Source organism: Dermacentor variabilis, chromosome 10 (genome assembly GCF_050947875.1).
Source record: "Dermacentor variabilis isolate Ectoservices chromosome 10, ASM5094787v1, whole genome shotgun sequence".
Classification (NCBI taxonomy): Eukaryota; Metazoa; Arthropoda; class Arachnida; order Ixodida; family Ixodidae; genus Dermacentor; species Dermacentor variabilis.
Window position 1 is genome coordinate 100,241,971 of NC_134577.1, and position 72,089 is coordinate 100,314,059.

The 72,089-nt window shown below is 45.4% G+C and overlaps 2 long non-coding RNA genes across 2 annotated transcripts; one reads left to right on the plus strand and one right to left on the minus strand.

Annotated features, from left to right (window-relative positions):
• Positions 1-3,505: 3,505 nt before the first annotated feature.
• On the minus strand, positions 3,506-12,333 carry LOC142559671 (uncharacterized). The gene is made up of 3 exons (XR_012823192.1): positions 12,131-12,333; positions 11,214-11,303; positions 3,506-3,680 (listed from the first exon to the last, which is right to left on the minus strand). It is a non-coding gene; the product is annotated as an uncharacterized LOC142559671 (long non-coding RNA).
• Positions 12,334-14,275: 1,942 nt separating this feature from the next.
• Positions 14,276-35,520, plus strand: LOC142559672 (uncharacterized). Its single transcript, XR_012823193.1, has 3 exons — positions 14,276-14,541; positions 30,920-31,115; positions 35,276-35,520. It is a non-coding gene; the product is annotated as an uncharacterized LOC142559672 (long non-coding RNA).
• Positions 35,521-72,089: the final 36,569 nt, after the last annotated feature.

The window sequence follows — 72,089 nt, forward strand, 5'->3', positions numbered from 1 at the left end:
AGAGTGTTCTGTCCTCGCGCTACTCCGGCGGCTTTAGAGGCGATAGATGAGACGCTACAACTTCCCTATAACCAGATTCCCCGGAAGGGAGCTAATTTAGACATGCTCGCCCGTGTACACCGAATCTCTGCGTTATCAGCAGTTATTCTTTATGCATATTGCAATTACCGACAAATGAAGCTGTACTTAAGCTGCACAGAGGTATAAACAGGAACCAAAGTGAGCCTGATTCCCCACATTCACATTTTCTCTCACAGGGTAAAGAGGGTGGTGCAGCGTGCCAATGTTCGCGTGATTTATTTTGCTCCCAATGAGGTTGGAAAACTTTGCACGCTCGCTAATCCTTAAAAGCTATAAGCTGCTGCAGCAAAATAAGAAAAATTCAATTCCTTGATTGCGCACGTTGTCTGGTGTATCAATTTTATTTGTCTTGCTGCAAATATTACTTAGTTGATAGGGGGCGCTGTCTTAACGACAGATTACGCGAGCGTAGTAGCTATGTTAGAAATAAAATACCGGATGGCTGATTTAGCGATTCTTATTCCGAAAGTTGTGGCTGTGTCTCAAACTTCTAGAGACGTGCTGTTATTATACGTTATCATAATCAGCTGACAGATGCAATAAAAGAAGTCGATATTGTAAGATTTGAAGAGATGTGTGGTAGCGAAATGTCTGCAGCATTATCATATAAATATTTGACCTTTCGTGGTCTGCCGGCACATGTAGAAGGAGGAGCGCGTTTTTTATTATTTCACTTTATATAAAATCTGCCACAGGCGTTCAGCAACCCCCGCCTCCTATTCTTTATTATGTTTCTTTTTCATATGCATTTAGTTTCATTCACTCATTCTGAGTTGCACTCGGGGCCCGTCGTCACACAAAGAAAGGGCAGAACATTTACCAGCAGACAATGTTCCGTATAGAGTAGCGCGCCGACTATCATGAGCAGCACTTACCTCCTCCGTACACGGTTGCAGAAAATATCCTCGCGAACGCATGCTACAGACATCGACGTTCGCCCTCATTTGGAAAAGCACTGCTCCTCCGGATTCGCATGAGAGGATGTTGATAAAATATGGATAAACCTTAGGTAACTTTCAAAGAACGTTGACTCACAGTGTCGCAAGTGTAAAATGTGCAGCGAAATTAACTATTCAATAGTGCATTAACGGACGTGCCGAAAGCAGCAGAGAAAACGTAGGTAAACCTAAAATTCGAAATGGAGAAACATCACAGTAGTAATAAATGCGATGGAGAGGCAGGAAGCTGCGGAAAGATATTGAAGCGGAAAGAATCGAACAAAAAGTTATGTTTTATTGCATTTTAATGGTTTGCCATGCCACACGAAGCGCCATGCCGCATGGAAGGAGATGTGCGGCAACGGCGGCCGGCTGATCACTGGCAGCACAATAAATACAATAAAACAATGGTCGCTTGTTTTACGCTTCTCCTTGCGGCTTACAATTCTGTTACCGAGCGTCTGTGTGCTTATTTAGCAGTGACAGGATCCGTTATCATAACGTACCATGAAAAACAGAAGGCAAAAAATTTGGAGCGTCATGCATTGCTGTTCCACATATTCTTCTCCACTGTTCAAAAGGCTGCAAGTAAACCTGTTATCTGAAAAATAACGGCTTCGACAATAAATGTTAGCAAGCATTTTTCAAACTTGGTTCCAAGCGCAAAGCTTCTACGAACATTGGCTTGACTTACAGCCTGCATTTGGAACAGATTTCTACCAAATGACTAATTTAAATGAACCAAGAAATATTTAGTAAATATAATACTAGTAACGCCCATATTTCACATTTCTAAATCCTGTGATCTTACTAGAAAAAGATTTATCATAATAGCACCTTCTTTTAGCCTAAATTTTAGTTGCTGTCAGCGACTCTAGTATCTTTGAAGATGTTGCCGTAGGTGTGTCTTCCATCCTAAGATACAGCATACTTCATATTACGCATCGAAAATACAGATGCTGAAAGACGTCATCACGAATGCATCATGACAGAGATAAAAGATACCCCCAAAAATTCAAGGGTACTTAAGTATCCCCATACGTGGATGAATGCGAAAGCGTTGTGACGTCTCTCCAATGACGCATCAGCCTCATTCGCGTACTTGCGTGGGCGTCCAAAGCAGCCGGGCGCAGCTAGTGACTGAGAAGTCGAAGGTTCGTCCATCGGAGCACACGAAAGAATGGACCAAAATCGCCGCACAGACTCGCAGTGCCACACCGCCCGGTGCTATATATAGACAAGCCACACACTTGCGGCTTTCTGGCAACTGCTGCTTATGCAACCGTAATCATTACCGTGAAACGCTTGCAGCGAACGCTTTGCATGAAGGTGAACTTTCTGATTCTTCCGTTTCTTTCCCCCGCACGGCCGGCGCCGCTACTGCCGCGCATGCGCGGAGGGGGCACCATCAGGCGGTGCTTCAAGGAACCCAGCGGCTTACGCGGCAAGCGCCTCCCGTTGATGGGCTGTAACCCCGTGACTCTTTCCGGCATCTCTGGCCACGCCACCAGATTTTCCTCTTCATGAGTCATATAATGTTTTCGCATAAAGAAATATCTTAAGATAGTGTCTAAGGTACATTTATCTTCGATACTTCCCGACCCTGTCTACTTGACAATGGACTATCCAGTGACCCAAGTAATTACAAGGCGAGATCCGAACACCAACGATAGACATAGAACAACAGGGCCATGCACTATCAGCTAACGTTTTTTTATTCAGACAAGTGTATTATAGAAACGTCAAGGTTCTTCTTGCACGTGCTCCCCATAATCGGACTCCATCAGGCCGCTACTAAGAAAAATTGCCGGCATCAAAATAAAGGGTGCCTGATAACGCAAAAGTCACACATCAAAGAAAGCAAGTTCATTCTCCAGAAAAGCCATAGACGGCTAGCTGACACATAAGCTATCACTATATATTTAAATACTGTGTTTATCTTCACACTTTTGCGATTGCATCATTGTGACAAAATAGTACATGTGTTAAATCGTACTGCGCTTGGCACGTGCAGCTCTTACAATGAATGGCAAGATGCGAGTGGTTGTCCGATTTAACATTGCGCAGGTGCTCGCTATGACGTTTGTTCAAACATGTTCTGTCTGTCCTATATACACCCTTCCATAGGTGATGGAAATCTAATACACTACGTAGCTTTACACACCACATACATATGCGTGTGCTTGGTGGAACATTGCTGTCCGGTGCAGTAAGATTCCTTTTTTGAACTGTCCTGCAGATAAACCGTTCAGCTTGCTCTTCATAAAAATAAAGTCACGTGGTAGTGAAAGCCAAGAACACAGTAGCAAAACGGTGAATAGTAAAACGAACTCTTTATTGGGCGAACTTGTGCCCACAAAAACAGGCTACACTCCAAGCACAACAATAGCAGCTATGGGCGATAATCTAATCTTCGGTGGCAAGCACGTCGGCTTTTATAGAAGGGTCATCGAATATTATAGAATAATCACTCGTACCTGCTTGTCTTGGGGGAATTACTACATAATTCGCGTTGCACACACAATCCGATTACGCAAGGTTCGGTGGCCACAGACATCACACGGAAACATCGACAACATTCGAAAAATTTGTATAGATGCAGGCGCGTCCTGCGCTGAGCGACAAGTTTCACAATTTTTAGCCGGTGAAAATGCGGTCACCCTAGAAAGACAAACAAGTAAACGTATCAATATAAAGCCAATAATAATAATATATGGGGTTTTACGTGCCAAAACCACTTTCTGATTATGAGGCACGCCGTAGTGGAGGACTCCGGAAATTTAGACCACCTGGGGTTCTTTAACGTGCACCTAAATCTAAGTACACGGGTGTTTTCGCATTTCGCCCCCATCGAAATGCGGCCGCCGTGGCCGGGATTCGATCCCGCGACCTCGTGCTCAGCAGCCTAACACCATAGCCACTGAGCAACCACGGCGGGTGATATAAAGCCACTTCCGTACTTGGACACAATGTTCTCAGGTGGTGTGACAACGAATGAATATACAAAACCATGGCCGTCTTCCAGCGAGTATTTTCCAGGCAAGCCGGTGGGCGACCAGCGCGCTCCTCTTTCATATATTTTAGCGGGTTAACACTGTTGACACAGATAAGTAACATTGGGTGCACTGCTTCTTATATTCTTGTCAGCTGCTATTTGACACTGGTTCCCATATTCTGGACGTTGGTTTATGTCAAAGCAGTACTTAAGGACGACCTACCTATGGTATTTTTCACTATATTTGGGTATGGCGACCAATAACCTAAATGTTTCTTCTGTGTACTGGGGTTACACTTCCAGCACAAGTGCCTTCATGAGAGATGCAGTTCCAGATCAAAATAGTGGACTTTGCTTCCTCTGGGAGTCTATAAGTGAACTTTAGGCAGATTTCTTTTTGATAAGAAATCTTTCAAACATCAAACATCGATACTTTAGCTTGGTTTCCTTGTATCACCACCAAGTAGTTACCTACATGCCTAAAGTTCTCTTCACATTTGAAAACTTGATACGTTCAATTGTCAGGTTATTGACTATGGCTAGAAAAATGGTGCTGAGTACTGGGGTCACCCTTTACCATATGCAAACCCCCAAACAATCTAGCAATAGTCTTCCATTGCAACCTAGTTGGTTCTAGGTACCAACCCATATGTTCCAAGAAACCATCTAATGATATGCCGCACGTTAGCACAAACATTCATTCATTGTTTTCGTCACAGATGCACTCTAGCCCATTGCGCATGAATTCATCTTGCGGAAGAGCATAATACATGCCCTCGACACCTATGCTTGGTGCATTGTATCGCCTGAAGTCCATTCTATGACGACTATTGAGTTTGCTACTGTAAACTGTGGTTGATGACGATAAGTGATTATAAGTATTTCTGTAATTACCGAGAAACGACGCTCTACCAAGTCCATCGTTCAGAGACTAGCGCGCGAAGAGGCATTCCTAGTTTGCACGCCTTTGCGAAGAACGCTTTCAGCTTCTAGCCTTTATTTTTGTTCACTTATTTTGCCATCTTTTCTAAGTTTACCCTCTTCAGTAAATATAATTCACTGTCTTCAATCTGGATGATCGTTAAATTTGCCTCGTCAACATTCCTCTGGAAAGCCGCTTCGCCTACAGTGTGGCACGCTTCATCATGCCGTACTTCAACGTTGCCTTCCTTTCCGACGTGAGAACGTGTATTTAATATGGAGCTAGCCATTCCATCAAGGGTCTGGTGCTTCTTGACTGATTAGCAGCCTTCTTTCTACTTTCTAGTTACCACATTTCCACAGCCAGCAATACATATGTTTGGGTCTTCCTGAGGTAGGAAAAGGCAGGCAGCTCTAGACCTCGACATTGCGAGCTTGCCAATGATCATCATGGAAGAATCATTGCTGAGCTGTTGGCACAGTCGCAAGAGGTTCTTGTGGCTCTCCGGCATTTACTGTATGGCATTACTAGGTCCTGATTGGTCCTACTTTTTCTTTTCGCGGTTGACAGTGTTCTTCGCGTTACATTCGACAAGTATTCCGTAGCCTGCTTATGCAATCTTCAACCATTTACGGTAGCGGCGCCCAGATTGCCTGAGTGATGAGAAGTTCTCCGATTGCGAATTGTTAAACTGAGGCAGTGCTTCAATTCCGGATAGGCGAAGTCATTTTTCCCCAAAGCAAGCTTAACATTTGTTTTAAGGAAAAGAAAACAAGACGACAGCAAGCAATACACAGATAGCACAGCAAAAACAAGACCACAGTTTGCCGGGTTAGTGGATGCTAAAGTGTTCGAATGATTCTCTGTGGAAAACAAGAGAGTCAGTCATCGGAAGTCATAGTTACTCGGGTGTAGGTGCATTGACAGTAATGGTAGTTGCGTTGATGGCTGTAGCGAGGTGGGGGGCAGTGACCGAAGAGACGCATATACACGGTACAGCGAATTCCGAACATGAGATTCCAAGCTCTAAGCCCAAGTATAAGGCTGTTGGAGTCCACGGCTGTCCAAGCACGACCACTACAGCTGAGCGGCACCCTTGACTCGCCGTTTTGCTCAGGTGCTTTTCCTCAGCGTCGCTCTATAGGCCTCTGGTGACCCCCTGGTGACCTCTGCACTCCCCACGGTGGCTCATGATCAAGACCAAGAGTAGAAGCCCCGAAAGCAGCAGGTGCAACAGGAATAGCTGAGCACTACGCAAGGCGGATCTCTCCAGGGAGCAGCCGGGGTCGTCCTGGTTGTGTCGAGCCTCTCGGGCTCAAGTCTGGACCCCAATGTTTCTAGTCTGACGTTGGCTAGAATGATAACGCATTAGAGCAGCGTTTCTCAGAACGGAGCACTGGTCTCGGTGGAGTACCAATTTGACGTTGATAACAGAGTTTTTACTGTGTTGGCCGGAAATTTTAAGAAATGATACTATACTGCTTCTATAATCCCTGTAGAATCAAATAATAACAACGAAAATTGGTAGTTCGCCCAAGGCGGCACAGATAAGTGATTGTAAACGTAGTGTTCAAGGAATGTGTTTCTATGGGATGTGCGGTTCCCTGTTGTCGCTGAAATAGGCGGGCAAGTCTTGATCACATGACTGGACTAGTGGGATGCCAAATGGCATGCTTAAGATTCAAGATTCAAGATGCATTTATTTCTCCGAAAGAAAAAGGCCCGGCACAAAAAGCTGCCTTGAGGCAGCTTGACGGGGTCCGGGGCCCATTGATGGAATGTCAGCAGTGAAGGAAAAAAATACAATTTCACTTCATGTCAAGGAACCTTACACAATGGAGAACTACAATTAAACTTAATGCAAGACAAAGTAAAATTTAAATATACAATGCACTGAGAAGTAACAAGAAAGCATAAAAGAGCGGTATAGCAGAAACAGAAGGAATAAACATAATTGCAGTTCAACACTACGACATAGTACATGAAGTTCAAGCACAATACATAGCAGTACTTTTTTTTATACCATGGCAAAAAATAAGAAGAACACCCTAATTTGGGTTTGAGCCCACCACATGCTGCACCATTTGTGTACCATGTGTACCATTTGTTTGTGTTAAAGGTGTTCGGAACCAGGAAATGCAACATAGGGGAGCGATACGTTGTGCCAAGTCGAGTAGATGCCATTTCTCTTTGCGTCTGGTGCATGTATGAATGTGCGTTTGTGCCACCGATGAGAGTTAAATTATGAACTCAGCCCGAGGTAAGCTGAAGTTATTCAAAGTGCGAAGAATGGTAAGTGACGCTAGATGCGAATGCCTTTTCACACGAGCATAAGACTTTGTCATAAGGTGCGTATTACAGTTCGGAAACCATACAGTTATGTAATTTTCATAGTGATGAAACCCATTGATTGCTACTCTGTGCATCGAATGCTAGCAAAACAACCGCACTAGGCAGCCTGAAACAGAAAGTCGGCATGTCCTTTAAGCATGCACGAGGCTACAAAAGAAGGCCATGGGCGCTTAAGCAAGCCTTTTGCCAACTTAGGAAGCTTCCGTTGTCGTCATAATATTGAAGCTGAAGTCCACTTTTTTTTTCCAAGGCAGGCTGTGTGCATATTGAGGAAAGCACAAAGCTATATGAGATGCCAAGATGAGAGATCACGCAGTGCGCGCAAAACGTTAGACAGTTAAATAAATTCTTCGGGAACCGTTGATGTTAACCATCAAGTTCATTTTTCTTAAAATCACTTTGCATGTTTTTGGCAATGTATTTGGTAGGCTTCTTTGTGTTTATATAACAGAATTAATTGAGGGAACCGCCTGGAAACTAACCTCTCAAGGACGGCGACAGTGAATGATAATCAAGAAATGTAGTTGCAAACAGCTGCATTTACATTTACATTTACATTTCACTAGAAAAAAAAAAGCCAAACACAGTTCGCTGACTTGGTTTTCTACTTTTGACATTTCAGAGATTCAGTGAACTTGCTCCTGCAGCAACCAGCAGCTTGATGCCGCTCTTTCAAAAGGACAGAATACTGAACGATCCTAACAGCTGTTGAAGAAGACGTGGCTCGGACGTCCGCAACGATTTCACAATTTTTTGCTTGCGAAGGCTTCACGCCGGCGTCTTGCCTTCGTCGACGTCTGCGTCTGTTCGAAGCATTGCAAATTACCAGCAGCAAAGCAAGTCGTCTTTTTTTTGTGAAATACCGTCACGCACACTCTAAGTACAGCCGCCATTACTAATTTATGCAGAATTTCACCATTTATATAAAACGACAATGTTTACTCAAGCTTAGGGTAAATGCAATATAATGTATTATTTACTGTTAATTTTACTAACATTTTACATGAGCAGTATCAAGAGGCTGCAAGTTTGCATCAATTGTAGAACACTTTGTAGAAACGAATAACATAGCTGCTGGGCCAAGCGTCAAGTTATAGGTCCATGCTATGGCGGCTAACATTGAAGTGTACAACGCCACTGAAAATTTTAATATCGATGCTAAGCCTTGAGAATGAACGTATAACAACAAAAGATATATTTATTTATATACTTATTTATATTTTTATATTAAGGTATTTATTTATTATTGCCTTCAAGCGCAAAGGCATTAAAGAGGGGAGTGAGTTACCAGAAAATCAGACAGAGATACAAGTATAAGCAGTTCGAACGTATAAGTACAAAGGTTAACGAGTATACAGTCTTAGCTGGGGTTTACAACGACACGATAAACTGACAGCAAGCTAAGGCAGTAAGTGATAAAGGCAAATGTACTTAGGCTACAATTGTACGGTAAACGATAAAATGCTTAAATTAAACAATGTTAGATAAAGCTGCTCGAAATCTTTGATTATCCTAAATGGATGTGACTTTGACCAGGGAGATCGTTTTATTCCGTGGATTATTGAAGGAAAAATGACTGCAAAAAAATCTTCAGCGTTGCATTATTCGAGAGGAACTTTACAAGAGTGGTCCATTCGGGGCGATACATATTAGCTTGAAAAATGAAATCGTTTCGGAGTGTTGACTGATGGTATAATTTAAAGAAAAAGAACTTAACGTGTGATTTTACGACGAGAAGAAAGCAGGGCAAGTGCAAGGTTTGTTTTCATGGCAGACATACTTGTAGTTCTGTTGCACTTAAGTAAGATGAGATGAACTGGACTATATTGTACTAGTTGTAATGGAATAATTAGTTTGTAAATGGCAGGATCGCAAACAGCACACGCATATTCTAGTTTCGGACATATAAGGGTCGCATAAAGAAGCATATTTAGGGTGAAGGGACGGTTCGAAAGTTATGGCGTAGGTAGCCACGTGTGTGGTTTTAGCATTGCTGATTACGTAGTCGGTATGAACATTCCCAGATAAATTATCAGAGGTATGCACACCTAGGTATTTTTAAGAGTGAACTAATTGCAAGGGAACGTTATTTACCTAATATGTGTGCATGCTGCTAGTTATTCGGGATACACCCATCACGTTACATTTGCCAACGTTTGGTTCCATTAGCCAATGTTTGCACCAGTTAGCTACACCAATTAGATCCGACTGAAGGTGGTCAGTATCCGCTGCATTAGTTATTTCACGAAAGATAACACAACCATCAACAAATAAGCGAATGATAGATTATAGTGAGGAAGGTATATTAATATTATTAAGAAGCAAAAGAGGCCGAAGTTACGCTTTGAAGTGGTGAGTTATGGCCGTATGCGGTTACAAATTTAGTGCGATTAGACAGGAAGCATTCAATCCACTTTAGGATTTTAGTATCGAGGTTCAGGTGACTTAGTTTATAAAGCAAATGTTTATGACAGACCTTATCAAATGCTTTAGCGAAGTCTAAAAAATGCAATATGCAAGTGTGGAATGATGAAGAATACGATGCAATTTGTGCCTAAAAATTGCCACCTGTGTTTCGTATGAAAATGTTTTTCTAAATCTATGATGAGCTGATGTGAAAAATGCATTTGATTGTAGGAAGTTAACAATATGATTGAAAATTATATGTTCGAACAATTTACAGCAAGTTCTTAGTTTTTTTGGTTAAAGTTAGGAAGGTTGTTAAGTTTAACAGCAAGTCCTTAAATTTTTGTTTCCTGATTTAGGCAGTGGAACCACCTGTCCAATTTTCCATTGGCTAGGTTGAGTAGATGTATCCACTTATTGCTGAAAAAGTTTTGTTAAGATAACAGAACAGCATTGGAATTTAAAAGAACTTTTCAGGTAATAGAGTTGTAACCAGGCGATGAGTGTTGGTTCAGGGAATCAATTAGTTTTGCAATGCCAGCCGTATCACCGGTCACTTGAGACATAACTACATTATTGTGCTGGCGAGGAGGAGGTAGGTAGCCATTGCAGGAGACAAAGAGTTTGCACAAATGCGTCATTAAGGGTGGCACCTCAAGGTTCATTAGGTATAAGAATGCCCAAATGGTCTTCCAGAGTTAGGTGCTCATTACGCAAGGGGTTGATTACACCCCAAATCTTTATAACCTTAGTCTTTAATATTGATGGAAGTACTTTAGATAGAAAGTTGAATTGAGCGTTCTTTAGTGCTGTTACGTACGTGTCGAACGCGGCTTTATAAGCAGAGCAGCGTGTGTCGTTTGCGAGTGTTTTGCGTAGCGGTGTTGGCGTTTTTTTCCGGTTACATAGCCGCCTCAGATGAGTGATGTAGCAAGGAGCATCAGAATTGTAGGTAATGATGCGGAACGAAATGTACTTTTCAGTTAGTTCCTAACATTTAGTGGCGAATATGTCCCAATTTTGCTGAAGCGAACGATTTTCGAAATTCGATGGGAACGTCCTGTGAAATGCAGTTAATTCGTTATTTAGGGCGGTAAAGTTAGCGTTTTTGTAAATATGGTACTGCTCTTCTGATTTTATCTCGTTTGGGGGTAAAAATGCTAATTGAAAATGCAAGTAGGCAGTTATCGCTTCTACCGGGTAGGTGTGCAATCTCCGATATTGTATCAGGGCGGGATGTGCAAACGGTCGAGGGTGCTTGCGGTATTAGAAGCTACAGGTGTAGGCTGTGTTACTAGTTGTGACAATGAAAAAAGTGAGCCCAAGTCTAAAAACTCCTTAGCTTGTGCCGAAAAGGGAGATAGTGAAGAAGGTTGATGGTTCCAGGCTATCTTTAGAAGATTAAAATTGCCCAGAAGCTCTCTACTTGCATGGAACTATTTATCGTGAAAGCGCATTTTGCTAACAAATGTGGAAATGTGTAATTTTATTAAGATTCCCGTTCCGAAAGCGTACTTACGAAATGGTAGCAAGCCGAAGGGTGCATTCACAGCTTTATGACAGTAAAATGGCATTGAAATATGGGCTATGAGACTTCGAACTTACGTCACTTTGGGCAGGCAAAAAAAGATAAATAAATAAATAAATAAATACACATACAAACGAAGAAAAATAGACAACGGTAAATAAACACACGATCAAAAAGATTGAAAGTCCTCGGAGTTATAAGATACAATAGGAAGGGGTATGGGCAGTAGTAGAACCACGAATGGCGCTGAAGCCAATGCCTCGACGAGGGGTTTCATCGTTCTCGCACGCTGTGTAGCCTCTGTTCAGTTGTCGAAACGCTGGCTAAAGCGACATTTCTCCTTTTACTACGGTCATAATGTTAAGCTCCCATCTGTCCGCGAAGTCTTCTTTTGAATAGGAAGAGTTACGACATTATGAAGGCGACAGAAAAGGAATCGAGGAAACGCACAAGGTTATTTCGCTCTTATTTCAATTTGAAATGCAGAAATAAAATGGATGCAGTTCCACACAACGTGAAAGATATCCGAAGTACGGAGCAGTGATTTGCCAGTGTTTCCCTTGTGTTTTTGCTATGAGTATCTTTTGTTGATCTTTTGTTTCTGTTTTGGCGTCCGATCTTCATAACTGCGTTATCGAAGCACAGCCTAGCACAAACCTTGCAGCTATGGCTGAAGGATCGATCTTAGAAGCCCCGCTTGTATCGGGCGTCCACTCCGCCGGTCTCGGGTAGCACGTTGGGGCTAGCTACTCTCCTCTGAGGTTTCGCTTGCGTGCCTCGAACTTGAAGTTGGGGATTTGCTTGCCTTTTCTGCCGTTTGGCTTGAGCTTGCTGCACTTGAAGTTGGGAATTCGCTTGCCCACGTTTGCATGCAGCTTGCATTTTACCTTTGACCAAATAAGGCTTACCTTGCTTTTCTGTCGTTAACCGCAAGATTCGATTTCCTTCGCAGTAGTTGAGCCTTGACTGGTGCCTGACGAAGCTCGGGATCTTTCTTTCTTCGTTGATGATTGACTTATGCTTCACATCACGTTGTCGCCTAGACGAATCGGCCCTCCGGCGTCTTTTGCGAGCAAGCGCCCACTGCCCCTCAATCCGTGCCAACTGTTCGGCGTCCATGGCGAGAAAGAGATGACTATTTGACGAGACCTTAATTTGAGGGATCGCCAGCCGTTTGTGCGCAGACGCGAGAAGGAGGGGACGCGAGAGAGAAAATCTGCGGGCATTTGCTCCTTGAATACATGACTCTACTTAGGCACTACGCAGGAGGTTTCGGAGCGCGTGTTGTAGGGGTTTATCCCCTAGGCGTGCCGACATTGCGAAGTGGGGTCGAATTTGTTTACGCTCGAACGCTGGCTGTCGGCGCGGTAAGATAGGTGAAACAGCGGGCACTGACGCCTTATTTGCCCACCGCTGTGTCGGACAGACTGTCTCGCACCTGCGGCGCTCGTGCAAAGCCTTTCCGGCGTACCGGCAGAGGCAAAGTTCTGTCTGGTGTTGCAGAAGTCGCGGAGCGCGGTAGTGCTTAACTTAGCATCACAAGTTGGAGGCTGGACGCAATTATATTTATTCAATTGTCTCTTTTTTTACTAATTTTAACAACGTGTAATTATTTCGCATAATTGGCGGCGCCTCCAGCACACCACAACGGCAATGGATACACCAAAGCTAGAACCCGGACTGGTCGCCTGGGACGCTTCGGCCTCTGTGGCCCCAACCCAGGGTCCGGCCTGCTTCCAGCATTGACCCCCCGCTACCCCAAGGGTGCCTTGGATATCCTGCGCCGCCTGCTTTATTATAACCTCAGGTGCTCTCCCTAGGCCTCTTTTTGCCGGTTTCATGTGCGCTCCTGGAGCAGTGCTTGTAAAAAAATCAATTCTATGGTCGCGACGAAAAAAGCGACCCGCGACTTATACAACAGCAGTCGGAACGTTGCCGCTTCAGACAGAGTGATCACCAATTGGGGCGTCCGTGCCCACTGTCTTACCGCGTGGGCAGCCAGCGGCAGAGCGCAAAAAAACTCGACGGCACTCTGCCATCCCGGCATGTCTAGGGAACAAACGCGTACAACACGTGCTAAGAAACCTCCTCCGTAGTGCCTAGGCAGAGTCACGTATTCAAGGAGCCAAATCCCCCAGATGTACATTTTCACGACCGGTCTTATTCGCGCCTGTGCACAAGAAGCTGGCAATTTCTCAAATGAACGTCTCGTAGCTCTTTGTTCGCAGGGTCTATTCAGAGAGGTAGTGGCGCCATCTATTGCCTAGTTTCGGTATCTTCCTGGTTATGTGACGCACAACGACTTTGAATGGACGACATATTGGGCCTTTAAAGTGCTGCGCACCTAATATAAGAAGGATTATGAAAATAAAAGTAATGACAACGTTCCGCAAGTGAGATGCGTACCCACATCTTCCGCGTTACATGCGCAGTGATTCACCATTGGACGTTACGATCAAAGAATAGTCGAATGCCCATGCGCTCAAGACAGCGCACACGTGTCAGCAACCTACTACAACTTCTACTAGACAACTACAACAGGATACTATACTACAACACTACTACAACAGAATACTACTACAACACTACTGCAACAAGATAGGATTATCGCTACAAAATAAGATAATCGTGGGTGTGCGGGAAGATATTGAGGCACATTTGCAGTGTGCATTAATCATGGGCACTTCGCACAGAATGTGACCTTCATAGAAGTGACAGTGTGCGCGTGTTAAACATTGTCATTTAGAATGACTTCCTCGCGAGTTGACATTCTGGTAGGAGCCTCAGCACACTTTAGAATTTTTTCCCTCGTAGTTAAACTTAAGATAAATTTCGTAGTCGAGGCTTTAAAGGCTAGAGCAGCCTACGTCTTGACATGCATGGAAATGTGGAAAGAAAAAGGGCTACAGAACTTGGCCTGTAGCAACGAAAGTCTTCGACCGACTGAGTAAAAATTAACTGGCAGAACGTTTTCGCAATGGAGGGGAAGCTCGAGAAAGGAACGTCACTTTCGTTCTTTATGCTGGATCAGGGCACATTTTCGGAAAAGGTCAAGAGGACATATGGCCAGCTTGTTATAGTGGTAGCAGCCCGGACTAATAGACAATTTAAGTCAGGCAACTGTGCTCTTCTTAGTGGGACCGCTTTGATTCCTGAAAAAGTTGTGATCGTGAAAATGAAGTACTTTCAATCAATCTATGCTGTCGTCTTCGTGATTCTATACCATGGATTTGTAGCTCGCCCTAACGCAAATTCAAATACCGCACCGAATATACAACAACGTAACCAACTAGAGGATGGTACCGATCCGACAACAGAGGTAAGATCACTGCCTAATTCTCGGTACATCTGTGGAGCCTGTTGCCAACTTAACTTACACAATCTGTCGCTTGTGCCACGCGTTCATATTGTTTCGTAAAGGGTTTCAGAACCGCCTCTCGGGCTTGGCAAAATCGCATATTCCGCGGATAGTGTACGTTGCTATGAAGATTTCAAACTAGTAAGGCATTCGTGCGCGGCGCGTGGAGCTCGCAAACAGAGCGCGAAATTACCTTTTCCCAATAGGTTCTCTTTGAACAGAAGCTTGCTCCTCATTGCTTTCTGGACGCTTCATTTTGTAATGTAGCAGACTCCCATGCGCGGCTGCTATTGGCCAACAGAAGTGAATCCTGGGGTTCTGCATGCCAAAATTACAATTTGATTTAAAAGCAAATATTACGGCGCTAAGCAGACGAGGACGAAGTGAGACACTAAAGACACATACACATACAGATTACGTCCTCGTCTGCTTAGCACCGTAACCTTTGTTTTTTAAGTCGTGAACCAACTAGCTCAACAAATTCCTAAATCCCAATTTGAATATGAGGCAGGACATAGTGGGGCACTCGGGATTAATTTTGACCGCAAGGAGACCTTTAACGTGCCTCCAATACACGTCATACGGGTGTTTCTTCGTTTCGCTCTCATCGAAATGTGGCCGCCGCGGCCAGCTATTGACCAATAGCTTACATCAATGAAGAAAGGCGTTTGAATCAGCGTACTTCTTCCTAGTATTATTGTGCATATTGTCACGTAGTGGTGATGGTGAACAATGCAGCAAAACTGTGATTAATGAAAATAGCGTTTTTAGGGCGAACTTCTGCCCTCAAAAGCAGGCTGCACTCAAAGAACAACGATAGCGGCGAACACGGCGATCCTCGGAAATCCGATCAGCGGATCAAGCGCGCCGGTTTTTATGCATGACTCATCGAATGTTGAACCTTGACTAATCTGATGAAAACAGGTTACACCAAGGTTCGGTGACAACAGACAGCGGGTAGGACCATCGATAACTTTAGAGAAATTTCCGATACGTAGAAGCGCGTCCTGCGTTGTGCGATAGCATTTGTTATGCGGTGAAACACGGTCACCCGATATAGAAAAACAAGTACACGTGTCAATATTTATTGAGAATGTTTGATAAATGCGCTAAGGCAAGCGGCAATCTGCTTTCGAATTTGGAAAGCAGATTGTCATTTTTTCGAAAGCATTTGCAGCCATAATTTGAAAAAACAAACTGGTTTCATGACTTTCTGATTCGCCCTCATATATGCACGCTCTGAACTAACCCACGATGTGGCACGCAATGCAGCCGCAGCAGCCGTAGAACTGTCGATGGAGGAGGCAAAGAAAGTTTCGGTTTAAAAGCAAGAAAAGTGGATGTTTGTTTGAATAGATCAAGGTCCAATCAATGGAGGGAAAGCAACTGATAGTGTTGTTTAGTGTGTTCCTGGCCAGGCTGATCATAGTTGTATCAGTTAGACAGCCAATCGAAGATGACATCATGGCCAGTCTCAGTGGAAGATTTTAATCAAATGACAGTTTCTGAAAACGTGCTGTTGGACGCACACTTTAATGCGCGCAATGTACGAAAAACCAGAAAAAAATACGCAATTTATTAGCCCTGTAAAGGCGTTTATTAGGCACCAGTGGTCAGCGCAGCACACGGACTCTCAGCACGAGCGGCATGCCCTGAGTAAAGGGATAAAGAAAGCGCTTGAAGCAGTATACATCGCTGGAGAGGATGGCACACTATAGCGTTTCTCTTCTTCGCTACAGTTACCCCCGCGAATGAAAAGGGAGCCTTCCGGCGACCTAACAACTCCTCGCTATCAGAGGATCATAGTGGGGCTTGAGGCAATCGACGTTGACAATGTCTCGTCCACAACGACGCATGTCCGAACATAATTCAATAGGTTCGATCGCGTAGTTAACGGGGGATGCGCGCTCGAGGATACGGTATGTTCCTTGATACTTGGGCAGTACTATTGAAGAGAGCCAAGGTGCAGCGGAAGCAACAGAAAGCCACACAAGTGCTCCAGAAAGGAAGGTGGGTGCAGGGGTGGCGTCACCGCGAGTGCTCTTCTGGCGCTCTTGGTCATTGGAGCTAAACGCTCGTGCGTGATCGCGGCACTCTTCAGCATGTGTTGCCGTTGCAGAAATGGGTGTACGTTCAGATGCATCCGGCCGGTATGGTAGAATTGTATCGATGGCGTACGATGGGTGCGCTCCGTACAGTAAGAAAAAGGGTGAAAAGCCGTTAGTGCTCTGAGTAGCGGTGTTTGATGCATAGGTTAGGAAGGGCAGAATGACGTCCCTATTTGTGTGGTCGGAGGCGACGTGCATTGCAAGCATGTTGCCGATCGTATGGTTGAAGAGTTTTGTAAGGCCATTGGTTTGAGGATGGTACGCCGTAGTTGTGCGATGAACAACATGGTACTCTTTAAGAATTGCTTCGACTACTTCGAATAGCAAGACATGTTTGCGATCAATGAGCAATTCCTGAGGTGGTCCCTGACGTAGGATGAATCGATGAAACAGAAAGCAGGTAACACCGCGTGCTGTAGCTGCCGAAAGGGCCGCAGTTTCAGCGTATCGCGTGATGTGGTCAACCGCCACAATGGCCCAGTGGTTTCTAGCCGATGTCAGGAAAAGAAGCCCACACAAATCCATGCCGGCGCACCAAAACCGACGGCTAGGGCAAGGTAAAGGTTGCAGACGGGCTGGCGAGAGGAGGGGTGGAGATTTCCGGCGCTTATAATTGGCGGAAGAGCAAACTATGTTCTGAATATAGCTGTACATCCCATGCCAGTAGTAGTGCTGTCGAAGACGCTGACAAGTTTAGAAAACTCCCGAGTGTGCGGACTGTTCATGGTCATGGAAAGTTGCGCATATGTCGGAACGGTGGCTGCGAGGTACTACTAATAGCCACTGGCGCCCGTCGGAGTTATATTTGTATCGGTGAAGCAAGTTTGACGTAAGGGTGAGCTTCACGACGCAGCGTGCGGGTGGTTAGCCGTGTTGCTAAACCACTGGAAGAAAGTCTATAAGAGAGGCAATTCAATGGTCCTTGCGCTGCTCAGACGCGATGGTGGTGATGTCGAGCTAAGAAATGGTAAAGTGGGATAGTGAGCAGCAGGCATTGTCGTCAGGCAAGGTAGAGCGCGAGAGGGCGTCCGCGTCAGAATGCTGGTGTCTGCTGCAGTAGAGCATTTGAATATCGTATTTTTGCAGGCGAATTGCCCATCGGGCAAGACGGCCTGAGGGATCTTTCAAGGACGACAGCCAGCATAGTGCATGGTGGTCTGTCATTACATCAAATGGACGGTTACACAAATAAGGCCTCAACTTGCCGAGAGCACAGATGACGGCCAGGCACTCTTTTTCTGCCACAGTCTAATTGTTGTCAGCTTTCGTAAGTATATGACTTGCATAAGCTACGACATATTCAGGAAACCCCTGTTTGCGCTAGGCAAGAACAGCGCCAAGGCCAACATCGCTGGCATCTGTGTGCACATCGCCAGGGCCTGTCAAGTCGCAATGGCGCATAATTGAAGGCAGCGTTAGCAAACAACGGAGTTTTGTGAAAGTCTCGTCGCACTCGCACGACAACGATGAGTGGTGCCCGTTGCTTCTAAGTAGCTTCGCCAGGGGCGATATGATAGCGGCGAAATTGTGAATGAAGCGTCTGAAGTAGGAAAACAGACCGATGAAACTGCGCAATTCTTTCACGGACGTTGACTTGGGGAATCCGGTCGGCGCGAAGCTTGGCTCGATTGAGGAACATTCCATTATTGGACAAGACTTAGCCAAGAATTGTCAGCTGCCGAGCAGCAAATCGGCACTTCTTGAGGTTTAGTTGTAGCCCTGAATTTGTTAAACACGTTGAACAGACTGCAGCCGTTGAATGTGCGTGGAACGTCCGGAACAAAAATAAAGTCGTCAACATAGCACAAGCACGTGTGCCACTTTAAGCTGCGCAGAACTATGTTCATCATGCACTCGAACGCTGCGGGCGCATTGCAAAGTCCAAAAGACATTACGTTAAATTCTCATAAGCTGTCGGGTATGACAAAATTTATCTTCGGCTGATCGGCGGCTGCCATGAGTACTTGCCAATACCCTGAGCGCAAATCTGGAGATGAAAAGAATTCTGCACCTTGTAGACTGTCAATCGCATCGTCTATGTGCAGGTCAGGACTGACGTCTTTGGGAGTGATATTGTTGAGGCGGTGGTAGTCTACACAAAACCATACAGAACCATATTTCTTCCTAACTAGGACGACAGGGGATGCCCATGGACTTTCGGGAGGCGGTATCACCTCGCGGCAAAGCATATCGTTGACTAATTCATTGATTACACAACGATCTGCAGGTGATACACGATACGGACGTTGCCGCAATGGAGGTGTTGAACCGATATCGAGGCGACGTGTAACAGTTGGCGTATGGCCCAGGGAAGATTGCCATACATTGAAAGAAGAATACAATTCTTGTAGAAGGCCCAGAAGTTGAGACCGCTGGACCGGTGTAAGGGGATCAGCAATAGAAGAAGCGAACGCATCACTGGGCGATAGGTACCACGCTGAAGCAGCCGAGAGCACACTGGAACTAGCACAGTAATTGCCATCGGGCACGTCCATAACTTGCGCGCCTTCGATCGCTTCTACTTTGCCAAGGCGTAGACCTCGTAGCAGCAACACAGGGTATGGAAATAGGTTGCAAACGAAAATGGTGCTGTAGCCCTGTTTGATGTTCACTGTGCGGTGGGACAGGCCAGGTAGGGGCGTCGTGACTTTCCGAAGTGAGCGGCAAAGCTTGGCGTTCATAACACACACGGCGGCTCCTGTGCCCCCGAGTGCAGATGCGCGAACACCGTCAACAAACACTTCGATTGCTTCCGAAGGATTGTGGTGAGGACTTTCACATTTCAACGTTGTCGCAGCCTTTGCCTCTTGGTTTACGACTATCAGTATTCCTCGTCCCGAGTTACGGGGCGAGGTCACATCGGCAACAGTTAGCGTTGGTGTGGAGAAGGTTAACGGCGGGTAGCTTCCGTAGGGTGCAATGTCGGCGACATAGCCGGTGGGGGCCCGTAATATGGATGGTTGGACTGGCTTCTCAAGGGTGGTGCCGCATTAGGCGGCTGCACACAATTACAAGAACGTGCGACGGGATCGGCGTAGCCGCATTGCAAAGCACATTGGGCGGTTTCCGGAGTACGCCACCGGCTCACCCGGGCACGTCTCATCCATTTCATGGTGGCGCGTTGTACGGGGCGGCTGCCAACATGACTGCACGGTGGGCGGCCGTCGAGGCTTAGGCATGAAGGTGGCAGAACGGAGAGGGATACTTAAAGAGAGTGGCTGGGTCTTCACGGCGACTGTGTGGTGCGACCACCCGGACCTGTCGGGGTGGCGCAACGACGTCAGCGTAGCTTAGTGATGCAGCCGCAAGAAGATGTTGGCTATGTTCTGGCAGATCTCAGCAATTTCCTGGTTGATCCCGCGACGGAGCGGAGGCATAAAATTCGATGCAGGTGCTTGGAGATGTGGCGGCTGAGCGAAGAATACCAAGGAGAGCTGGCGTACAAATTCCTCCCGCACGAACGCTTTCATTTGAGGAAGCAGCGCTCACTGGTTGGGGATGGTGACCAAACCAGCAATGAGGTCGTCGCGCGAGAAAGGGCGGCGTGTCCTCGGGTGCTGCTTGCGTAGCTCCTCGTAGCTGTGGCGTAGAGGGATGTCTGTCACTGACTGGGGATTCTTGGCAAGTAGCATGTCGAAAGCATCATCCTCTATCCCTTTTAAGACATTTCTGATTTTGTCGGGCTCGCAGATTGTCGCATTGACTTTCTTACAGAAGTACAGTTGATCATAAATGTAACGGGTAAACGATTCGCCCGGCTAATGTGCACGTTCTCGCAAACGCGATTCCGCTCGCAGTTTGCGCACAGCAGTGCAACCAAACACAGCCACTAATAATGTCTTGAACGAGGACCGTGTCGGCAAGTTAGTGTCATGGTTGTTGTATCAGAGCACGGAGGAAGGAAACTCACGAGAGGCCCTGACGTCACTCTTTGTGAAGCTAAAGTGAAGCCTGAAGTTTGCGTTGCTCATGACGTTGTTGCGCCTATCGGGCCAGCTCTTCTCTCTTGGTTACATTTTTCGCGAAACCATGCCGCGCTGCGCGTAGCCGTGGTGCTCGGAAGCGCGCGCTCCGCAGTAATACTAAGCAATCGTTAGCACGTTAGCATGATTCCGCCAAAGAGGGCAATATTTCCCGCGGATATATCGCGGTAATCATATATCATATATATCATATAATCATATATCAACGGATATATACCGCGGTAATCCGTTGCCATTGCCGTGGTGCGGTACATTGCGTACAGCGTTGCATGCGCGTTCATTTCACGAAATTTAGCTCCTCGTGTCCCACCTGGCCACAGCAAAATCCGGGAGAGCACGGTCTTGCTAACGCAGCGCAACAAAACACAGACACACAGACACAACAAACACAAACACAGACACACATACACGCGAACCTGCCCGCACAGCGCCTTTTCCGCGGTACGAAACCTACGGAGCAACATGTGTGAGCGCACAGAACCAAAATAGAGCCGCCATTGTTGCCCCAAAGGCATGGCCGCCACGGCAAAGAAATAAAAAAACAGTAAAAAGAGGAGAACCTACTACGTAATTTCCTCCACACTTTTCTCCTAGCGCGCGGAGGGGGTAGGGCCTCTCCTCAGTTTCTTTCCTCCATGTATCAGAGACTGGCGACACCCCCGAGATAGAAGAGAACGTTGCTGACTTTAGCGCGATTGTCCCATTTGTTGTGGGCGCTTAACTTTCATATGACAGGGTCCCTGGGGCGAGGCACACCAGAGCAAGCCTGTCATGGTTGGTCATGGCCAGTCGTGGTTGAGCTTCGGTTAGGGGTCAAAGTTCCAGGGTTGGTGCTGCAGGCCGAACCAGACCCCACCAATTCTAAAGGTGTTTATAAGGCACCAGCAGTTGGTCCGACCGTCCGCGCAGGACACGAACTCTCAGCACGAGCGGCATCCCTCGAGAGCAGCGCTGGAGAGGTTGAACTAGAAAGCGCTGGAGAGGATGGCCCACTATAGTGTTCCTCTTTTTTGCTACAGCCTATTTGAGAAGACGTTCTCCTTTATTGGCATGTCAGAGGCATGGTTCTCGCAAATGAAGTAGAAATTTAGAATAAATCTGGTCAGAAGCTAGAAGTGGGCAATCTGTAGTCAACCTGGTATCGCCAACACTGGTGCTGCATTCTACATAGACGGCAGCAATACATACAGACGACAATGTGACGCTTAAGATAAAAAAAGCTAACTGTTAATCAGTATGTATTGCAATCGATAAAAGTCACTTGCAGCTGTCACAGAACGTTACTGTGGGAGTTATATACAGGTCGCCGTCTGCATCTTATCACAGCTTTTGCGAAAACCCTGACTCTATTTTAATATTTTAATGCGTTCTTGAGTTCTATTTCTCGCGCCATAGTAGCGGGGGATGCTACTACTCGTATGTCTGATGTCGATTGTTCATGTTGTTATGACGACGTCTGCTGTTTTGCTTGTCATGTTTACTCACTGCTTGTAGAAAAACCAACGCGTGTAATGGAACACATCAGTAAACTTATAGACCATGTTTTCTCTAGCAATTCTGTTTGCAAAACGAGCATGTTGTAGATATTGCGATGCATTAGTGATCTTTACCCTGTATTTCCGGTAATGTCAAACTGCCTTAAATTAAACAAGTGTCTGCCCGGATATAATTAACCGCAGACGTATTTGTAAATGTACGCTCATTTATTCGGTAATGCGCATATGCATTGAACTGTTCTAACAATAATTCCAACATATTTGTAGGCATGTTTACTGAGTCGATGACCACCATCCCCACTACTCATTGTGTACGAAATAAGCATAAATTATCGAGATATCCTTAGGTAACGGGTGCGCTCTTGCGTCCATTTACGACAAAATATAACGAATGCCGTAAAATTGAAAATACAACCTTGTAACGTTTCCTTAGAGGACAGATACTCTCATCATCATATCATCGTCGTCATCACCATCATAAGCATCCCAAATGTCACTGCAGGTAGAAGGCCTCTCCCTGCGACCTCCAATTAGCCTTGTCCCTCGCCAACTGATTCCCATTGGCACCTCCGAATTTGCTAATTTGATCGCCCCACCTAGTCTTCTACCGCCCACGACGGCGCTTCCATTCTCTTAGCACTCATTCGGCAACCATAAATGTGTACCTGTCATATAACCTACGCATTACATGACCTGCCCAGCTCCATTTTTTAAATCTTATCGTCACTCCGAATATCGGCTATACCCGTTTGTTGTGTGATCCAAACTGCTCTCTTTCTATCTCTTAACTTTATGCCTACCATTATACGTTCCATCGCTCTTTGCGGGGTTCTTAACTTGTTCTCAAGCTTCTTTGTCAATCTCGATGTTTCTGCCCCATATGTGATATAGGTAGGTACTCGCAAACATTTAATGGGACACTTCATGCAGCAAAGGAACTTTATTTTAGCAATGACGTTTATTAGACAGGCAAGGATTTGAAAATAAATATGGAGTTTCCCCAAGCAATATCTCAGCGATACGTGCACGAACATCCCGCACCAAAAACAATCTACAATGAGGTGTGCGCCCTATGCCTAAAAGTATCTGTAATGTTATTTTTCGCCGCAGGTTAACTCAACTGCTAAAGATGTTGACTCAACGTGCATTGCCCAGACAAATGCTTGTTTTTACCTTTACCCTGCAGGCAAGCTTCATCTACCTACAGTTATGTCGAATTTGCGAAGGATAGCCTCCGGAAACGACAATAGTTCGGCACATGTCGTTAAGGCCTCCGCGTCACCACTTCTCGCGTATATTGTATATTCTATATTCAGTACATGTGTATTTCTAGAATTGATGAAATTGGCAAGGTGTTGACACTTCACGAGTCAAAGAAGGACAAGCAAAAGACAGAAATATACAGGCCAATTTGACTTCTACCATCCATCCCTGCCCCCCTCCCCTCCGGCACAACACCTAAAAAAATTATTCACTTTTACCGAAAGGATGAATAATCGACTACAATGAAAAATTATTAGAAGCTGTAGGAAGTAAGAACATAGATTTTATCGCCCATATTGTCACGTAGTAGTGACGTTAAAGAAGACAGTAGTAATACTGTGAAAAACAAATCCAGCTTTTATTGGGCGAACCTGTGCCCACAAAACAGGCTACACTTAAAGCACAACGAAAGTGGCGAACACTGTCGGCGATTGTCGAAAACCAGGGGTGCGATCTTGTACGCGTTCCAAAATAGAACGGAGGCGGTCCGTTCTTTACGTCACGAAATAGGCGGCATGTTCCGTTCCGTTCGTCCGATAGCAGGCGACACGGAATGATTGACAGCAGATATCACGTCACAATTGACGTCATGGCGTTCGGCACAGTTCAAATTGACGAAACGTATATGGCTCGGTGGAACGAACCGCCTCCGTTCTCTTTTGGAACGCGTACAAGATGGCACCCATGATCAGCAGGTCAAGTGCGACGGCTTTTATAGATCAGTCGTCGAACGTTTCGGAGTAATCGCTGGGACCGGCACGCCTTCCACAAAGTTCTACGCCATGCGCATTGCGCATACAGGCAATCAGATTACACAAGGTTCGGCGACAACAGACAGTGGATGGAAGCATCGATAAGATTCTAGGAACTTCCGATACATTTGGACGCGGCCTGCGCTGAGCGATAACATTTAGTGGACGGTAGAAGCGCTCACCCGTAAAAGATAAACGAGTTCGCGTGTCAATTCCCCCTCTCAAAAGGCATCGTCTCGATGCTGCAAATATAACAGGAGAGTAAAACAGAAAAGAACGCTTGTTCAACAAAGTAACAACGAAGCAACAAAGTCCAAGGCGACACAGTTAAAAAAAAAAGGAATCAAAAGTTCAGCTATGCGACGTCCCCAAAGTTCATTAGCGCTGGTGAAACGGCTTAAGACGCACAAAATGAACTCCTGGCGTGAGCGGCGCCGCTGTGAATGCGAAATGCCATCTGGCACGCCCTCATAGTAAAGTTCGCCAACACGTCGGGGGACTTTGTAGGGTCCGAAATAGCGTCGCAATAGTTTCTAACCGAGTCCTCGTCGACGTACTCGGGTCCGAACCCAAACACGGTCGCCAGGCTGGTACTGGACGTAGCGTCGTCGTAGTTTGTAGTGTAGGCGGTAGGTACGCTGCTGGTTCTTGATCCGTATGCGGGCGAGCTATCGGGCTTCATCGGCGCGCTGGAGATAGGTAGCGACGTCAAGGTTCTCTTCATCGGTCATGTGCGGCAACATGGCGTCGAGTGTCGTTGTCGTGTTCCTGCCGTAAACCAGCTTGAACGGCGTGATCTGTGTTGTTTCTTGCACCACCGTGATGCAAGCGAAGGTTACGTTCGGCGGGACGGCACCCCACGTCTTGTGCTCGACGTCGACGTATATTGCTAGCATGTCGGCGAGGGTCTTGTTCAGGCGTTCCCTGAGACCATTCGTCTGCGGGTGGTAGGCAGTTGTCCTCCTGTGGCTTGTCTGGCTGTATTGCAGAATGGCTTGGGTGAGCTCTGCTGTAAAAGCAGTTACTCTGTCGGTGATGAGGACTTCTGGAGCACCATGTCGCAGCAGGATGTTCTCGATGAAAAATTTCGTCACTTCGGCTGCGCTGCCTTTCGGCAGAGCTTTAGTTTCAGCGTAGCGGGTGAGGTAGTCCGTCGCCACGGCGATCCACTTATTTCCGGAAGTTGATGTCAGAAACGGTCCCTGCAAGTCCACCCCGAACTGCTGAAAAGGTCGGTAAGGAAGCTTGATCGGCTGTAGTAATCCCGCTAGCCTTGTCGGTGGTGTCTTGCGTCACTGACAGTCTCGACGTGTCCTGAAGTAACGGACGACATCGGCGGTTAGGCGCGGCCAATAATACCTTTCTTGTATCCTCGATAGCGTCCGGGAGAAACCGAGGTGTCCAGCGGTCGGATCGTCATGGAGGGCATGCAGTACTTCTGGACGCAGCACCGACGGAACAACAAGAAGGTAGTTGGCGCGGACTGGTGAGATGTTCTTCTTCACGAGTAGGTTGTTTTGAACATGAACGAAAACAATCCGCGCTTAAATGCCCTAGGAACAACGTCGGTGTGCCCTTCCAAATAATCGACGAGGCCTTTCAGCTCCGGTTCTGCTCGTTGCTGTTCAGCGAGGTCTTCCGCGCTTATTATTCCAAGGAAGTCGTCGTCATCCTCGTCATCTTGCGGCGGCCGGTCAATGGGGGCGCGTGACAGCCCATCGGCTTCTGAGTGTTTTAGTCCGGATTTGTAGGTTACAGTGACGTCGTATTCTTGTAGTCTGAGGCTCCACCGCGCCAGTCGTCCTGAAGGGTCCTTTAAGTTAGCTAGCCAACCTAAGGCGTGATGGTCGCTGACCACTTTGAATGGCCTCCCATATAGGTAAGCGCGGTATTTTGCTGTAGCCCAAATGATGGCGAGGCATTCCTTTTCAGTCGTAGAATAATTGCCTTCCGCTTTTGGCAATGACCGGCTAGCATAAAACATCACCCGTCGAAGTCCGTCTTTCCTCTGTACTAGGACGGCACCGAGGCCTAGGCTACTGGCGTCAGTGTGGATTTCGGTATCAGCGCCCTCGTCGATGTGTGCAAGTACCAGCGGCTACTGCATGCGTCGTTTGATTTCTTGAAATGCATCGGCCTGCGGCGTATCACACTTCAACTCGACATCACATCTGGTTAGATGTGTTAGCGGCTCCGCGATGTGTGAAAAGTCCTTGACAGAGCGCTTGTAGTAGGCACACATGCCAAGGAATCTATACACTGCCCTCTTGTCTATGGGCTTCGGGAACTTTGCAATGGCAGCTGTCTTCTGCGGGTCGGGGCAGACTCCAGATTTGCTACTGACGTCGCCTAGAAACAGAAGGTCGTCGTAAGCGAAGCGGCACTTTTCGGCTTCAGAGTAAGCCCGGATGACCTGATGGCCTCTAGTACTGTTACAAGCCGCCTAAGGTGATCGTCGAAATTTCCGGCGAAGACGACGACGTCACTATGCCGCTCCTCCACCAGATGTCACGTGGCAGTGACGTTAAAAAACACAGTAGCAATACTGTGAAAGACAAGCCTAGCTTTTAATGGGTGAACCTGTGCCCACAAAACAGGCTACACTTAAAGCACAACGAGAACGGCGAACACAGTCCGCGATCATCGTAAATCTGATCAGCGGGTCAAGCGCGTCGTCTTTTATAGATCAGTCGTCGAATGTTCCAGAGTAATCGCTGGGACCCGCAAGCCTTCCACAAAGTTATAGGCCATTCGCGTCTTGGATGCATGCAATCAGGTTACACAAGGTTTGGCGACAACCGACAGCGGATAGAAGCATCGATAACGTCCTAGAAACTTTCGATACATTTAGACGCGTCCTGCGCTGAGCGATAACATTTCGTGGACGCTAAAAGCGCTCACCCGAAAAAGATAAACGAGTTCACATGTCAATATTAACTTGTAAACATTTGTTTATCGACTAGATTACCAAGGATGGTGTCACGCAAGTGCAGGAAAACATGAACACATCTCACTCGATGACCGCAGGCACTCTCTCTCTCAAAACGCTTGCGTGAGGAAGAGCGGCAGCAGCATCGAGCGAATTGCGCTCCGTGCGGCCTCTCGCTTCAGCGTGAACAAAGTGACCAGAACACAGCGCACGCGAAGCCACCATCCTTCAGAGCTTCTACATTCTGTATCCACCAGAGATGGCCTTCAAGATAGGACTCGCACGCCAGCGCTCATCCGTGCCACACGAAGCCGCCGCCAGAGTACAGCCGCCCCTTCACCCTCTGCTGCTTTCTGCTCAATGGAGGACGGCCAATTTCTTTGCCACCTTCCTCCTTGGCGCACACTAGATTGAACCACTATGCTTATCGGCTCACACTTGCACACTTTCACTCGTAAGAACAGCATGCAGTGCGCGGCCGCCATGTTACCCCTATTGATATGGAACATCACGACGACGGCGACGCCAACAATGACGGTGAAGTTGCGCCTGTAGTGTACATGAAAGCGCTATCATAAAATATATTCACAAGGCCCCTAATCACTATTTGCACAAACAGAGTATTCCTTCTCGTAACCACTTCTGTTTTAGAAAAGACCTTTCAACACAAACTGCCATCTGAACATTTGCACATTTAGTGTAGTGGCTGCATTGCTGCGGCACTGGATCTGTACTCCAACGCCGGTGTAAGCAGCACACCTTTTCACTATCTGGAGTGTCCAGATTCGAACAGCAAGATTAGTTTTTTTGTTTCTTGTCTTGTGAGTTCAATACGTGTGACGATTGCCAAGTGTAATGCTAAAATTTCGAAAACAGATGCGCTCGTCATTAGGTAGCTCTTAAGTCAACTGAAGCCCGTTGCGCACCCTGTTGAACATACTCGAGACCTTTTGCTTTATATTGTCGGGCATTCGTGTTGCACCTAACAAAAAAAAAATTAGGCACATACCTATTGATTTAGGCCACAGTTACCTGCTTTCGCATTACTTCAGTTTTTTTTTGTTTACTGGGACCAAGTACAGGTCATAGAACAGGGGGCAGTCATAATCCTATCCAGCTACCGCTGTCTAGTAGATAAGTTGTGCCGTAGAAACCGACCTGCAAGAATTGGTAGTATATGCATACGAAGTGGAGGCACTTTTGGGACGTAGTACCCGAGGTGTTCTCAAATTTGAGCACACCATGTAAGTCCATAGCTTCCTCGGCTGCTTCGATGGCTGTTTGCTTTGCAATGCTGTGCAACCTGTCTGTGAAATGCGCACAGTTGATACTTTTGCTTGATGTGTTGCTGTTGTGTACCCTTGCTCTAGTGGGTTGTTTTGTTGTTTCCGTGCAAAAATGATACTATCTTTAATAGAATGGACCGCTGTCGAGCCATCCTCATTTCTGCATTTAAAAGAGAAGTGAAAGTGTGGTTTGCTCCTGAGAGTTATCAGCAATGTATTTTTAATCACGTCCTCGTATAACTCACTAATATATATATATATATATATATATATATATATATATATATATATATATTGGCTAAAGTTTACTGGAACATCCGGTATATCGGTATATAAAAATTCTAACGGTACACGTAGGGCTCACGTTCAGGGCAGAGCACCTGAATTAGGCAGGGTTTATGTATTGTACTTGTCGTTTATGTACAACAAGTGATAATATTTACAACTGCGAGTCATTCCCTTTATCAGTAACGCACGGTATTTTAAAACCACAGCAACTGCGTGCGGGAACGTAAATATTATTTACTTCAAATATCTAGTTTAGCTAGCACTGTCCGTGCTCGTAAAGATTTAAATGAAAGTGAAAAATGTCAGTTTAATTATTAAGCCTACCTAAAATAGAAGCCAATACCGCGCTTGCCAACCAAAATTCTATAATATTGACAGAACTTTCGTACAGAGTTCTGGTCGCGGCAGCCGCTGCTCCACACAGCGCTTTGCTTCCGTCCTTGGAATAACTGTTGTGACAATAGCCCCTTTCACCGACCACCATCACGTCTTTCTATAGGAGTGACCAGGAGGAACGCTCCTACCACTGAGTGGCCCGCTGCCATGGGCCTACCACGACTCTTCCTACGCATTTCACGATGACAGCTTGCCCGAAAAGGAAGGTTTGGCCAGCTTTATGCTATACTAAAGCTTAACGGCATCATGTCGCAGCCGTTCAAAGGAAGGAAGGAAGGAAGGAAGGGAAAAGTGGAGAATGAAAGGCAGGGAGGTTAACCAGTTTAGCTTAACCGGTTTGCTATCCTACACATGGGAGCGGGATGGGGGGATGAAGGATGGGGAAGGGAGAGAGAGAGAGAAAGCACATAGCAAAGCACGTCCGTTAGAGTAGGTATCCTTCTCTTCGCCCTACCGGTCCAACTGCGTAGCCTCTCTTCCTAGCCGTTCAACAGTCCTCGGTTTAATGATGACCGTCGTCGGCTTTGCTGTAGCGCTGCCGAGATTGCAACGAGCCGTTTCCTAAGCTCGGCCACAAGATACCGGCTCTGCCTTTAACTTCTCTTGCGTCTACCGCCTCAAGCACAGCGCAAACCATGTCCATTCTTTCGCGCGTTTGCCACCTTCAGACTAGCCTTCTTCTCTCGACTAGCGTTAATTATTCATCGGACCGAGGGGTGTTCTACCTCAAATCTTTAAGACCCGTACTTTCCACGAGCGCTCTTCATTGCGAGAAACTGTACATCCTATTTTTGTCGAGGGTTTTGATCTTTCACAGTTGCCCACAGCCTCCGGGCGTTTCTGGTCACTTTTTACTGCCCGCGACACATGTCATGCCAAATACTGATCGCCGGCTCCCGCGCTGCACGCTTCCGGGGTCATATAAAACGCCTTGTTGCTTGCCGCTCCTTTGCCGATCCACTCTCCTCCGATTGGTCCACCCGCTCCCGTGAGCCAATCTCCGAGTCAGCACCCCAGCCCTGCTCCTCGCAAGCTGGCTCTGCCGCTGGCGTTATTTCCAAGCATACATTATCCAGAAACATGCAACATTCTTTCATCAGGCTCTTACATTATGCCCTCGGCAATCATAGAATCCTCGATGTCGTCCGTACAGGTGTTTGCGCCTGAGGAATACTTCACCATCTTCTACCAGGATTCTGCCTCCGTCGACCTACGAGGACTGATGCTGACCGCAATCTTTCAAGCAATAGCTATGATGCAGGTGGCTTCCAAGCCAATGTACGAAGCTGACCGACTAGAGCGTGCTCCGGCCACAAATCCCTCTGCGCCTGACGTGCCGTTCGGTTACTTTCCATGCACTTTATGGCGACCTTCATCGGATTGCCTGAGCGGGCGGAAAAGGTCACGAGGGCACCCCCAGCCTGGTGTTTCTGATGACCTGATATGTATCCATATAGGCTCCCTTTGATGTTCTGAAATATAGGTGGAAGTTTGCGCGCGTCCTGCGTACGTACTTTTCTTCGTGCTTCCTTTTTGCGCTTTTCTGTTATGTGTTACAGAATGCATCAACAAGCCCAGACGAGAGTTTCACTACAACATATTTGTTTTTGAAGGCGAGCAATCATACTCGGACGACCTCATATGCGAGCAGGATTTTACCATTCGTAGTTGTAAAACCTTGTTTCGTTACAGCTACTGATGTTAAAATAACATACCCGTACCCCATGTGCCATCGTTCACCGGCCGCTCATATCATGCACATAACAGCCCTGTTAAAATTTTGACGGATCAATTAAAGTTTTAACTCGTTTTCTTTTTGCTCTTGATGCCACGCGCAGGCACCTCGCCATGTAGGAGAGCTGTGTGAATGGACCGACGAGTGCGAACATCATCTTTGCTGCTTGTACTTCGATAATGGTTCTCGGTCTTGCCAGGAGCGACCCAAGAAAGACGGCGAGCAATGCTCCACGCAAATGCTCCTTACTCCTTTTGGTGACGAAGGTGCATACCAGAAAGCTTGTCCTTGTGGAGCCGGTATTAGACGCCTTTCGCCATTATATTTCATTATATTTTGCAGTAGCAAATCAATATGATCTCGTGGGAACTGTCTTGCCGCTTGCGTTTGTACTTTAATCATTGCTCCGCGCCTGATAAGCACGGTGATATCAAACATTTACTTTAAGAACTCTATCTCATATAAAGAAGAGCCAGCTCAAGGTGAAGCTCGCTGAAGAATGTGGCAGTTTCGTATTGGGATTTGTCAGTCTTCGTTGTAAGCATAGGCAAGTGCAATGCATCTCACCATATTTGGAGTATTCGCAGAATCAGCGTAGAATTATTGCACTGATATTTCTTTAATCTCTTTGTTTATTAGATATAGTTCTTTATTTCTGCACAATGATTGTGTACTTTGTACGTCTTTCGATGTACGCTGGTAGTTTTGTAATTTATTTTGTTTGATTCCAAAATCAATTACATCAAGAGGAACCTGTATAATGTCATGTATGATCGCTGTGCTGAGTTCGTCGCAGTTTGGTGTCTCTCTGACAGGCCATATTAAATACGCGCATGCAAGTATCACCTTCTCTACGGCTTAAATTTGAAGGCATTTGTTCTTGCGACTTTTTAGAATGCAATTAAAGCGATACGATTTATTTGTAACACAGACGCGCAATAGATAAAAATAAAACACAGCAGGTCCAACGAGATGGAATCTATGTACAGCGAAGCTTTCTGTGAGTGTCTAAAGAGTCGAAACAGGAGTACACCCACTCTTACACCCACGCACTACGCACGAACGCACAAATACACGAGCACGAAAGCGCACAGATACCCATACACACGGGCACGCGCGCGCACATACGCACAAATTATACCGAGCCTTTGGTTAGGCGGACTTGCCGACTAGCATCGAGTGCGACGGACGCCTTGAACGCATAATGGTTTCACTAGGAACATGCGCATACGTACGTACCTGGGATCTTACGTGTCAAAACCACGATTTCAGTATGAGGCACACCATAGTGAGGGACTCCGGAATAATTTTGACCACCAGGGGACCTTTAACGTGGCCCCAATGCATGGAACACGGGCGTTTTTGTATTTCGCCCGCATCGAAAGCGGGCCACTACGGCTGGGATTCAATTCCACGAATTCGTACTTAGCAGCGCAACATCACAACTACTAAGCCACCACGGTGGGTACATACCTACGTACCGCGATTCAAAATCATTCTATCCGGAAGAAACGTTCAGTTCCTTATTACCCTGCAAGATCGGATGCGCGAAGGCGTTTCGGTGGCGTAGTAGTCGCGCAAAAAACCCAGTTGCTCGGTCCCCCCAATCGAGTTCCTCAGGACACTCTAATAAAGTCCTTGTGACTGCCCCAGAGCAGGGCAACTGCGGGAAAGGGCGGTTTGGTGAGTTGACAGCTGCACCGACACCAGAGCTTGAGTCAGTAGCAAGAATACCAGCTGCATAGGCGCGTGCTCATGCTACGGGCGCAACCAATCACAGCCGTTTCGCTTTCACCAGGGAGGGAAAGAGCATGAAAAGGTTTTGCACCCGCTGCGCCGCCTTCGTTACCTTTCAGTTCAAACTGCGTATGTTCCAGCAGCTTCATGTTTCTTGAACTGCACTATGTGATTTCCTCTTTCGAAACGATCAAGATTCATCACAACAGGACTCGACTCTCATCTGTAGTACTCTTATATTTTCAGCGTTATGTGGTGCGTTGTTGTGGACATTCGTCCTTTCTTTTTGTCTTCATTTGTTCAATTTCAAGCAGGTTGCGAAAAGAACCATTTCGGAAAATAACTGCGAGCCTGCTTGCCTTTCTCTCAGTGTGCTTTATCTATGTTACCTTTATTATGTAAAAAAACAAGAAAGCTACCCTGCTAAATATTGACTGACGTTATTTACGAAAAACTAATTAAACTAGAGTAGAATATAAGGAAGATTGACTATGTTTTGTACCAGCTAGTGATGATATAACGACCGCATCCTAGTACTGAGAGCCTCCGAACTTACGAATTTTCCCTATATTGTTCAAGAGTAGGAAAACATTTGGATTGTCGATTATATTTCATGAGCGAGTAAAGAAAATTTGGATGCTGGGTGCTCTGCATCCCACACTTTTAGTGCAGGTACCACATTGTATAGTTCAGAAAGTGCGGAAAGCCGCAAAACTGTTCCTAAGCATTCTCGGGTCTTGCGCGCCAAAATTAGAATCTGATGGCGCGCGTCGTAGGGGCAGACTCCATAATTATTTCCACAACCTGGGGCTTTCTTACCGGGCACCCAATACATGGAGCATGAGCGTTTCGCGTTTCACTACCACAAAAATGCGGCTTCTGCCGCCGTGATCGAAGCCGGGACTTCAAGCTTAGCAGCGAAATGTCATAGCTGAGGGCTACAATGTACTTATATAGATTTAATCAATACAGATTTGAGCATAAACAGGTAACGGGAGGAAGTCGTGAGCTGCACACACGCAATATTACACATGTAGAAAAGCAGCAACTCATTCCGAATGCGTGTAAGCTATGCGCAGACGTATTTACAACCTTTCATTCTTTATTTGGAAAATCATTTCCGTTGATAAAGATATCTTGAATGCCACATAATGATGTACAGGACTGAAAACATTCCATAAGACACGAATGTGTCAGGATAAAACACCAGCTCTTGTGTTTCTTCTTACGCTGGCTCATGTGTTTCGCGCTCCTTTCAAGTATGAGACCTAAACAAACTCTTTAAGAAAATACCATGGCATCTTTTCTTTAATTTTGTAACCTGTTATTTTCAGCATAGGTTTTTAATTTACTTGGCAATATTTAGGCGAGGATTCATTTACATGCATTTGAGCTGCAGCTCTGACAGTGGACCGTGTTCCTCCATGAGCACGAATTTAAGTTTTCAAGTAAAACGCGGTATGGGATTCTAGTGTGACATAGGCAAAACTTATATACACGTGCGCTCCTTCTTTGAAATGCCCGTGCTTCTCTACTGTGCGGTTTCTTTTCATATTCTAGGCCATATGCCTGCTATTCTGCGCCGGAATAGTTTACAAAATTACAAACTATGGCCTAGATATGTCGCCTAGGGAGATGGCAGGGAAATTATGCCAACGTAAGGATTTATTCGGCTGCCACGCAGGTTTTTTTAAGCATTCGGTTGGCAACACTGCTGGAGTCACGAGCCGATGATGGCCCTACGTCGAATATTAAAACGCCCGATCTCAACTAATCGGACGCAAGGCAATGTCATTTAGTCAGTGCAAAGCAAATTGAATGTTTGCGCCGAGGTCTTACTAACAGGTGATCGGTAATGCCTGAGAGGCCTATCAATGCTCTGAGAAATTATCTGTTCAGATAATGGCTATACCGATGAATAGACGTTACACATAGACGCTCCCTACATAAGCCAAGTTAAATCTCATTTCGGGGTCATGGAGTACATCGCTGGCAAAGAAAGCGAAAAGAATCGGTTTACCTTTGATGCGTTATTAACGGGTCCGAGGGGAATGTGGCTAGTGTGGCAGCCAACAGCTTGAAGAAATCACCGCAGTGAGGGGCAGCGACAAGCGACTAGGGAAGTCTATTCGACAGCGATGAGAACTCGGCGCACCAGAAAAAGTGTAATAAAAATAGGAGGAAAAAAACCGTTTAAAAGCAAACATATTGCGCTTTGTAGATGCGCTATTGAAAAGAAGATACGGCGCACAGAATATCTTACGGAGTAATAAAAAGTTATGCTGCAGCTGTCTTCTGTCTTTATTTTTTGTAGAAGCAGTTGTATGTGGGGCCTCAGAGCATTGCTGGGCTCGTACTTGCATAGAGTGAACCAACTTATGCGCTGCTGCACTTGGGTGACAATGATGATTACAAAGGCGAAGTATCGGGTGGGTGCGAGTAGCTGGAAAGGGTGTTCTCGTTTAGACACGTTTTTCTGAACTTGCACAACAAGAAGTAGGCAAGGTTTCTCGATAGTAAAACCTGTTTATTATTGTAGTGCCTATCATGAACTACTATATACGCATGGTTGCTTCAGTGTATCGACGCTGTAGAACGATTTCAGAGCAAGGTCGGCTATTAGAAAAAATAATTATATTAATGTTTTTTCTGAAGTGATCCAGTGTACTGCTTATTGTCGTAGTATGTACAATTTTTTTATCTGCCACGCGCTTTCCTTTAGGTTTTTATTGCAACGTATCCAACGAAGAGAACGCCGAACGACGTGACAATGCACAGTCTGAAGTGAATGGCGATGCTGTAAAACTTGGGAAGTGTAGACATAATGTCACTTCGTCCAAGCCAATGCCAGAACACTGCTGAACCACCTGAATTATTTTCTAGGTCCGTTTGCTGAAGTCCTGCTCTTCAGCATGCGTTTGGAAGAAAAAAGAATATATTGAATAAAAATTCATTACAATAGCTGTTTATGGCGTAAGGAGTCTCTTTGTATGACGCCTATTGAGTAGTTTTTTTTTAAACCTCATTTATGCGTATTCGTCTTATTTTAATCTTACTGGGTGGTTTGCCCATCACTTCATTTTGAAGCATGCACAGGCTGCTTTAGCAGTTCCGCTTTTACATTCATTACTGTAGTAAAGTGAACACCTCCAACAGTACCAAAAACTTTGCGCACCTTACGTGATGTCGGCTTCCGAGATTGGTTTAGACGAAGCTTTCACTGGTGCTTGCGATTAACTCAGAGATTGTTTTTTAGCTTTTTTGTGGATCGTAACTATGACGGCACTTCGAGCTCGACGTGGCAGAACATTTGTTTATTCTTCGAGACGCTGCGACTGGCGCTATTTTCACGCTTAGGGGCCAAGTAACTTTTATTTTTTAATAGTGCTCATAGGCATGGAATATTCTTACTGTCTGATAAACAGATTACCGCCACGTGTTTTGCAATTCACTGCCAAACAGCAGCTCAGAAGAATCTTCGCACGTACCAGTCTTTCACGGTGCGACAATAATAAAGCTGCATAACCAGCGCAATTTTTTGTAAAAAAGCGAGAGTGATTACAATTATTGTTGTGCTATGTGCTTGAGGTTAACACATTCATTGTATGATCATCCACTATACTTCCATCTGTCCCCCTTCAAGTGTAGAGTAACATGTCTGAACAAACTATTTGACGCTGACCTCTTTGTTTCTGTAAGTTTATGAATGAATGGATGGATGGATGGAAGAATGAATGAATGGTTGGAGGAATGAATGCTCTTATCAGTGTAAGTCATTTAGGCAATAGATTTGAAGCAGAAAGGCAAGAGAACAGTGCTTGAAGACATCTGAAGCTTAGTAAAGAGGTACAAAAAAGCACTGGCACTATTTATGGTATGTACATGGCGGCAAATTATTATGAAAATTAAAAGTGCAACTTTACGCGGGCAATACGACGATCTGATAATGGGGCATCTGGTAGTGGGGGGCTCCGAAATAGTCTTGACTATTTGGCATTGTGCAACACACATCTAAACCGAAGTACAGGAGTGTTTTTGCTTTTTCCCACCATCAAAATGCGGCCATCAGGGCCAGGATTGAACCCGCCTTCTCGTGCGCCATTGCCATTAAGCAACCGCGGCAGGTAAAAAAAAAAGTTAAGACAGAACCCGTCTCGCGATAACTGTCGACACTAATGCGTTTATAATCGAACCTACATAACAACATAACGTATTGCCGCCGTCAAAGCGAGTTATGTATCAGGCGCGTAATGTAGCGGGATTCTTATTTTATTTCGCGCTTCTCGAAGAATATTCCGCGCCACCTAGGGCTGTCGCCGTGAAGCCTGCGTATGGCCTCTGAAATGCATGGTGTGCCGGTGCGTGCGAACGCTGAGAGAAGCGCCGTGCGGCCGCCGGGCTCCTCTGTTGCGCTTCGTTCTTGATGCGATGTGCCATGTAGTCACACTGCTTACGAGAAGCGTGGCGCGTCGGTGCCGATGAACACTCATAATTGTCCCCTTGATTGCCGCACAATCACTGGCACATACTCAGTGACTGAAGTTGGCGAGCTGTTCATCGCCGAGTAGCACATACGCCATGCATTTGTGGCACAGCCTCCTAAAGTTTCGAGTTCCTGTCCTCGAGGAACCATTGCTACGTGTGTTCAATTCCATTGAACATCAGAAAAATTTAAGGGATCGTTTTCGTCATTGTAGAGCGGCACGCGCCTAGGGGCACGTGCCAAGTACGCAAGCTTGCAGCAAGGAGGTTCATCGAAGACAAACACAGACTAAGGGACGCATGCTAAGTGCTCCAAGTCGGCGTCAAAGATTTTCCTCGGAAAGCAGCACTTACCCAGTCCCGCACCTAACGAGTTTATGTTAGCGTAACACTGCGTCGTATAAGAGCGGCGCAGATGTACGTGTTGGGAGCTCGCTTTGGCGGATGCAAGGAAAGCTCGTTTTGACAGTTTGAGAACGAGGAGTTGACTGGCTTTATGCAGAGGCAGAAGCAGATTTGCCGAGTGGTTGTGGCGTCGCCCCAGTCGACAGTCGCCCCAGCCGAGCAGGCGACAATGACCCCCACGGGGAGACACGATGAGGTAAACAGGCTTTCCGCAGAGTGGGGACAACGTAGAGACGCACGATCGCTACAAGGGCGGCAGCACTGCATCTACTGCCGGGGTGAACGCGTCTACCATAAGGCGAGTTGGCGTGTCGGGCTACGGATGAATCAGCAACACTGCAGTCGCCAAACGCGTTTTGGCTTCCGGGAAGAAGTGTTCGCGCTGCGAGCGCCAGTGGAAGGTTGGCGATTTCTCGGTGATGCGACGCAGCAGGTCGGTAAGCCACTGAAGATAGAGAGAGAAACATTTATTGCCTTGAGCGATTTACGTGCAATGGTCGGAGCCCCTTTAGTCCAAGGCCCTGCTGGCCTCGGCCGCCCGCTTGACCTGTCTTATGAAGGACTGTTGTCCAGCCAGGTCTGGGCCGGTTAGCTGTGCCTCCCATTGCTCCCTTGTATGGTGTGTTTTATCAAATGGGTGGGATTCACAGTTCCAAATAGTCTGTTGTAGTGTTTGTATGCCACCGCACCAGGGGCAGTCGGGCCTGTAGCGAGTGGGGGACATGGTATTTTGTAATTTAAGATCGGGGAACACCCCGGTCTAAATTTTGCGCCAGCTGGTGGCATCCTCTCCACTGAGTTGTGGGTGAGGGGGAGGGTATTTTTTTCTGGTTGCATGCTGATGAGCGAGGATCTCCCGGGCATTCGTTGGATTGGGGTCATTACAGTGGCTACCTGGGGCCGTCCCAGTCGAGTCGGCCTGGTTAATAATACAGGCCTTGAGGGGAACGAACTGGCCGATTCGCTAGCGACTGAAGAACTTGAGCACAGGATGGTATGACGCGCCTGTGAAAATTTGTGAGCCCCAGAAACTCGTGCCGTTTTTGGTAGCAGGGGCGAGAGGGCAAGTCCTCGATTGCCGACACCCGTTATACCTGTGGCTTGATGCCTTGGGGTAAAATGCGATGGTCGATAACATCTAGTGCTCCAACTCCGAAAATCCGTTTCTTGGGCTATAGGACCACGCCGTGTACACACAGTCACTCAAATAGAAGGCAAAGGTGTTCTTTGTACTCTTCGTCTGTGCGACATGCCACGAGAATGTTGTCAAAGTAGAGGAAAATGAACGGCAGTCCACGCGTAACCTCGTACATGAACCTTTCAAAATTTCACGCCGTATTCTTCACAACGTAGGTCATGCGGACAAACTAAAGTAGGGCAAATGGAGTTGTGCTTGCTGTCTTCGGAATGTCGCAGGATGTCACCGGAATCGGGTGTATGCACTCATCACAGCGATCTTGCTCAATGTGTTGGTCTCTGCGAGACGGGCGCCGAAGTCATGTATGCGGGGAAGGGGATGTTGAATTCGCGACGAGAAAAGTGCAAACTCAGCATACTGTAGTAATGGGCGACTTCAATGCAAAAGGGTGGGGGAAGCAGGCTGGTGAACAAGCAAATGGCAACGATGGCACCCATTCTAGGAATGCTAGGGGAGAGATGCTGGTAAAATTCGCAGAAAAGAATAAACTTCGAGGAATGAACAACTGTTTCAGGAACCGTAGCAACAGAAAGTGGAACTACCTGGAAAAGCCCCCTAATGGTGAAACAAGGAATGAAGTTGATTTCATACTTTCTGCCGACCCCATCATAGTACAATATGTAGAAGTGATAGGTAGGGTAAATTCAGAGATCATAGGATAGTGAGGGCTAGGATTCACCTCAATTTGATGAGAGAAAGAGTAAAATTGATCGAGAAGAAACAGATAAACCTAGAGGCAGTAAGGGTAAAAGCAAACAAATTCAGGCTTGTACTTGCAAACAAACATGCAGCCTTAGAAAAGAGAGATGAAGATGACATAGAGGTAATGAACCGTAACTAGGCTGGCTTCTGAGGCAGCATTTAAAGGGGGAGGCATGGCACCAAGGCAACAAATAGGCAAGCTCTCCTAAGCAACAAACGTCCTAATAAAGAAAGGACAAAGAATGAAAGTGGCCAACTGAAGATATAAAATAGAATGCACGGAGCTGACAAAACAGATCAACATGGCGAAAATAAGTGATATTCCAAACTAGAACGTGAGAAGGACTGAAGAAGCCGTAAGAAGTGGGCGCAGCCTGAAATCACTGAGAAGAAAATTTGGCATAGGACAAAGCGAGATGTATGCACTGAAAGATAAGCGGAATAATATAATCACCAATTTCGAAGGTATAGTAAATGTAGCTGAAGAATTCTATACTGACCTGCGCAGTACCCGGAGGAGTCAGTATACCTCCATTACAAACAGTAATGAACAGGATACAGAAGCTCCTCCCATAACTAGCAATGTCGTCAGAAAGGCCGTGAAAGACATTAAACGACGAAGAGCGGCAGAAGAAGATGAAGTAACAGTCAATTTAATCAAAGATGGAGGCGACATTATGCTTGGAAAACTGGCGGATCCTTATACGAAGTGTCTATCAACTGCAAAGGTCCCAGAAAACTGGACGACTGCAACATTATGCTAATCCACAAAAAGTAAGACGGTAAAGAATTGAAACAATATAGGCCCATTAGCTTACGCCCTGTATTATAAAAATGTTCACCAAGATAATCTCCAATAGAATAAGGGCAACATTGGACTTTAGTCAACCAAGGGAGCAGGCCGGTTTCAGAAAGGGACACTCTACAATGAATCACATAAATGTCATTTTCAGTTCATCGAGAAATCCACAGAGTACAATAAGCCTCTCTATATGGTTTTCATAGATTGCTAAAATGCATTTGATTATGTGGAGATACCAGCAGTCATCGAGGCATTACGTAATCAAGTAGTACAGACGGCTTACGTAAATACCTTGGAAAATATCTACAGAGATTCCACAGCTACCTTAATGCACACAACAAAAGTAGGAGGATACCTATAATGAAATGGATCAGACAGGGAGACACAATTTATCGAATGCTGTTCACTGCGTGTTTGGAGGAAGTATTTAAGCTATTAAACTGTGAAAGCTTAGGAGTAAGGATCGACGGCGAATATCTCCGCCACCTTCGGTTTGGCGATGACAATTATTCTATTCAGATAGACTGCAGACGAGTTAGAACAAATGATTTAGGACCTTAACGGAGACAGTGTAAGAGTGGGATCGAAACTTGATATGCAGAAGACAATGAGAATGATGAATAGATTGACAAGGGAACAAGAGTTCAGGATCGCCAGTCAACCGGTAGAGTCTGTGAAGGAATACATATACCTAGGTCAACTAACCACAGGACATTCTGATAATGAAAAGGAAATTGATACAAAGAAAAAATGGGTTGAATCGCATACGGCAGACATTGTCAGCTCCTGACTGGAGCCTTACTGTTACTATTGAAAAGGAAGGTATGCAATCGGTGCATATTGCCGGTGCTGACATATGGGGCAGTCTTGGAGACTGACAAAGACGCTTGAGACCAAGTTAAGGACCGCGCAAAGAGCTATGGAACGAAGACTCCCAGGCCTCACATTAAGATACAGAAAGAGAGCGATTTCGATCAGAGATCAAACGGGTGTAGCTGATATTCTAATTGACATTAAGAGAAAAGAAATGGAGCTGGAAGGTCATGTAATGCGTAGGTTAGGTAACCGTTGGACCATTAGGGTTACAATATGAATACCAAGAGAAGGGAAACGTGGTCGATGACAGCAGAAGAATACGTGGAGCGATGAAATTAGGAAATTTGCTTGCGCTAGTCGGTATTTGTGGGTGCAGGGCAGGGTAATTGGAGATCGCAGCGAGATGATTTCGTCCTGCAGTGGAAATAAAATAGGCTGCTGCTGCCGATGATTATGATGCAGAGTCACGGCATTGAAAGCTCGGTAGTCACCACAAGGCCGCCAGTCGCCAATGTCATCTTGAAACCAGGTGGAGGAAGGACGAATAACGCCGAGCTGAAGCATGTGTTCGAACTCTCGGTGGGTGACTTCCAACCTCTGTCCAGCGAGCCTCCGTGGCCGCGCGCCGAGAGGTGGGCCGGTGGTGGTGATATGATGGGTCACCTTGTGTTTATAGCGCAGCGCATAGTTTCGGGGCTACGTGAGTTGCGGGTACTCAGAAAGTATTTTTACGTACTTTCAGAGCGGCCGAAACTTACGGATGTCAGATGAGGAGAGGTTGCACTGCAGGCCAAATGGATCGAGGGTTGTGACGTTATCCTTTAGGAAACGATCGCGAACACTCACATTAAGGTTGAAGTGACTCAGGAAGATCGCTCCCTGTATGGCAATGCGGACGTCGGCGATGACAAACAGCGATCTCTACAAGCGCCGGAGTCCGATGTCTAGCGTTATTGACAGGAGCTCATATGACCCGATGACAGTGTTGTTCACTACGTGGGGTGTGGGTTCGGACTTGCCGCGCTGGCGATCTGCGACCGTTCTGGGAAGGATAGACAGCTCGGCTCCGGTGTCGACAAGGCAGCGGGTGCCGGTGATGCGGGCGACCACGAATAGATGGCTTGCGCGAGGTGCCTTGACGCATGCCACCGTTAGGGATTGGCTGGTGCGTTTTCCATCCACGAGCAGGGCAGGGTGCAGCGACTTGCTTGCTCACATTAGCGACCGCGGTACCAACAACTGCCGCGGCGAATCGCTAGGTAGGCTGCGAGACTGTGAAACCGAATAGTTGCGTTGAAGTTGGTCGCCAGTGTCGAAACCAGTCACCGGCTTCTCCAGCGCACTGGTAAGGCGGTCGACTGTTTTACTCGAGGCGCGAGAGTCGCTGTCCTTGTTCTGAGACTCTCGCAGCGGCGTTCGCTAGCTGTGCCGAAGACGAGTGGTCGCATATGCGGTCAGCGAATGCAGCTACCGTATCGAGACTCGTCTCGTCGGAACCCACTGGTACCATGCGTGCGGTCTGTGGTAGGTGGTAGATGATCAGCTCGCTCAAAATAGGAAGCTGGCTCGAGGCGCAGCCGGGCCATGCATTTCAGGTCGTCGTATGCTGTGGCAGAAGGTGTACCTTCTAGGAAGTCGTCTATGTCATCGGCGATGTTGCAGGGTAGCGCGGCAACAATGTGCGGGTATTTTGCTGTCTATGAAGTGATGCGCCGGAGTTGAAAACGGGCCTCTACTTGCATAAACAAAACTCGGAGATTCTTGAGCCAAAAGGTGGAATGCTGAAGCTGCCCAGCGTTTGGGCGCCCTCTCTGCCAGCAAGAGTAGGAGCAGCGTCGTCCAATGTAAGTGTTCGAAAAAAAGAACATAAATGTCCTGCGTCACTACTTGTGGGGAGCTCGGTTTAGCGGAGGGAAGAAATACACGTTTTGACAGCGTGTGAACCGAAGTCCACTGCCTTTACCCAAACGTAACAGCAGGTTTGCCGAGCGGCTGTGGTGGTAAGCGGCTGTGGTAAGGCTTTGTGTGCGAAGATAGACGCGTGTGTTGCTACTTGCTGTAGCCTTGATCGACCCTGCAGGAGAGTGGCCGCTGATGTCCAGAAGCAGATGTGGTCAGCGTAGATTGAGACACTCACTGTTTCCGGTAGGGATTCGGTAAGCCCAAGAAGTGCGAGGATGAAAACAATAGGGCTTAGAACAGAGCCTTGGGGAACTCATCGGCGTGTGCAGTGGTCGGTAGTCGGACCGCCTTCCGTACGTACGAAAAAGTACCTTTGTGTAAAGTAGCTGCTGATCCATCGATATACTCGCCCTCCTAGTGAAATTGTCAAAGTATAGAATGGTTTGATGAGAAACGTTGTCGTAAGGGCTTTTCACGTCAAGAAATTGTGCTACTGATAATCGCTTCCAAGATTTTTGCTGTTCCACAGATGACACTAGATCGATGACACTGTCAATCGATGAACGGCCTCGCCAGAATCCCGCCATAAAGTCAGGGTAATTTTTTTGGTGTTCAAAGTACTATTTGAGGCGCATGAGGATCGCACGTTCCATGAGCTTCCTGACGCATCTGGCAAGTGCTATAGGCCGATACGATGCCAGTTCCAGCGGTGACTTTCCTGCTTTTAGCAGTGGCACCAGGCGGCTGCATTTCAATTCCTGTGGGATGACACCATCTTGCCATGAACTATCAAAAATGCTGACGAGTTCCCTTCGTACTTCTCGACCTAGGTGGGGTAAAGCAGTTTATGTTATGCCATCGGGCCCTGATGAACACGAACACCTACAGAACTCCATAGCAGCTTCTGACTATACCATAGAGAATGGAGTGTCCATACTGGTATCTCGTGGACCGCGTACATCGCTTAAAGCGGTGCCAGGGACTAAAAATGCGCCCCCGACGACCTTCGCAAAGAATTCCTCTGCAACGTCTATCTCAGGGAGGGTTCGATAGATTGCAAGGGGCGTTAAAAGGGTGTGGTTGCTGGGGATTTGAGAAAAGACCCCGTAGGGTACGCCATACACGGGACAATGGCTTGCGGATATACAGTGACTCGCAAAAGCATTTGCATCTTTGATCCGCCAGCTTATCCATTCGGCGTTGTATCTTTTTTCTTGCGTGCGGCGAGCTACTCTGAGGTCAAGAATTTACTACGTGTGCCTGTACCTCCTTTCAGCTCGGTGACGTACTGCTCGAAGCCGTTCCAATTCAATATCATCCCTTGCACGCTTTGATGAATGTGTGAAGCAACGTGTAAAATCTTGTGTTGCGTCTTTAATTATGTCTTGTAGCCTACGTGCGACATGTTTTGATGTAACAAATTTTGCTGTAAGAGATTTAAGATACAGCACTTTGTAATATTTGAAGATAGGTGGATTATTTTGTAGATGGTCATATAGAGAACAATTAGAACACCAGCAGGAAATGCGCAGGATCCTTCCGGCTTTGCAACCAAATTCAAAAAAGCCTAGCCTAAATTAGTGTAGATACAATGCTGCCTCTGTGGAAAAAATTTACGTGTAAATTCCAGAGAAGTTGGACCCCGAAGCACTTGCAAAAAGAAGCATTTATTACATGGAATGAAAAAAAATACTGCAGCATGCGCTTGCTGGAAATGATGCTTCACCTAGAACAGCAAGAACAAGCGGCTTTCTTCGGAACGACTAACTGGATCAGGCAGCAACCATGGCAGGATAAAATCAAAGCCCTGGAATTTGTGCGAAATTCACAAACAGAGATCTACAAGTGCTGTACACTGGGCGCTATTCACAGTCTGATAATAAAAGTAGTTAGGCAAACAGGCACTCTACCTTAGCCAAGGATATTTCAGTAGCATATATGCCGCGTGATAAGCTTGGGTTAGCAGCAGCTCATAGCATTCCTCCTAACACAGCACAAAAGAATTGCCAAGCCGGCTCTACAGCAGTGTTAAGCTAAAGTTGATCTATGCACACCAGAAATGTCATCATCATCATCATCATCATCATCATCATCATCATCATCATCATCATCATCATCATCATCAGCCTAGTTACGCCCACTGCAGGGCAAAGGCCTCTCCCATACTCCTCCAACTACCCCGGTCATGTACTAATTGTTGCCATGTTGTCCCTGCAAACGTCTTAATATCATCCGCCCACCTAACTTTCTGCCGCCCCCTGCTACGCTTCCCTTCCCTTGGAATCCAGTCCGCAACCCTTAATGGCCATCGGTTATCTTCCCTTCTCATTACATGTCCGGCCCATGCCCATTTCTTTTCCGTGATTTCAACTAAGGTGTCATTTACCCGCGTTTGTTGTCTCACCCAGTCTGCTCTTTTCTTATCCCTTAACGTTACACCCATCATTCTTCTTTCCATAGCTCGTTCCGTCGTCCTCAATTTCAGCAGAACCCTTTTCGTAAGCCTCCAGGTTTCCGCCCCATATGTGAGTACTGGTAACACGCAGCTGTTATACACTTTCCTTTTGAGGGATAGTGGCAACCTGCTGTTCATGATTTGAGAATGCCTGCCAAACGCACCCCAGCCAATTCTTATTCTTCTGGTTATTTCAGTCTCATGATCCGGATCCGTGGTCACTACCTGCCCTAAGTAGATGTATTCCCTTACCACTTCCAGTGCCTCGCTACCTATTGTAAACTGCTGTTCTCTTCCGAGACTGTTAAACATTACTTTAGTTTTTTGCAGATTAATTTTCAGACCCACACTTCTGCTTTGCCTCTCCAGGTCAGTGAGCATGCATTGCAATTGGTCTCCTGAGTTACTAAGCAAGGCAATATCATCAGCGAATCGCAAGTTGCTAAGGTAACACCAGAAATATGCGCGCACGTAAATTGACGCGGGCAAAAAAATGAAGAAAATAACACAGTAAATTTTTGTGATTTTTGCGGCCCTGCACTCACTTACTGCGATAGCAGCATTTTTAAGCAGTAAAGACCACCATTTTACCTTCAATTGCCTGCGTTTTCCTAACATAATTGCGTTCTGCTTCTGCGGGGAAACCATAATAATCTAGTGCTTATATGACATTGTATTCACCTAAACAAATGGCAATAAAAATGCATATTATTCCATTTGAAATATAATCAGTACACATAAATGGCTGTTTTAAATTTCTAGTCAGCCTAGACTTACGATCCGCACATTACTGCCCCAAAATTATATCAGGCAAGCGCAAAATAACATTCCAAACGTCACCACAACATGCTCTAGGCCGTCACAAATCAACAAATGGAATGGAACCTGAATGGAAAACAAATTGGAACGTTAAGAAAGCAACAAAAGAATGCTAGAACGTGAACTGTAACGTACACACAAATCATGGAATTCAAGAAATAAGAAGAAATGGTTGAGAAACTGGAGATAGTTTTTAAGGCAACGGTATCGTTAAATGTAGTTCATTGATAAGATATTGCTTGTAAAGTACACACCTTATAGTGTCGTTTCGTAATTCACTCCCCCTGGCACCTTAGAAAACTTAAAACATGCGGAAAATAAATACACTCACCTTTATAGGATCAACGTTCCTGTGTTCCCGAGTTCATCCCAAATCGAAAAGGGTGTCCACCAGCAACGGCTTTTTTATTTGTTACCTTTGTCTCTCATTATTTCTGACACTCCAGAAAAATCACTGGCCAACTACTCAGTACAGATGGTTAACCAGATAGGCTGAAACGCGCAGCCAGGCGTTTATCGCTGCGTTAATCCTGAGGATATTAAACGTCGGCTTGGTAGGCTGCTGGATCCTCGGTACGCAGTTGCTGCTTGCGCTCGGCTGCACGAGGGTGTTCTTGTGCCCGGGCTGCAGCATCGGCACCGTGTAGACGAGCTCGTTCCCGGTTCTGCTCGCGGCGCTGCTGATCGAAAGCTCTCTGCTTTTTTGTTTCTTTTTTGCCGTGTATGAACATGGAGTTGCGCTGGAGGAGTTTTCGGCGTACAGGTGACAGACGCGCGGACGACGCAATCGGCTAGCCCTATACAGCTTTGCTTCAAACCCTGTGGCAACTTTGCTGAGTATTTTAAGATTTGGGCTTCGGAGCAGGAATGACGACCGCAAGCGAGCGTTTTTCACGAGGGCATTGTGGTGACGATAACGCACAAGAGCGCAAGCACTCGCGCCACCCTTTCCGATGCTGGCTGCACATAGAAGGAAATGGCATAAGGAAAGAGTGAATAAAGGAAACGGCGTAAACGCCACCCTCTCAACCGGAGGGCCAGGGCTGGGCAGTGCTGTTTATGCGGTGTGATGGGGCTGGACCAAGGAGTAACCGCGCAGACGCAGTAGCTTTTCATTCCAGGACAGCGGCGTCAGTCGGTCGACACGAGGCCAGGACGTATCTTCACATTCGCGATAGGTCGACGCACGAGCAGCAGGCGACGGCGGTGGCAGATAACTAAAACACAGCAGTGAGACGTTAAAACGGTGTGGTGCGTGACAGCATATCCCGAATATGCGAATACAACGGCTATTTTTCTTTTCGATAGCTTGTTGCTCAGAGATTCTGGGCATTGTAAGAGAGTAAGCAGCAGTTATCTGCGCATTATAATACGATACTCAGAAGGGTGCATGAAGGAGTAAGACAAAAAAGGCTGTAATCATTTAAACTCACTGGCGTCAATCATTAAGCTAAACATTTCATCACCTCTCATCCTGTACCGCCAGAGCAGTAAGGAGCATGTAATGAGTTCATAATCATACACTATTTACCAGAAATTAGGTCCTCTCGACTACTTTCAAGATATAGTGTTCGTACTCTTCGTACTTACAGCCACTTCCAGTGAACCGCATGATGAGAAGTATCACAAGTATCCAAGAATTTCACTTTCAGAACATTTCCCGTCATTACAGGTCGCGCTTGTACCAACTTGCCAAAATGCGTCATAGGAAATCGAAGTCAAACATTCTACATTTGTGAAAAATGACGGAAAGGCACACAATCTTTATTATAGTTTGGAGACAGTGAATATCGGCGCCTGCTGTCTTTAGGAATAACGCCTCGCTACTGGTGCAGTGTCCAGCTTAAAACAGGGATCGTGCCAATGATAAACCACTCGCTTCGCACGACATTTCATGGCAGGTGGCACAGAAGTTGCAGGAACGTTCGCATCATGGAACGAAGAAAACTACGTGGGCTTCGCGAGGTGGTGCTGGTTCGCAATTTCATTCACAAATTACTCTCTCACTTGTGCCTGGAAAGTCTTCTTGTAGCTAATAATGAGCGACAACACAGCATTATCAGAAACTGCAGCAAAAATAGCTAAATCGCTGCTACAAAGCACCATGAAACACCATTATATTGCTCCGATCATACCGAACAGGCTCGGCCAAGAAAGTGGCAACGATTACAATGGCATCCTTCTCTGCCTCGAATTGGACCACTTGCAAATTTGTGTGCATGCGCGGAAAAGGCGTGTGATATTATTTCTATCCACAAGCTTCGCCTTGACTCCTGCTGAACCACGCACACCCCCCTACTATAGCTCGACCTTCAGAGAGTTGAACGACACCGATGGATTGCCTCTCGGTGAGTAGCTGTAGAGGGCCTTTGCGCGCATCCGCTTTTTGAGATACTTATAGCTGAAGTAGAAAAAATAATTTAAGAAGACAACCAGATTAACGTTTTTACGCTGTTAGGGGCTGTATATTCTTATTTTGCGATAGAATTATTGTTCTGAAGACGATTTTTCCTCGAGATGTAATAAAGATAAAAGAAAATTATATACTATAAGGTAAATAATATTGTTATTCTACTTTCCACAAAAAATATTTCAGCACCTTAAAAATTAAAATTTGAGTCATGCATGGCGGCCAGCGAAGACAATGGGGCAGGGTTCTTATCCCCACTTGCATCCCCTCCCCCTGTCGTGTTTTTCTTCATTCCCCTTATACGACACCCCAACTATCCTCCCATGTGCCACGCGAAAACTAGATAGTTACTTTTATAGTTAAATAGATATACGAAGCGTGGCGGCTATGATGTCAGCGGTCTTCAGACGCCTTAACCACGGCAAGAGCACGGCCTTTGATATCGTGGCTCTCGCAACCGTGGAATGGCGTAACGTCACCACGAAGCCTTATTGGAGCTCAGACCTTTGTCGCCGTGTTGTGAAGTGGAAGCATTGAATATTATGAGCGCGTAAATATCACTTTTCGGCTTGTTTTCACAAAACAAGCAAAAATGGCTGTACAGCAGATCAGTTTACATCGTTACTTACTTTGTCTTCACTTTGAAACAACGCCTTAGTAGTTTCCTTTATTGTGAAGAAGCCGTTCGCAGGATGAAAGGACGAATGCGCACGCATACGGACGCGAACGAAGGTACTTTTTTTGCAAAATAAGGTTAATAAGATTTTTTTTTCGCAGAAGAATTTCACAGAAAACGGACACTCGCAATAGTGCAGATTTTCTGGGCGTTCGACCTGTGCACTCCTCAGGTCCACACTTGTCACTGCGCAGCGGCTGTATTCTGCAGCCTTCTGGACCTTGAGCCGCAGCGTTTCACCAGCATGTCACACTGTGCTTTTTCTATTTTTCTTCCTTTTAACAGCCACTGTGACGCTACTGTGCAGCCATGTCACAGCTTAGGGCATACTATTTGTATCGCAGAGAGCACGTACTTGATTATCTCGTTACAAAGCTAGTTAGTGGCCCTGCACTAGCAGTATGTGCTACGGCTGTGTACGAAAGATGTGTAGCTAATCAAATGAGTGCGTGGCCTGTATAGTACTCCGCTGTCATGACACCATTCCCTTCGTTAAGTGTAAGTTAAGCTTATTGAACTCTGCTCACTCACTGCAGGCTCACTTAGTCCAGTCGGACCTTCAAAATATTTAGTTCAATTAGCAGTTTACTATCACATTTATTTGCACATTTTAGTGACACTTCTTCAACCCTTGTCTACCGAGTTGGATTTAAGAGGAAGCTTTAGCTCGGGCCCAACTCCGACGCGGCCTATTCAAATACATGTAAAACGCAAAAACGTTTTTATGAGATAACCCCTGGACCGAGTTTGATGAAATTTGTCGCATTTGAAAGAGAAAGTTAAATTCTAGTGACTGTTGGAAGCGGAATTTCGATTTAGGGTTTGAATTTTCTTAAAACGATTTTCAAATATTTGACCGTTTGAAAAAAATAGAATCACGAAGTTTACAAATTCATAGCTTTGCATCAAGAACTGATATCGTGGTTCTGTAAACGACATTCATTAGATCATTCAAAGCGGAAAAATTCAAAATGTCATTTTACATCTTACGTGAATTTGTTACGTTGGTTACAACGGTTTTGCAAAAGTTGTATTCCCCTATGATTATATTTTTTTATATTCATGTGTAACCTATCAATTTTGTCCGCTTTAGATGTACTATTAGATGCAATTCACAGAATTGTATTATCATTTTTAGTGATTAAGTTACAGAGTTGTAAACTTGATAGTTTCGTTCTTGGAAAATTTCCGATTTTTGCCAATTTTCAATAAAAAATTGACAATCTAACTCAAAAATTCGAAACTAACAGTCACTAGATCTTAAGTTTGTCTTTTAAATGCAACAAATCTCGTCAAATTTGGTGCAGTGGTTGCCGAGAAAAACGAATTCTCCTTTTACATGTATTTAGATAGGAGCACAAGAGCTAAAGCTTCCTCTTAAAAGACGTTTATAGTTCATAAAAAAGAAATTATTGTGGAAAAACCATGGAGTGTGTTTCGAAACGGCTGTAAAAGATGTGAGAAGTTGCCTGTTCATGAAATTCTTTCGCATTCCAGAGTAGCTGGCTTAGAGAAAATATTCATAGTGAGACATGTATTACGTCAGTGTTTCCTAGAAGCGGTCATAGAAAAATTAGGTATTGCCGTAACAGGCCTCACTGAAAATTTGATTTGGGGAAAGAAAAATAGTGTCTAGTAACATTTATTCCAATATGCCTTTTGATGAAACTATAAAAAGTAAATATTTGCTTTCCACTAAAACTCGCTTTTACAAGACTGTAGCTTTCTTTTATAAATATGTTGTAGTCACAACTGTTGTTATAATAGTTACTTCAAGATTTAAAGACGAGCTGATAAAACTGTCCTTAAGAAAAGTAGCTTCCATTTGTAAACACGCTTTTTCTTTAAAAATTGCCTTTTTTTAACAGTAACTACACTTTATAAACATCATTTTTTGAAAACATTCTTTAGAAATATATTAACTAGGATTTCTTGAAATTCTATAAACAAGTGTGACTAGATAGAACATTACAAAGACTGTAATTAGCCATTTCTGTAAGGGAAGACAGCGCACTCAATTCTTCCCTGCTCGTTATGCGCTCTGAGAACACTCTAAGGTGCTTGAAAACGTAATTTATTGCGACAGCCGCAATTACCGATCTATATTGAAATTTACCTAGACGTAAACCATTACCTTGTTTTCAGGTGTGTTGCATTTCTTGAATTCAGCTGCCTAAAGGAGGCATAAGCTTTGTTCATCTTGTTTAGATTTTTTTAGTTTTTACTTATTTTGGTCACCTTCGCATGGGAAAAATGGGTGTGACACTTGTCCGTGGCTCACTCTATAACATCATAGGTTGCATCGATTTGAATAAACAGTTGGTAGTAGCGCTTGTCCTCGTCTTTCATGTCTTCTTTATGCATGTGTGTCGGTTTATCGCTGTTTTTGGAATATACAGCAGAAGACATAAAGAAGCTGCCTCTTTTAGTTTAGTGAGGAGACCAGGCGAACGTAATAGATAATGCATCAAAAAGTACACATAAAAATAAGTGAGAGTTGAATAATTATTCCAAACGCTTCTAAATACCCTGCAACATTAACACTACGTGTAACATTGTACTGAAAAAGCTGCCTATTACATCAAAGTATAAAATATTTGTAATATACAGTTCTGTTGGGATATTAGGAAGAATAGCTGTTAACAGCAGCGTGACTCTCGCAAATACTGGCTGACAACGTTTTAAAGCTGTATTGGATCAACATGCATTACCATCTCACACAAACATTTCACATTGTTCTCTCTAAGTCCCTAAAATTTGACCTCTGTTGTACTTTTGCCAGCAGAGCCGTCTAAGTTCTACAGGGTTTGTAAAACAGACTAATACCATTTGCATACGTATTCCACTGCAAAATGCACATTTAACTCAAGAAAGAAGGGCGCGAATCCACAAGGGCAAGAAAGAAAAATACGAAAGAGTGCAACACACCATTAACGTCGGGTAACCTTATGTGTTTGTTTATGGGATCTTAGTGGAGTATTGATAAATTGCAGCTGGAACCACAGGGCACGGAAGGATACGCTGTAAATAAAGGTGTGACAACCTGTAAACGTTGTGAATAATACATAAACCATTTATTACATCAGTACTACTTAGGCACATTGAACCCACCTATTTGGAACATTGCCTAGGCATTACTTGTACCACGCCCGTAATTTCCTCCAGATAAAAATCAAGAAGCCGTGTTCTTCTCACCGAGGACACCGGAGGAACACACTACGAATCCCTCAGGATGTACGCGAACCCAAGGAAAAACGAGGGTTTAATATTTATCTGCAACACTTGCATTTAAAACGGGAAAGGGAAAGGTTCGCATCGAATTGCGCTGCGAGTTCTTCCTGTTTTCACTGAATTTAAAGTGCGTATTTAGTGGTGCTGCTCGAGGAGTCTGACCAATATTTCGATTAGCTCTTTCGATTAGTAATCTTCTGCTTAAGGCTTTAATGAATCATCAAACAAAATAAAAAATACATTTATCACTCGTCACTGAGGACATTGCTCCGTACTTCGAATAAATATAAACAATATGCGCCGCATTGTTTACCGAGGACACGTGGGTTGAAGAACTAATGTCTAGTATACCATATAAAAATTGGGAGAAAGTGAATATTCGTAACTGTTCTAAGAGTGCAAAAGCAGCCGAAATACTTCAAAATCTCGGTGCACGTGACGAAAATTTTTCGAAATGTGGCCCCTATGTTCACAATGCATGAAATAGCTGCTGTTCTTGTTTCTACCAGCGAAGTAGTAGCGCAGCTTTTTTGTCCGGGGGGCGGGGGGGGGGGGCGGGAACAGTCTGAAAATGAAATCGACGAAGTCAGAAGTTACACATGTCTTTAGAAAAAATCAAGGTCAGTTTACATGTATTATTGTATTGTATTATTATTGTATTGTATTATTGTATTGTATTGTATTATTGTCAGTTTACATGAATGTATTGAAATGGCTCTGCCCTTCAGTTAAGGTCAATTTCACGGGCATATTGACGATAAGTCCCAATTACACCATGAATTTAGGGAGTTATACTTCTAAGACATTTGATCAGACGTTTGATAATGATCAAATAATGAGACTCCAGCGCTGTGTAGGCTTTCTTTTGAAAGATATTCTGTAGTTGCAGCATGTCATAACCTTACGACTGCATGCAGTAAGACACATCAGTCATTGGAACTGGCTCTTTATAATGCATTGCACGTACCGTCCCCTTACATGCAGATGAAATATAGCAAACTGTGTTTCCAAATGCGGATTTAGTGATCCCAAAAAACTGAGCATGATGCAAGTAGCGCAAGCTGATATTTATTTGGGCGGGAACTGCTGCGCATCAGAAGGGCATACGCAGTAAAGGAAAGCTTTACTTACGTGGCCACTCTGGGGGCCGCGACGGTAACATGGGGGTCGGCGGACTTACATTTAAAGATGATATCTAGGTGGTCCAACATATATTTGGGAGTGATCACGGGATCACCTTCAAACAAGGAATCATAATTTTCAGAATTGTATTTAGGAATCATAACGTGGTGGGTCAACTTCAAATTTAGGATGGGTCAACCTAAATTTAGGAGTAGGACAAGTTGAAATTTTGGGTGAGCCTACCTAAATTTTGGGGTGGGCCAACATTTGGGAGAGGGTAAACATAGATTTGAGGTAATATAGGGGTGGACGAACTTGAAGTTCTGGAGGGGGGCAACACGGGAAAAAGTACGAAATAGGGTAAACTTAGGGAACGAAAACTACGGACCGAGCCAAATAATTCTGCGCATTTGGAGACAATTCTCTGAATATCTGTATTGTTAAACGAGAACCTTAGGTATCTATGTATAAGGTCGCGTTGTGAGGTACAGAAAATCAGAGTGCTCATGCCATGGCTTGCGCATTCGGCATTTTCTTTTTCCACAGCACTTCTGTGACATCGCTGCCACATCGATGTAAAACCATTCCACAAAAGGGCACATCTAATTAGTATAGAGTTAAGACACTAAGCCACGACCTTTGATAGGAGTCGAACCTACGGCATTCCGTGTTTTCCAATGCGAAGGTAACTAACGAACATTTGTGTAATATATAGGTAAATAAACCCAGCGGAACCGCGAGCTTTGATGTTAATTAGGTCAAAGTTAATTTATGCGCAGTTAATTATTATACACGTAATTATGGCACTCCAACACACGACTTTGGGTGGTAGTCTAACCCATATCCTTTGGTGCTAATAACGACGAAGTGGATTAAGGCACGGTTAATTATTATAGAGGTAATTAGGACACTCAGAACCACAAGTAATGCTGTCAATAAAAGCGAACACTACGGCCGGCCTAATAATTGCGGACATAATAATGCACTCCATCCCACGACCACTAGATGGGAGTGGTACAGTCGACATTTGGTGTTATTTAGAGCGAAGGTGATTAACGCACAGTCAATTATATGTTGATAATTAGGGCGCTGAAATCGTCGACCTTTGCTGTTATTTAAGGCGAAGTTGATTGTGGCAGAGCTAATTAATTTAAAAGTGATTAAGATATTCGAACCCACGACCTTTGGATTCGAACTCGCTAGCTTTGGTGTTAATTTGGGCGAATCGTCTCCCGCAGTCGTCTCCCGTGTTAATCCCAACTGATTGTCCAGAGTCATCATCATCATCATCATCATCATCATCAGCCTGGTTACGCCCACTGCAGGGCAAAGGCCTCTCCCATACTTCTCCAACAACCCCGGTCATGTACTAATTGTGGCCATGCCATGCCTGCAAACTTCTTAATCTCATCCGCCCACCTAACTTTCTGCCGCCCCCTGCTACGCTTCCCTTCCCTTGGGATCCAGTCCGACACCCTTAATGACCATCGGTTATCTTCCCTCCTCATTACATGTCCTGCCCATGACCTTTCTTTTTCTTCATTTCAACTAAGATGTCATTAACTCGCGTTTGTTCCCTCACCCAATCTGCTCTTTTCTTATTCCTTAACGTTACACCTATCATTCTTCTTTCCATAGCTCGTTGCGTCGTCCTCAATTTGAGTAGAACCCTCTTCGTAAGCCTCCAGGTTTCTGCCGCGTAGGTGAGTACTGGTAAGACACAGCTATTATATACTTTTCTCTTGAGGGGTAATGGCAACCTGCTGTTCATGATCTGAGAATGCCTGCCAAACGCACCCCAGCCCATTCTTATTCTTCTGATTATTTCCGTCTCATGATCCGGATCCGCCGTCACTACCTGCCCTAAGTAGATGTATTCCCTTACGACTTCCAGTGCCTCGCTGCCTATTGTAAATTGCTGTTCTCTTCCGAGACTGTTAAGCATTACTTTAGTTTCCTGCAGATTAATTTTTAGACCAACTCTTCTGCTTTGCCTCTCCAGGTCAGTGAGCATTCATTGCAATTGGTCCCCTGAGTTTCTAAGCAAGGCAATTTCATCAGCGAATCGCAAGTTACTAAGGTATTCTCCATTAACTTTTATCCCCAATTCTTCCCAATCCAGGTCTCTGAATACCTCCTGTAAACACGCTGCGAATAGGATTGGAGATATCGAATCTCCCTGCCTGACACCTTTCTTTATCGGGATTTTGTTGCTTGCTTTACGGAGGACTACGGTGGCTGTGGTGCCGCTATAGATATCTTTCAGTATTTTTACATACGGCTCGTCTACACCCTGATTCCGTAATGCCTCTATGACTGTAGAGGTTTCGACAGAATCAAACGCTTTCTCGTAATCAATGAAAGCTATATATAAGGGTTGGTTATATTCGGCACATTTCTCTATCACCTGATTGATAGTGTGAATATGATCTATTGTTGAGTAGCCTCTACGAAATCCTGCCTGGTCCTTTGCTTGACAGAAGTCTAAGGTGTTCCTGATTCTATTTGCGATTACCTTAGTAAATAGTTTGTAGGAAACGGACAGTAAGGTGATCGGTCTATAATTTTTCAAGTCTTTGGCGTCCCCTTTCTTATGGACTAGGATTATACTAGCGTTCTTCCAAGATTCTGGTACGCTCGAGGTCATGAGGCTTTGCGTATACAGGGTGGCCAGTTTCTCTAGAACAATCTGTCCACCATCCTTCAACAAATCTGTTGATACCTGATCCTCCCCAGCTGCCTTCCCCTTTCGGATATCTCCCAAGGCTTTCTTTACTTCTTCCGGCGTTACCTTTGGGGTTTCGAATTCCTCTGGACTAATTTCTTTTCGATTATCGTCGAGGGTGCCACGGGTACTGTATAAATCTCTATAGAAATCCGCAGCCACTTGAACTATCTAATCCATATTAGTAATGATATTGCCGGCTTTGTCTCTTAACGCATACATCTGACTCTTGCCAATTCCTAGTTTCTTCTTCACTGTTTTTAGGCTTCCTCCGTTCCTGAGAGCCTGTTCAATTCTATCCATATTATAGTTCCTGATGTCCGCTGTCTTACGCTTGTTGATTAACTTAGAAAGTTCTGCCAGTTCTATTCTAGCTGTAGGGTTCGAGGCTTTCATACATTGGCGTTTCTTGATCTTGAACAGCCACCGGCGGACAGCCGCCGGTGGCTGTTGTGTCGCTGCCCCCTGACGCGTCACATCGGCAAAACTTTTCTTGGGCAGGTATGAAACCCGCCTGCGTGCCTCTTTGAACGATATATTCTCTTTTAATTTGATCGTTACTATTTCTTTTTCCTTCTTCCAGGAGGGGCACGACCGCGAGTACGCGGCGTGCTCCCCATCACAGTTTACACAGTGGAGAGCGTTCTCACAAATTTCAGTAGTGTGTTCTTGGGCACTGCATTTAGCACAAGTTTGGCGGCCTCGGCAGCTCTGTGAGCTGTGTCCGAAGCGCTGGCATTTGAAACAACGGAGTCGGTTTGGCACGTACGGCCTGACACGGAGCTTGATATACCCGGCCACGATTGACTCGGGCAAGACGCTTGAACCGAAGGTGATTATTAAGTGCTTCGTCTGAATCTCGTTACCTTCTCGCCTGATCTTAATTCTTCTGAAATTGATCACATTTTGTTCGCTGAAGCCCTCCAGGAGTTCCGCTTCAGTCAGCTCAAGCAAATCATCATCCGACACAACACCGCGGGTGGTGTTCATTGTACGGTGCGGGGTTACTGTTATGTGAGTCTCACCAAATGACACTAGTTTCGGTAGTTTTTCATATTGTTTCAGATCGCAGAGTTCCAAGAGGAGGTCACCGCTTGCCATCCTCGACGCCTTGTAACCTGGACAAAAACATCAGTCAAGGTCTTTGACACAAGGAACGGTTAAATGGTTCGCACTGGCTTGTCTGACTTTTCAGAGTGAATAACGTGAAAGCGGGGGAAGTTTTGGAGTTGGCGTCCATAAAACTGGAATAAATCTTCAGTGCGCCCTCGTTTCTGAGGGCGATCAGGAAGTGGGGGGAAAGAAGTTTCCATGAAAATACGAAAATTCGGCAACAGCGCTGACCGCCCACCACGGAGCCCAACGAGGGGACGTGGCGGAGCTTGCATACAAGTCTGCACGACGCCAGTCATACGCCGTCACTATAACCGAATATGGTGTACCCAAGGTTGGATAGCCACACAGGGTTAACCCTTGCCACCAGGAGAAAGGAAGTAAAAACAAGAGAGAAGGAGACAGGAAAGGTCAAAAAGTGTGAGATAAAGACGGAGATTCGAGGAGGGAGAGACAGGAAAAGGCGACTGCCGATGTCCTCCAGGTGGGTCAGTCTGGAGGTGCCGTCTATGTGAAGCCGAGGCCGAAGAGGTGTGTTGCCTTCGCCGGGGGGCCTTAAAGGTCCAAACACCCAGCATCGGCTCAACCCCCAGGATCCCCTTTTCCCCAGACACGGCTAAGCCGCGCACGGCTACACGCGGGAGGGTCCAACCCTCGTGTGCTCGGGTACGTGGTGTCGCAACAAACCAAACGCCTGCTGACGCAGACGCCCCTGCAAGGAAGATAAGTAACAACACATTCGATTAAGAATACAAAGTAATTTAATACATATCTCGAGCACGCAGCTTTCGCCTTCACATCTTTGGCACAAACTAAAATGACTCAATTCGTACTGTAAACCTACACGCCGTGCGCGAATGTAATCATCTGTAAGTAGTATAAGGTAAAACAAAACGTATCAAATATTACTTTCATTTTGTTGTAGATTATATTAGCAAATTAAGAAAATGGTGGCGAAAAGGATTTTCTTTTTTGCTGTTTCTAGTATACGCATTTTCTGGTGTTGGGGTTAAGTTTTCTTGCTTCTGTAACGAAGATCCTGGTATATAACGTTTGAGTGATTGTGGATAAGTTGATCTCAACTCATCACAAGCAAGCGAAGACAGTGTTATATTGAGGAGTGTTTGCTTGACTTCTTGTTTTTATAAGGAGAGGAGCTGTGTTTTCGTCGTCGGCCTCGTACACAGGCGATGCTCGTACACACGAGCAAACTGTCCGTGAGCCGCCATTAAACCAACTGCACAATTAAACGCAGTATGTAAAAGGAACGCCCAATTTCATGGCCTCAAACAAACCATTGCCATTATTCAATGGCATAGACTGTTTATACTCTTTGTTCACTGCCGCGTATATAATCTCTTTCTCAAGACTTCCCGTGTAGCACCCGATACGCGAATATTTATGGGCAAACGCATTCCTGTCACTATGCGGTGATAGCGCCCAACTTCGCAGATGAAATTAACTTCTCAAAATCCTGCCTAAGCCAGTAGACGCAACGGTGCAATGACAGACCTGTGCAATGACTGCTGTTGCCGTAATGCTAACAGGGTCTCTCGCGGCCACGTGAAATCTCGCGAAAGGTATATGTCTCTGAAATGGAACAACCGGGAACGCCAATGCTTCATTCTACGGAATTTAGAAAGTGGGTTTTTTCCTACAATTACATTTGCTGATTGCACAGTTCTTGGTTGTTGTGTGTTTCTTTTTTACAATAAAGCAGCTAGCTTTCCCTTTTATTCGACCATGTCCATGTCCACATTACCAATGAAGCTACACGATGCGGCGCTATGCTCGATTTGCTCTTCGCTAGTTTTTTGCATTGTTGCAAAAGTCCACAGATATAACATCATCGAGAGAATTTCTGACCACCAGGCCGTTCTAATTTCATTAATTTACTAAACAGGACTTGGCTTTCTCTAATTTTCATGAATTTCATCGCGCTGATAATGTCTCAACAATAGACACTCTATAAGGTGTTTTGGTCGAATTCGTTGCACTAAGTTCTATTTGTGATGTATACACATTGGTTAGTTATTTCGAATGCTTGTTTGAAAAATGCATTCAGTGTTTCATTCCATTAAAAAGAAAGAAGAAAGATATGAAACTTCCCTGGGTGAAGCGAGATATATTACACATAACACGGCGGGGTAAGAGGCCAAGGTGTAAGAGGCGATTAAACAATTATGCAACCATGCTAAGCTTCATTAAAGCCAAAGAGAAGCTTAGTCTGAAAATTAACTCGGCTAAGGATTTCTTCTTTCCTGTGCAGCTGCAGGACCGCCTAAAAACTAACCCGCGTAAATTCTAGTAACGTGCTTTTACCAACAGATGCGATAGCTGCTTCAACGGTGATTAACAATGTTTATACTAATAATCCATTTCATATATCAAATGCATTTAATGAGTATTTCCAATCCATTTTCACTCGTGACAACAACGTCACCCAAGCAGACACTATTGCTCGTATTAAGATGCCCATCAATGACTTGAACGTTACCAAAGAAGGTGTCTGGAATTTAATTTTGAAACTTGATATTAAAAAGCCTGCTGGCCCAGACGGCATTCCGAACTTGTTCTTGATACTGTACTCATTATGGACCTGTCATTACCTTACTGTCACATTTCGCGAGCCCCTGGCATCCTCTCCAGTACCTTCATCACGAAAAACGGCTCAAGTTCTTCCTTTATGCAAGACCTGTGGCAAACACATTATGTCTAAATATAGACCGACTCCTTTAACATCCCATTCATGTAAAATCTTACAGCACAATAATTAAAATACATTATGGAATACCTTGAATCACATAAGCAACTATGTAACGTTCAGCACGGTTTCAGACGTGGATTCAGCACATTAATACAGCTAAGTGAAAAACACATGATATTGTATTAACCTGTATGCGGGCAACCAAATTGAGGCAATCTTTATTGACTTTTCAAAAGCATTCGATAGCGGAATTCATGCGAAATTGACGTATAAAACTGACATCATCGTAAATAATCCCCGCCTTCTCAGCTGAATTTCTCGTTTTCTTTCCCATCAATCTCAATTTATGTCCTTTAACCGAGCAAATTTCATGGTAGCAGAGGTACCCTCGGGAGTGCCGCAAGGTTCAGTGTTGGGTCCGTTGCTTTTGTTCATCATTTTAAATGATTTGCCTTGTCACACAACCTGAAATTTGCGTTTGTATGCTGATGACTGCTTACTATATAATAATATTTCCTGCCTTTATGACCATTTAGAGCTTCAAAAATCACTTTTTGATTTTAGCTCTTGGTGCGCTACCTGGCAAATGACAGTTAACATCCGTAAAACCGGCACTATGACTTTCACTAATAAAACCACGCCTTAAATTCCGTTTTTTTCTTACCAAATTGGTAATAGTCTCAGTCAGAGCGTTAGTGGATATAAATACCTTGGTCCTGTTTTCACACTCAGTATGTCTTGCTCTGAGCACAAGATGTAATAACCTCAAAGGCACTGAAAAAGTTGGCCTATCTCCGCGGCACACTGTCCACGGCCACAGGGGATGCTAAACCAGTGAAGTGTAAATCCCTAATCCGACCTTTACTAGAATATGCTTCTCCTGTCTGGAATCCGCCCAAGCAATGCGACATTAATCCAATCCAGGTCATCCAAAAGAAAACGATTCGCTTCATGTGGCGCGGTTTTGATAGAGATTTTTCACCTTGCGCAGCGCTTCCATCTCTGTGCTCGCAAACCGCTCTCACATCGCCGACGGTCGTTATCGCTCAAGCTTCCGCATTGCATTATTAACTCCTTTTGCTGGATTTCATCAGATAATTATCTAACTGCTGCAAACCGTCGAATACTAGAAATCACCATAATTTAAACATAGCGCCTTCTTTTTCCCGTACAGACACATTTAAATACAGCTTGTTTCCTCGTGTCATTGAATATCGGAATTCTTCGCCTGGCAATACTGGTTCTCTGCCTTTAAACTTATGTTTAGCGACCATTAAATAGGCATATCTTTTTATTGAGTCTGTATTGTTCATACTGCTTTTGTTATTTGTCATTGTTCTGTTTTTCATATCTACCCCTGCAATAGCCTATTAGGGCTGCCGCATGCAAATAAATAAATAAATAAAATAAGAGCACTTACTACACTGCTTAGCAGTACAAAAATATTGCTTTACTTGCCCTAAACATTATTACTCTGAATTTTATGCGTTTGGACAGGAGATTAACTGTGCACGGCTTTGAGTATAATAAAAGGCGACACCGAAGGAATGTGTTTTGGAAAAGAGCTCAGCTATTGGTTTCTTCGGTCTACCATTCGCACATTTTATCAATATTTAAGGTCGCTTTGGAAGGTGATATCGATAGCAGATTCACTTTGGCAGCATACACCGAGAGTACGAATACACGAAGCTGGTTCACATGAATACGCTCAGAAAGAAAACGCTGTTGTTATGGATGCGCTGGTATTGAAGTAACTGAAACCACCAGCAGAACGTCGGCACTGCCTAAAGTTGAACTACGAGTGCAGAAGCTCCACAGATAGATTGCCTACTCTGCCACGAAATCGTCTCATCTGGTTCGTTAGTTCTCTGCATTGACACCATTACCGTCAGAACCATGCGCCAACGTTAGTTTTAAGCAACAGAACCCAATATATTGAAAGTAATTGGTACGCTACACAAAGGGCAGGCTTATGAAAGCAGCGCCTTGAACAGCGAAAAAATGAAGGAGTGCCTTGTTTATGTCTTGGCATTGTCTAGTGATGCATAAAAGCGCCTGCGAATAGCAAAATACGGAAACGTGTCGTCTTGGAACCAGAGTTGGCTCTAGGTGCGATGAAGATTTCCAGCAGTTCCACTACCTGCGTTCTGGTTGCGTTCGCCTTGTCGTTCTTCACGACTGAAGTAGGAAATCCTTCATCAGCTGTGGCCATTCCAATTCCTTGGCCCAACCCGCACTACGGCCGTTATGCGGCAGGGATAGGTACTTTATTTAATGCGCCTAAAAGTAGTAAAAAGGCCAGTCATACTGTTTCAGGCTCTCAAAAGAGCAAGAGTGATGTAAACAAAGGCCAGAAGGCACAACAGAATCCACAAGGGCACCGAAGGCCGCAACAGCATCAACGTGGCCCAATAGCTCGGCGGAAGTAATGCTAGAAAAGAAAAAAGGCAGTCACGATCATCACACAAATGGGTGCGTAAAGCATTTTTCAATTTCACAGCCACACTTGGAAGTCGGCGATGTCGACGTAGCCGGCGAAAAATCTCAGATCTGCGGTAGATCCACCAAAGGATTGCGTTTTCTTTTTCAGATCACAGGATACGCCACGCCGGACTGAAAAACCGAATGTCGGCCAAAACACAGCTTGTTTTGTAGGATTTTTTTCCAGACTGGAGCGCAGTCACTAGAGTTGCTGGAATATGTACAATCGGTAAACGGAAAAATGCAGCAATAATACATCGTACGCAGGAAAACATGGATTGCATGCATTCGTTGCCAACAGCCTACAGTCACTTTCTTTATTGTAATAAAAAAATCTGGTCACGGCAGAACAGTCCAATTATGCGATGTTCTTTGTCCATACGTACTAAAAAAATTAGAATGCAGATGCACATGGAATCTTTGATGAGTTATTTCTTAATATGATAAAGACTATGTTTTAGTAAGTATTGCTAAAATTGTACAGTAGTTTGAGTAAGGATGCGTGCCGCGAGGCGTAGACACTGATGCTGGTGTCTACCGCGAGATACCAGTGCAACTGCTAAGCTGCCATCGTATTGTGAAATTGGTTTATTGTGGGAAGGTGCCACGACGCCTAGCAACGAGACATTGTCACATCACCATTGAACGACCTGACTAAACCTTAATGCGGACTCTACTTCTGTTCTGCCCTTAATGATTCGCTTTTCTCGCCTTCTTGACAAGGTAGCCACGAGATGGCGACAAGATGCTTGCAAGCAGAATTTTTATTGTAACATGCTCTAGTTTTGAAACAAGTTCTGCCACTTGCCTACGTGATGTCAGTAAACGCTGGTAATTCACTGAAAAAAAGTAAAATTCTTCGCATGTGTGCCGAAACCTAGGCAGCAAACATTTCAAAGTCAGCGTAGTTGCCCAGGCGACTTGTAACATTTGCCGGAAGTACTAAGCGCATGTTTGTTCGCGTTTGTTGTGCTGATTCATCACCGCCTCCCCATGGGCGTTCTCACTGACACCCTAGATTTACCGCTGCTTCAGGGCCGCCAGGCCGGCGTTGGCGCTGAACAACGCCACCAGCTTTGAGCACTAAAGCTGTAAAAACCGCGAGCCTGGCTATCAACGTGGCGACGTTAGTATGTTGCCTGAGGAACAATCACATGTTACTGGGTAAACGCACTGCTCGTGTAAGGTGTCGTCAGTTCTAGTGAGATACACACAAAATATTTGTTTAGTTTATTATCTTTACTAATTATCCCTTTTAGGGAAAACCTTATCGATGACCCCCAGGCAGGCTGCATCGCAGCTTAGCAGCGTCAGCTTTTCCCGCCGCAGCCGTACAAACGTATAGCTAACCTCCAAGCTAGAGCCGTTATAACGCGACGTCAGAAGCATAAATTAAAAATTATTGGCTAAGGAAACGAAGGAAACATTTATTCATGGCGATGCTTTGGGGGCATTATCTTTCTATACACAACCGGAGATTATAAAAACGCCTGGTGTGAGGTATGGGGCGTTGCTTCTTGAAAGGTGAGGATGTGAGAAACAAGGTACTTCCAGAGCGTTTGTAGAGAGTACCGTAGGGCCTTCGTCCAACTTGTATAAGTAGCAGAGTGGGAGGTGCGGCAGAGTGGCGATGAGCGTGCTCGGAGGCACAACCAGCATGTGGGGCCACCGTCGAGGTAGCCACCCCCTCCCCCTTGGAAGGTGCCTTGAAAGATGCGCAGATGCGACGCGAATCAATGCGGAATTAAATGGCATCGACGGGGACAGTAAGTTAAATAACCCGCCCATGTAAGTTACATAATCGTATAAGATATAGGCAAGGTAACATTTATAATGGAGTCAATTTATTTTCGTTTCTAAGCAGGTTCACACGGCAGGAGTTTAGCTTGTATTACACTTGGTATCCACCAGGTCATGGACGCTGGCCTTCAGCGCGTCGACCATTGCAAATTTCATTCATGCACGATGCCATCTTTGTCTTGCGAAGAATTAAGCTACTGTAGACCATTTTTATGACGATCCCGTGGTCGCGGCCATGTTTCACCACGTGGTGAGCGTCGATTGCTTGGTTCAATCACCTCCGTGTTTACAATGGCGTGGGTGACTCCGCTGCGGCTCATCTCAACTAGGGTGCCATGAAGGATAAGCCCTTTCTCGTTTGCACGAGTTTTACTGAAGTTTGCTCGATTGCAGTCAGAGAACGGAGATAGCATGGAATGCATAAAAACGGCAGGCAATAAAAAGCTCAAGAGAAGTCGCGTATCACATCATGAGCGTCGGCCGCGGGGCAACCCAATTCCACGTTTCAAGCACAGAAGGCTACGCAACAAAACGCGCTGATGCTGCATATCAACGTAGTATCGCAATTTAGCAATACCGTGATCGTCCTGCTACCTCTCTGCACACCTGCCGTGAGCCGCTTCCTACGCCTTTCTTGCGCGCGTAAAGGGCGTATTTCCTCTTTCGGGCATTATCTTTAGATCCTCCCTCGAATCCGCACAGGGCACATGCGGCGCATTCTTGCACGTACACTTTCCCTTAATTGATACAACAAATGAAATGACGAACATTTTCTTTCTTAACGTATGCGTCTTTCGTTTTAAATGCTATAAATTTCTGACGACAACCGGAGATGGAGCCAATTATTACCTGTTGCACATTTTGCCGCTAGGGGCCACAGTAAGGCGAAAGCTTAGGAGCGGACACATTCTAGAGGGTCGCACGCGCGAGGGGAAGTTCATACAGTGAGCAGCCACCAGATGCGCTGCAGTGCTGTTCTCGCTAAAGCAAGTCACGACAATATACTGTACATTCCCTGCCCATTAGGGGAATGGCAACGCAGCGCCGTGGCATGGCTGATTAACGCAGGCGCTTCACTGAGGCTGTTAATGCAACCACTTTACAAACTAATAAACTTAGTGCCCTTCCACTCTGTGAAGGATGACCTGTAAAGCGGTGTATGTCGGCCCCTTCATGCCGAACAGCACCTTCGCCGTGGGTCGGCCCGGCATTGCACTATCTTCGGGATCAGCCCACGCTTTTTGCTTGCAACAACGACAGGAAGATTTCCTTGGACGATAGAGGTATACAGCTTCGGTGCAAAACTTTCAGTGCCATTCCACTCAGTGAAGGTGGATGACCAGCGAAGCTGTGTATAGTGATGACTATATTGATTAAGTATATGGTGAGTACTATATTGATTGAATTAACACAAATACACATGACTGCGTGATTCTATCGTCTTTTATTTTATTTTGTTACCATGGCGATCATCGTTTTATGGTCATTATGGTAGAGGACAAGGGCTCAACCACGGTGCTGGAATGATTTGTAGAAAATGTCAAGTCTATACTTAAGCGATGGCGCTTAATTGGCACATTGACATTTGTATAGCATTGAATGCCGCGCCTACTCTTCTCGCGGTATTCGGGATCCCGACGGGCATCAAGCATACGCGTGTTGTTGGCGGCCCGCTCCTTGTCGGGGGTCTCCTTGCGCCGCCGCCGTGCCCGTTCCCGTTTCTGTTCGCCAAGGCAATCTTTATGGGTACCTTAGGTTTACGCGAACCTCTTCTACACACACGAAAAAAAAAAACGGAAACCTGGCCATATACAGCTTCGCAGTAAAATGATTCTATTCATAGGGCCGGGAGCAAAGGCTGGCGCTAGAAAATGGCGTTGCACAATGCTAGGGTACGTAGGGGCGCTGGGCAGTGAAAATGTACAAGTTTATCTGTGTTTGCGAAGCCTCCGCGTTGTATTGCGAGGAAGAGCGCGCTGGCTAGTGACAATATTCATAGATTGTCATGGCTTTCCCTGTGAAGGTGCCTATGTGCGCATTTACACACTATTTGAGTCTGTTGCGCACTCCAAGGTGCTTGCGAATCGCCTCTGCAGGAGCTAACAGCGATCGCAGATGGATATCGTAACGGCATAGACCAATCGTATTTTGCCAGGAGAGGGCTTCGTGTGCAGTCTTCGAACGCACGAAGATGTTGCAACGGTTAAGTGCGCAGTGATTTTGATGAAAAAATGGCATCGCGCTGGGTCTAGAAAAGCGAGCGATTGTGGTTGTTGGCCGTGTTTCCGACATTTCAGCTCAGGTACACACCAATGACTTTGCAGCCACCTCAAAAAACAGTTGCGCTATGTTATCGTTTTAAAACACTATGGATTCAGAATCGCCTTCCACCACGTCGCATCGACGCCTGGCAAGCAGCAACAGGAACGTGCCGATACTAATTTGATGCGCTCAATGTCTCCACAATGCAGGCAATGAAACTGTGTTGGGGGGCCATGCCAACTCGAGAAGATATACGCATAAGCGAGTAAGAGTGGAGGATTTGTTTTACAGCGAAGCTTTCTATGGCTAGGATGCTGGATTTTATGACGTGCGCGCGGAAAAGCTCTGCTCTAAATACTGTCGCCTAAAAGGTGACAGTGAAAGAGCCAACTACAAAAGCAAACGCGTATCGCCGCTTTGGTTGGAGCAAGCCAATTGTTAAGGATAATTTGGACCATAATGATTTCCGCCCTAGTTTTGCCAATTGGTAATTTCTCTACTTGAAAGGAGCACATCAGTGCGACCAAGGTTGCTAAACCCCGCTTTCCTTCCTCCCGTATTGATACACCTCGGTATCCCGGGAAGGTGGGCGCGTCATAGAGAGTTTCTTGTAACAGAATTACGTGCGGTTTGACCGCCTGCGCCGAAATGAATTGCTGCAGCGGAGCTTTGCGCCGTCGGAAACTGGCACAGTTCGACTGCCACACTACCAACTTATTGGGATTGAGCGCCATGGTGATTGCCTTGGATTGGCCATTCCACCGTCTTGTTGACGGGGACGGCGCTTGCGGGTAAAGGTGCCCGACGAGGCTCCCTCGAAGGCTGTCTACCTGTAGCTAACGTGGCCTGTGCACTTTCCAGGGACGCCATCCTTTTGAGGAGGACAGTCACGCTTTCAGCGAGCTGCTCAATTGCCCGCTGCATGCTTTCTAAGTCTTTGTTATTGGACTCGGTCTCCATAGAGTCAGCGTCCCCCTCTGGCGGCGCGGCCCTACGTTTACCCGAGCGCGCCTGTGGCTCCCCTGAGGGGGGCACCTGTTGCTTCTCGACCTGCGAGGGGTACGACTTACTTACCGACTCAAAGTCAGCCCTCATCTGCTGCATTTCTGCTTTGAGTCGAGCGTTCTCTTGCATGAGCTGAGCGACTCTGGGGTCACCTTCATGCTCCGGCAATGCTACCTGCGTTACCTTTGAAGCCGGCGTCGTCTGCTTCGGCTTGACACGATCGGCCCAGGTTGGCGTTTCCTGGATACGAACCCGGGAGGTAGAAAAGTGTATAAACAGCCCTGTCTTACCAGTACTCACGTGTGGGGCAGAAACCTGGAGGCTTACGAAAAGCGTTCTGCATAAATTGCTGATGACGCAACTAGCTACGGAAAGAACAATGATGGGTGTAACGTTAAGGGATAAGAGCAGATTCGGTGAGGGAAGAAACGCGAGTTAATGACATCTTAGTTGACATCAAGAAAAAGAAATGGGCATGAGCAGGACATGTAATGAGGAGTGAAGGTAACCGATGGTAATTAAGGGTAACGGACTGGATTCCAAGGGAAGGGAATCGTAGCAGGGACGGCTGAAAGTTAGGTGGGAGGAGGAGATTAAGAAGTATGCAGGGGCAACATGGCCGCAATTAGTACATGACCGGGGTAGTTGCAGAAGTGCTGGAGAGGCCTTTACCCTGCAGTGGGCGTAACCAGGGTCATGGTGATGATGATCATGATGATGATGATGATGACGACGATGCGGCAAAACCACTTTCTGATTATGAGGCACGCCATGGCGGAGGACTGAAAATTTCGACCCCCTGGGGTTCTTTAACGTACACCTAAATCTAATAAGTACATGGGTGTTGTCGCATGTCGCCTCCATCTAAATGCGTTCGCCGTGATGGGAATTCAATCACGCGACCTCGTGCTCAGCAGCCCAACACCATAGCCACTGAGCGACCACGGCGAGTTTTCCATATATTCACTCTGGCACTAAAATTGAACTTATTTTTCTTATTTCATACAGACATCTGAGATGGTTCGAAACTTAATATCTGGTCAATTAAGGACTTTTAAAGCAGAAAAAAACTGCCCATAGTCAGCTAGTGCCCCGCGACATCTACAGCGAAGAAATAAATGCATCACCAGACTATGTAGTGTGCTGTGTTCATTGCAGGAGAGAAGCGGAATACAACACAACCTAGTGTCGTAAAGAGATACAAACTGGCTAAAATGGGCCAATTCAAGAGTTAAGTTTCTTAATTTAGTGGCAACGAATTTGTATATAGGCTGCCTTATAGTGAGGTATTCTTACTGAATGTCTGTAGATTACTGAGCAGAAGTTCTCGGCCCAGTGCGTTCGCTCACCAACTGCTGTCCGTGCACAGCAAAATGTGCCGGATTCCTGAAATAGAATCATTCAGTTCAGTCCCCTCTTTCATCGGTATCCCTGCGTTGAGACCCCAGCAAGTGTTGTGATCGTTTGTATTCAAACTTCTGCGAATATTTGACAATATCAGAAAGGTAATTCTCGAAAAGAATGCGGATCCAATGGCAACACATATTCAATTCGCATTCGAAATTCAGAATTTTCTCGCACCTTGTAACCTCTTTGCCAGTCTATGTAATGCAGTTTCGCTCTTGGGTTTCTCCAAAGCATCTTCGAAAACTGCCTCAAAGCCAAGGATGTCTAAGAAATAGGTTGAGTTCCGGTTTCCGGTTCGGTTCCGGTTAAGTTCGACACCCTGCTATGGATATGTATTGGAAATACAGTGTATGAAAGCGCCTATGTTTGCCATTCCCGCCAAATGGAAGCTCGCTAGAGAGACACTTAAACGCAGGTGAATTATCTTGACACGGACAGTCTCACACTCTTTCCAATGCTCACATAATACAACCTTGTTTTGATGTTTAAAATGCGCATGGTTATTGTAAGATAGTGCTGAGCGCTATTAATATTGTGTGCTCCACCACAGTATTTTTTCACGTATATGTGTACATTTAAGGCCGGTGCCCATGCAACATAGTGCATCTCCATCCTGTAAACTTCTGCTATAAAACAATGTTCAGCAATAAATCACCGATAACAAGTTATTCTACTTTCATGTAACATACCCAAAGCGCTGACTCAAGAAAGCAGTATTGTGTGAATAGCGAATGATCGAGGGTATTTTTTTCTTCAGGTGTTATACAAACACGCAATAAAACAGGCGTCAACGCAAGCAATGGATGTTAGAAATTCTAGGTACGCTTGCACAATGAGGATTTCCAGCTTCTTTACTGCAACTGTTGTCGCCGCGCTCCGTTTTCTTTTGTCTAAGATCGAAAAATGAGGTCCTGTTGCCCTTCCATTTCCACGGCCAAACACAGAAGCAGGTGCTGCCAGAGCACGAGCAGCTTTACATGTTGCAATGCCTGCTAGGCGCTACATGAGACAAGCTGCTTTCAAGGGTATTGTTCACAAAGGATACAGATACTGGAACACATACCAATCTCACGATGACTCACGACATTAAAAAAGGGTATTCAAGCAGTGTAGCGACGCAGCTTATTGCTGAAGACACATTTATTTCAGACTTGTAGTGGTAACACTATGATTTCTATTATTTTGGTTATATGTTACCTACATTGTATGAAGAATCGGTCAACTCAGCTGATATTAGCTTATCAGTGCCGACCATGTTCATGACAGAATGACGACGTCGGCATCACCAGGACGCATTTACGACGATAGAGTGACGAATAAGTTATAACACCCCTGTAGTGACGAAGGCAGAATTGCTACAAAGAGATGAGGGATATTAAATGATTACGATGATACAACAGTGACAGATTAACGACGATGGCATGAGGACAATTGGTTGGCGTTATGATGACGGTGTCATGAGAATCTAATGCCGACGACGCAATGATCGCAACAGCACAGCGACAATGCTGTGACAACAAAGGCATGGCGACGATGGCACCACAACTCCGTCCTATTAACGATTTCAAGAATACAACTTAACTATGATTGCACGACGAAGAAGGAATCACGAAGGCCGTGTGGATGCAGACGGCATGACAATATTATGGCGCGTCTTAAACGATGACGATGGCACAAACACAGCGTGTAGATGATAGCGTGTTGAGAATGGGATGACGATGACTGTATGCCAACGATGGTGAGATGACATGGGCACGATGTGAGTCGTATCACGACGCTGCAATGACAAGAATTGAACGACAACGACACCATCACTACCACAATCGCATTCGCCGTTGCCCGAGCTACTAAAAAACTGTCGTCACTGGGTGGAGGAAAACAGAGACGTTCACGGCGTTATAGAAGCAGAGAAACTGGAAAATGCGTCAACCATGTTAAGAATGCTAATCACCCTAAAACTTATGTTGTTACATATGAAGGCATGTGCTACCTGTTGTTCCAAGTTCGGCGTATAATAGATGTGCTTGTAGCAGGAAGGCGCCATTACGAAAAGCAGCGTGAAAATGTTGCTTCACAATTGAGGAACCGAACTGAGTCTACTTGTCTTTCATCGTTTTGTAAGTTACTGCTCCGATTTATCCCTTTTCGTTTCGTCACAATTACAATTTAAGGATCGTAAGGAAATTGAAACTGCCTGTTAACAGAGCACATTTTATTGTAACATGTGTTAGGATTAAAAGAAGTTGCAGTTTTGTCCCCATTACAAAGCCGTGACGCAAGGACTGAAGCATTAAGATTCAGTGAAAGTACTGGAGATTTTCGTGCGACATTGTTGCGAAAAAGCATTCGCAGGTGCGCGCGAGTAATTCAAAGGAAGTAAGTAATTATTCTAGCATGGAAAAATAAAAAGCGTGCTTAAAGCGCCACTTTATAATCTTCAGTTTTGTGTATAAAGCTTTTCGTGTCCTCTTAGTCTGCTCAAAGAGTACGTCTCTCGTCCTTGACTCCGAGTCGCTGTAGTCACAGACCTTAGTGACTGTACTAAGCGAAAAAGAATTGAGCAGTAGATTTTGCCACCTATATGAAGCAGGCTATAAGCCCTTCTGCGAGAGAGGGACCCACGGAGAGAAATTATAAAGAGAAAACTGTGATGTCCGAATTTTGAGAGAGATGGAAATCTGCATGCCTGCCATGCTCAGAGACGTAGGTCAGGTCGAGACGTAGCTGTAGGACCTTGACTGTAGCAAGTAGGTAACCGAAGTACATGCTTTCCACCCTTTATATACCGTGGTTCGCACCAAATTTAAGTGTTCAGAACTGCGTCGCGTACTACTGCTTGCTTCATAGTATATGTAACTCGTTATGCGTCATTGCTTACTAAAAATAATTGAATCACGTGAACGCTACCGAGTAAAAAAGTATACTTTAAATTAGAAAATTACACGTGACACGTAATTCATTACATGTTATGGATTAATTATAATTCATTACCCACTAGTACGTGTATCCTAGTACG